The 66,406-nt window shown below is 34.9% G+C and overlaps 2 protein-coding genes and 1 long non-coding RNA gene across 4 annotated transcripts; 2 read left to right on the top strand and 1 right to left on the bottom strand.

Moving 5' to 3' along the window:
* Positions 1–22,056: 22,056 nt before the first annotated feature.
* On the bottom strand, positions 22,057–24,461 carry LOC149414436 (uncharacterized). 2 transcript variants are annotated; one of them, XM_089643718.1, is made up of 4 exons: positions 24,285–24,461; positions 23,474–23,643; positions 22,879–23,037; positions 22,057–22,185 (listed from the first exon to the last, which is right to left on the bottom strand). In XM_089643718.1, exons 2-4 carry the CDS (start codon positions 23,556–23,558, stop codon positions 22,118–22,120), a joined length of 312 nt encoding a protein of 103 aa, XP_089499844.1. In that variant the 5' UTR covers positions 23,559–23,643; positions 24,285–24,461; the 3' UTR covers positions 22,057–22,117. The 2 variants fall into 2 exon arrangements, with proteins under 2 accessions (XP_089499844.1, XP_089499845.1); XM_089643719.1 differs by having other exon boundaries at positions 23,474–23,621.
* A 2,229-nt stretch (positions 24,462–26,690) lies between these two features.
* Positions 26,691–33,540, top strand: LOC149414435 (uncharacterized). The gene is made up of 4 exons (XR_016304081.1): positions 26,691–26,842; positions 27,988–28,150; positions 31,488–31,658; positions 32,025–33,540. It is a non-coding gene; the product is annotated as an uncharacterized LOC149414435 (long non-coding RNA).
* Positions 33,541–62,970: 29,430 nt separating this feature from the next.
* On the top strand, positions 62,971–65,496 carry LOC149414434 (uncharacterized). Its single transcript, XM_089644173.1, has 3 exons — positions 62,971–63,112; positions 63,932–64,120; positions 65,489–65,496. The coding sequence occupies exons 1-3, from the start codon at positions 62,971–62,973 to the stop codon at positions 65,494–65,496; spliced, it is 339 nt and encodes a 112-aa protein (XP_089500299.1).
* Positions 65,497–66,406: the final 910 nt, after the last annotated feature.

The following is a 66,406-nucleotide window of genomic DNA, read 5'->3' as shown; positions in this document are numbered from 1 at the left end:
GTTTTTATTAATATTAAATAAAAATAACTTACATCTTTAGGGATTCCTCTTGAAACATTTGAGATTTTAGTAATACCTTCATCAGAAATAGTTAAAATGTGAGCGTCGAGCAAATCCCGTCATTAGAGTGTTATGTTGCCTTCATTGTAACAAAGTGGATATCATGATACTATCTGATGTGGATGGTAAAAAAATTCTGAGACGCCCGAGGCTCACATGGCACGATCAAATTTATCAAATACTTATTTATTTATTAATTAACGCCCTTTTTCGGGGCTTTTACATAGGAATATTAAGAAATATACATTATTTATTATACATAACTGAATTGCTTCATTAACAACATTTTATATTTGTTTAAAACTAAATTGAATATGTCCACTGACTTTATATAATTGTTTCCCTCCATTAGAGGAAATCATATGGTAGTTAGTCCCAGAATTTCTGCACTGAAATAAATCCAGACGTCTAATATAACGTTGTGGAATCCGGAAGCTTATCAATTCTAGCAATACCGGACTATCAACTAAATCATTTAGAATTTTATATAGAAATACCAAATCAGTAAAAATTCTTCTGTCTGATAATTTGAGCATATTCATATAATTTAACAGAGTGTTGTAGTTCAACATGATTGCTGGAATACCCATTTTAAAATTTATAAAACGTAAGAATTTTTTTTGTATTCTTTCAACAGCTTGTACATGTATATTATAATGTGGGTTCCAGACAGGAGAATTGTACTCTAGTTGACTTCTTACCTAGGCAAAATAAAACAATTTTGTTAAAAATATACGAACTATTAGCAAAGTTCACCACCAGTTACTTTACAGGTTCCTGCCTAGCATCTAGCGGTCATAGGTAAAACTAGGGCAAACAGATAAAACAGATGTTTTGTTTATCAATTTGGCTTTCTTTGACAGTGTTTGTTTTGATAATTAGCTTGTCAGTGTGTGTTACTTGATTAGATTATAAAAAGCCTCGCTGAGTAGATTTTTCACTTCTTCTCTCCTATAAAATAGCAACAAGCAGTCATTATGGTCAACTAACCACTTGTAAAAGTGTTTTGTCCGGGTCGGGAATAATTTTAACTCGTTGTAACATTAAATAAAGTAAAAATGCAGTTATGTGCAGTAAAAACAAAAACCATGCGTCTGTTATTGAAAACTTCATCAAGCCCAAACAATTCTTAACATGGTCTTTCGAGCCGGATAGTTTGAGTAATTTAATAATTAAAATTTCTGGTTAGCCTACTTATGTGATGACAATGAACGAAGAAAGTAAACTTATTCAACTCATTAGAATAATATTATGTCCACCATTAAACTACACCCAGTTTTCAGGTACTCTAGAATTCTCAACCACAAAACCTTACTAATAACAGTAATAACCATTGATAACCCCGAGCTAACTCCGGTACACGTCAGCTGGTGATGTAATAAATATGGATAGGAATCCGGAGGCTACAATTTTTACTTACAAGTTTTGAGGCTCTCTTCAGGGTTTTCCCTGTCCAGCTGTACTGCAGATCCTTCCAGGTGAAGCCAGTCAGGACCCCTCGAGGACACGTCCTTGATGGTATCAAGGAACCATCCCGATGCTTCCGGCTGCAACAATTCTGTCACCACCACTGCAACAAACACTTAATACTTTTATACACTTGATAACAACCGTGTACGTAAAAATCGTTTATGTGATACCGCACTCTTTGTGTGTCAATGCTCTCAACCATTTGGAGCCAGTGAGACTATAGCATCCTCAATTAGGGTATGTTGTGAGGTTAAAGGTAGTGGAAAGTGGAAAGAGATGGGGAAGTAGCTGGCTATTTAGATCTGGTCACCAAACATGGCTAAAGCCATTGAAATTAAATTTTTAATGGTGGTCTTACATCAGGGCTATACTAAGAGTATCTTCCACTTTGGAACGTACGCAAATATACCATTATGTTAAAGAATAATTTGTGAAATAGCACAATGTAATCAAATTAATTTAACTTTTGCGCGCCAGGTTTGAACCCGCGACCTTCGGATTGCTAGTAGACAGCATTACCCCTTGACCACGGAGGCCGTCAACTAATAATAGAAACTGACTTTTTACAGCCATTAAACAGTTCATGGAAAGATTGAACATTGTTTGTACAGCCATAGAGGGTCGTATATCAATTGAAATTCATAAGATTTATTAATTTCAGAATGGGTATTACAAGGGAATGCGTGATTATCTACTATCTCAACCCAATTTATTAAAATTATCGGAACGTAGAATAGTTAATGACCTAAAATGTTTATATAAAATCATAAATTCAATAATTGACAGCCCTTAACTATTATACTTGATTTCTTTACATTTACCTCGCAAACCAACATCGAGGCATTATCTACCGTTCTATTGTGATAACTCCAATTCAGAATCTCAATTCTATCCCTTCGTTCGCCGTATACTAAATTTAGGTAATGACTATAAAGATGTTGTTGATATATTCAACAGATCATTCACCAAATATAAACAAGTCATTACCCAATTTATTTCAAAAAGAAGAATATCTATAATACAATTTAACTATAGAAACTAAGTAGCTCTGTTTATCTTACCAAAGTTTTGTAATTTTCCTATTACCTATTATATTTTTTCATCTTGCATAGTGGAGTGTCTAGTTTCCACTTTATTTCGTTTTGACATTGTTTTTGTTTAAGAGGTTGTGTTTTATTATGTCTTCTATTTTCTTTTTGACTTTTTTGTGTTTATTTAGATGTTCATTGTAAAAAAATAAGAAAATAACTTTTAAAAACCCAGCCGGGCGTGAATTTAGAAATAAATAAATTTCCCACCGAATTTCGGAATATTTCCAAGGTACGAGTATTTTAAATATACCATATTACTTCTATTAGAAACTAGATACAATTACATTTTGATTAGAATTATGATTTAATGTTAATAAAATTGAATATTTTAATTTGAAACATGAAAAAAATTGAAAAAACAAACACACATTTTTAATACAAAAGTCAACAAAAACACGTCTCTTTAATTTAGGGAATTTGATAAAATAATTTTGGATTTATTGTTTGCGCAATATAAACTTTGATTTCTTAGATGTATATTTACCTGCACACGCATAAAGCATTTATGTTATTGAAAAACACCACTTTCATGGAATTTTTATATAATTAACGCCTGAACGGTCAATTAAAAAATCACATTTATTTTAATTTTTATAAAATTATAAAAACCGCTTAATGTAATATTTAATTATTGAAGATGGTATTAGCGATTTTTAAACGAAAATTTGCAACAGAAAAGATACGGTCACATCTAGGACTTGAACCCAGGACTTGAACACCTACCGGGGCACTACTCTATCAATTGAGCTAATGGAACATACTCGTATATCCTCTGGGGATATTTAACTGTATCATACTTAAAAAGGACCATCAACTATTTTCATTTTTCACCAATAGGCCAATAAAATGTGAGAAAATTACGATAATGTTTTTAGTTCTTGTAAAAAAACCGTAACTGTTGCTCCAGCCTCATTTTAGAAAAAGTAAGGTCCAATGACTCCGCCGGACCATAAACCGCACCCAATAGTCACACGTTGAGGATAGAGAGGCTTTTCAATAATAACTTTTGGGTTTCGAAGCGTGTATCGTTCCGTTTTTATTAATGACATAGCTTTTACTTGTCAAATGTCAAAAAATGACAGCTTCAAAAGTAACATCTACCGAAATAGCGGGCTATTCAAAATAACACCTCTTATTGGAAAACCCTCTACTAAATAGTATAAAACAAAAACACTATTTGCGTCTGTCTGTTTGTGCGCTTAGGTCTTCTAAACTGCGCAGCGGATTTTGACACGGATTTCACTATCATTTAGAGAATTTCTTTCGGGAGGTTTACATATATAATTCATGAACAGTATATTTTTAGAAAGTAGAGAAAAGTCGAAGTTTTATAATCGAGTCGTATAATAGGTTTTCGGGCACTACATTGTTAGCGCTGGCTAAACCTTATGAGATACATCAAAAAATGCACTAAAGAATTGTATGTCTTATAAAGGCCTACAGAATGCGATTGTGTATTTCTATCTCAAGAGGATAACCCCCATCAACGCCGGGACACGTCATCTAGTTTCCAAATATTTAATTTAAAACGGTTAATTCAACATACTTTCCACACTGTTCAATTTATTTGCATATATAATTTGTCACGCCAAATTGTAAAATGGTGGACGCCTCAGCATAAGATTTTTTTAAATACACTTTTAATGTATCGATAAAATAATAAATTATTAGAATTCGTAATGGTTTTACCTATTTTTAAATTGGTGGCCGTAACGTCAATTTCCGATCTGTTTTGATGTATCAAAAAAATAATTAAAACGTTACAATAAACATGTTTCATGTTGGTCAGAAAAGTTTTCCAAGTTGTGATAATGAAAACGTATCTTCTTAATATTGGACAGAATTTTATCTAACGTTTGGTTAACTCGATCAGAACAAGTTGTGGATCGTAATGATAATCTGATTTATTTTACAAAAGATGAACTGCTTCAAACACCATTGAATTAATAATGATAATGTACGGTTTCGAATTCATTAAATATGATGTGACTGATTCCGGTTTGTTGGTCGGTTATCAGATTTGTATGTGGTTCTAAAACTATGTGTTTTTTTTCTATAGTTTTCAATCTCTCCCTTTTTGTAATTTGTATACCGCACAGGAGTTTCAACTGCTCCCAGCTGTCTGGAGCCAGTAAGACTATGACATTCCAAATGTGGGTATATTGTGAGGCTGAAGGTAATTTGGGTATATTGTGAGGCTGAAGGAAGTTTGGGTATATTGTGAGGCTGAAGGTAGTTTGGGTATATTGTGAGGCTGAAGGTAGTTTGGGTATATTGTGAGGCTGAAGGTAGTTTGGGTATATTGTGAGGTTTAAGGTAGTTTGGGTATATTGTGAGGCTGAAGGTAGTTTGGGTATATTGTGAGGCTGAAGGTAGTTTGGGTATATTGTGAGGCTGAAGGTAGTTTGGATATATTGTGAGGTTTAAGGTAGTTTGGGTATATTGTGAGGCTGAAGGTAGTTTGGGTATATTGTGAGGCTGAAGGTAGTTTGGGTATATTGTGAGGCTGAAGGTAGTTTGGAGGAAAATGAAGGTGAAGGAGTACCTGGTTATTTTGATCTGGGCACTAAATACGCGATTTCAAGCAAAGTTTCAATTCTGAATGGTGGTCTAACACCAGGGCAGCACTGAAAGTATCTTCCCTCTCTTTCCCTCTCTCTCTCACTATCTTTCTCGCGTTCTATTTCACGTTCTCTTTTCTTTTTTTCTTTGTCTTCTTTTTCTTTTCAATGAGTTTAATAAAACTCCTTTCTGGAAAGACAACATTATACAAATAAAATGAAATTACTTTGACATAAGTGTGCGAGTTTAAAAGGAAGTTTAAAGAAGAGTCTAAATGGATTTAGAAACAAACTTATCCCTTCAGGTTTTAAAATAATTTTATCAACGAGTCCCAACAACATGGTGAAATTTCATGGAATTTCGGATTACCCCGAGGTATCGAAAATGTGCTACATATTTCTTATGTTTGAAGTTGTCGTTAAAATAAATACCGCTTTAGAAACTGGATAAAATTATGTTTGCAATATTTGTATTAGAAATAATCATTGATAGTTATAAAATATAATTTTTTGATATCAAACATGAAAATGTTAACAAAACTGAGACATTTTGATTCGGAACGTCCATAATTGTGTAAGAATTCTAAATTTATAAAACACATTCCTTTTGTGAGGGTAATTTGTAAGAAAACTGGCACTTCACTTTTTATGCCGTTCATACAAAAAAAATAATAATATTTTAACTTTCAACTGACCATGAAAAAATTTCGCCTATTCGAAATCATGCACTTAAACATTTTTTTATTTATTTTATTTTAGTTTATTTAGGAAACAGACAGTTGTACATACAAATTTTACATTTTAGTTGAATATAAGATAAACCAGTTAAGTTCCATTTACAATCTTTTTATAGTTACAGGTTAGGAAGAAAATAGATATTTAAAGACATTGGTAAAAAAAAAAAATAAAAAAAAAGAATAGGCGAACATTAAAAAATAATCTTTGTGATTAAGGTACATTGTAAGGTTAATTTGTTTTTAAAAGTTTTTAGGGTACAGTGGAAAATATCTTAAAGAACCCATATTGTAAAACATAAATAAGATATCACCGAAATTTCATTTTAATAAAAATAAAAATAAAGGTATGGTAAAGTAGTAATGCGAGTACGATTAATGTAGACAAAAAGTGTGCGATGTAAATTTAACCTCTTAGGAGACGTATGATATGCCATAACTTGATTAAAAGTTATTTGTTTAGTGGAAGTTATAAGGTTAAAGAATAGTTTTAAATTGTGTATGCTACATAAAAATGCCAAATGCGAATAGAAATGAAAAGAAAAATCATTGGAGAATTTGAAAGGAGTCATACTGTTTTGTTTATATCTGCCTTAGAGGAAATTCGAATAACCGGAAAACCGTCATTTTTTCTCATAAATATATAACAGTTTTTTGTAACTAAGAATAATAATTGTTTATTTTTTCAATGACGAACAAATCACCTATCTACGCATTATACAAAAAAGAGATTAATATATTTTAATAATGTATTGACTTGCCGGTCAGATCTGTCCTTCAGAGACTATAATGGAATATGATGTTTGTGGCCAGTTATGTCCTTCCGAGGTCAGAAGGGTTAGAAGGTAGAGAGTTTCAAAGAAAGATTATGTCACAGGTTAGTAAAGAGCTTTTGCCAATGTGTTTTTGTTCGTTACTGGAAGTTTGAGGTAACTTTGTAACGCGTTGTATTGCACAGTATTTTCCTTAAGGATTTAATTTCAATTTTAGTCGTGTTAGTATTTGTGGTTGTGATGGTGTGTGTAGGATTTAAAGGCTAGTTTTTACAATGGCAGCTGTGATGTTATATTTTGGCAAGTATGTGTGTCTGTGAGTATGATGTTTCTTTGACAAGTGTATCCCATGGTAGTATATATATATATAGGTATTCTATTAAGGCTCTATTTTGGATAACTAGTTATTTTTTAGTCTCCAGTTTTTTTCTTTTGACATATTCATTTTTTAAAATATATTTGGACAGTTGAAAAATATGCAATTAATATGACATAATTTTTTTTGATTAGTTATTTAGTTTCAAGGTTAAAAACTGAATAAACTTACCCCATTTACGAACTTGTTTCCTTCTTGCTCATTACAAAAATCCGACGAAATCAATACAGCTGTATATCAGCGACGTTTGGCAAGAATCAAAGTATACATTTATGAGGGGTCAGTGGCTGAGTTGGCATCGCGTTTGGGTCCCTACCAGGCGTCGTGCGTTCAATTCTTCGGCTGGCTAAGTCCTTCAACACGACACGGTGGTCGTGGTAAATTTTTTAAAATTTTCAGGTTATTCGTAACCCGTCAATGTTTTTCTTTCGTTAAAACCAAATAAATTAACACACAGGCAATGTATGTTTTTTTGGGTCAAAACTCCAATTGGGCCACCTATAAAATGATGTTTGGGAACCAGTGAGAGGCTTGCATAATTGATAGGAAGAACTCAGTGATTTTTGTTTCCTTTAGTAAACCTGTCATTATCAAATATTCATATTTACTGAAACAGTTGCTTCCAGGGGCGCTCAATATCATTTGTTTTTTTACAACAACTCCACACAGGAGAATAAAGGAAAATAATTTATCGCAGGTCCAATTTCGGGGATGTCATCTTTGGGGATACTGTGAACTATACTTGTGAGAGGACGGAGAGAACATGATGTTAAATAGAGTTGAACTCAAGAACGAGTGGTACAAATGACCCATTTTGTTCTATTATTTCTGGCTTTCACCCTTCAAGGGTGTTCTTGGCCATTATTTAAAATTATGGAGAAAGGAAAGGTGAATTTAAATATTGATTTTATTTAAATAGGCAAATTTCAAAATTATAATGAAAATTGTAGTCGAGTTCAGACTTAGAAGAGAAGAGATGTTGAATGGAGGGGAGGCAATTTTAGATAAGGCTTGATAGAAGAGAGGATATTTGTTTAGAGAGGGACAATAAAAAAATATGTGATCTACATTTTTCATGTGACAAATTTCTCCCGTATTCGCATTTGGCGTGTTTCCCGAAATTGTATCGGTGCCGAAGAGACGGTGCAAGTTCCTCGGAGCAACTCCCATTGAAATACCGGTAGAACAAGACAGCATTGCCGCTTGACGCCCGTGCTCTAAATATTGCATTTCGTTTGCTAAGATTTGGGAATGTATCAAACGAATCAATGATTTTTTCAAGTATTTAGGCGCTCCAGACCAGAGGTGGCTGCCGAATTCAACAGTGGTGCGCACTTGCGTTTGTACAGGGACAGCAGTTGCGTACTATCTGCAGTATCTGCGGACTCTGTACAGAGCGATCAGGTTCTGATGGGCTAACTTGACTCCGGCATTGACGGAGTCCCCTTGTAATTATAAACTAATGTTTATAAGACAAGGTTTCTTATGCAAAGCACAAAGGATAACAAATTATTATTAGCAATGAGTAGTCGCCTGAAATATCCATACAAATTGAAAATATCTCCCGATTAAAAATAAATGCCGCCGACGGGAATTCAACCCGCATCTTCAGATGTCCGGTCAAGTGCTCAAAGATTTCCGACAAGTCAAAATATTTCATCAACAAATGTAGATATAATATGTCTCGACGCCATCTAGTGGGAAATTAAGGACTAACAAAGCCTTTCCTACAAACATAAAGTCGGTGTTTACAGGTGGAAAAATATAATAAGCAGTAATTGTTGATTGAAGTACTAGTACATATTGAATTATTTGGCGTCTTGGAAATAAGCCAACGTAGTTCAGTAGTCCATAGCACCTGAGCGGACATCAGAAGGTGCAGGTTCAATTCCCGTCGGCGGCATTTATTTTTAATCGGGAGATATTTTCAATTTGTATGGATATTTTAGGCGACTAATCATTTCTTATAATAATTCTGAAAGTATCTAGAAATAAAATGATTGATTCAGGATTATTGCCTTTCAAAAACACAATTCCGTATGAATTCCCCGCTGCCCAGATGGGGGAAAATAATTATACAGAGTCACTAAACATCTTTAATTTATAACTTAGCAAAGACGAAAGATTGTTACTGAGGCAGTTTAGTTATGTTATGTAATTTTTTTATTACACATAAGTAAAATTTCCTAAAAATGATGTTAGCAAATCTATATATATAAAAATTAATTGTTGTTTGTTTTTCTTTCCCCGAGAAAGAAGCGAAGTTAGCAGTCCTCAATAGAGTGCTGGTACCTACCTTGATGTATGGAAGTGAGGCATGGAACTGGCAAAGAAAGGATAAAAGTAGATTAAATGCTGTTGAAATGAGATCCCTGAGGCGTATGTGTGGTAAAACCATGTTTGATCGTGTGAGGAATGTGGAGATCTGCAAAGAGTGCAAGGCTGATGTAAGCGTAATGAGTAAGATTAAGAAAGGGACGCTTAAATGGTTTGGGCATGTAGAGCGAATGAGCGAAGATAGGAGTGTAAGGAGATATATGATGCAAAAAAAGGACGCCCGAAGAAGACATGGCACAACCAAGTGAATCAGATACTCGAGTCGGGCCATGTCAAGAGTCAGAATAATGGAAGAGTATGTATGAGACGATGTATGAATGTGAATGAGGCAAGAAATGTGTGCCAAGACCGAGTTGTTTGGCGGTCCGTCCTCTCTACCTACCCCTGCGGGGAAACGGCGTGATGGTTAGTTAGTTAGTAGTTTTTTCTAGCAGTAACAATGTGGTATAAAGTAGAGAATTGTGGAAGTCGGGGTCCCCAGAGAAAGACGTGGCACAATCAAGTGAAACAAAACTTTATTAATAGTAAACATTTGCAATTATTTAGAATAATATTATTTTCACCTTAAAACTACATCCAGTTTTAAGCTACACTAGAATTAGAACCTCAAAACCTTAGTCCAAACCATTCACAAAAAGTAAAAATGAATAAGTGCGGGAACTACCTCCTAGGCAATCCACTAGATTTTTGTTTTTTTATTTATTTATTTATTCAAAAAACAGTTTTTAACATTAAAAACATACTCTGCACATCTCACTAGGGCATTCCTGTATCAAAATGTTCCGCTTTACAATTACATCATTTAAGAAATACATATTTGTAAACTTGATATAATAATAACATTAAATTTAAACCCAAAAAAGAAAAGTTTATGACACGGTCGTTTCGAGACCTGTAGACAAAAATAAACAAAATTTTAGTAACAAATGTTCGAAAAATAAAAACAAAAATGTCAACAAAAGAAGCATTGGTAAGTAAGTTGGCAACAATAATATTCTTCTGTTAACTAAAGTACAAGGAACCTGTGCTGGCTTATCAGACACAAGCATAGGGTAACCATACTAGCAGTTACAATGCATCTGATTCGTCGGCACACTAGGAGTACAAACATCAGAAAGCCACAGTTCTATTCAAGTTCTGTTAGTATCAGAATACTACAATTGGGCATGCACAGGGCCAGCCAGGTTGTTTTACAGTACTTGGAGAGTTAGAGAACTTGTATAGGACCTACATAGAACTAGAATATTTAACTTATTTTAGTATTTGACAGAGATTAGATGCGACTGGAGTCAACTTCTCTAACAACTGAGCCAAATCCTGATTGGGTAAGACTGAAATTGATTTCATCATAATTTAACTGCTGCAATATCATACAATTTCTAAAAAATGCGTTTGTGTTCACGTGTATATGCGTGATTGCTAATAAAAGTTGACAGAATGCATTGTCATCGAAAACGAGCCTATTTTTGTCGAGTTTCAGCTTTCAAGATTTCAGCATTAATTCGACGTATATATTTAAAAATAAATAAAAACTAATATTTGGATTGCGTACTGCAATTCACTCCCCTGCCTTATTAAAAATTCATGATAGAAGTGTTGCCAGGTGTATCTCTTTATGGAATTGTTTCTATTATGTATCTCCTAATAGGAACAAAGTTAACATGCTTTACATCGTTGATTGAAGTTCTCTTTGTTACCTACTTTACACGCAAATTTACTGTTATAAACATATACAGAAAAGATTATTTCAAATCTATTTACCCTTGCAAAGGGTGAAACAATAATAATAATAATAACTGTTTATTATGTTATTTTTTCATTACATATAATGATATCCCCACTGGGATCTGCCGTTCGGAGGATTTAATTTAAATATATTTAAAATTTAGTAGTATGGACAGAGGCGAAACTATGCCATCGGGGGCCTGTGGCAAAATGAATGCCCCCCCCCCAGTAAAAATCGCAGTCTCGTTGTAATTGATTTTTTATAAATAACTTTATTACTAATATTGTGTGCCTTTTTATTTTCAAAAGCAAAGGTATTACATATGTAGGTGTAATGAAAAAACAATGTAGTCTTTACAAAATATTTATGAATAAAATTCTTTTCTGCGAGCTTTCTGTTCCGCAAAAGTATCAATAACGTCATCCAAGTTTAATGATCGGGCCATTGAATTTTCAATAGACAAAATAGTCAAGTTACGTAGCCTGTCTTGTCCCATTGACTTTCTTAAATATTTTATTTATTTATTTTATCTTTCGGCACTAGCTGTAGTCACAGAAATTGCAACAAACAACATTAATGAAGTACTTCAGGAAATTTGCACGACAAAAAATGATTCTTTATTATTAATAAAACAGCAAGTTCTCTAATACGCAAAGCCTTTTCTATTTTTTCTCTGAAGGTGGACTGAAAACTGAGAATTTCCCTGACAAATGATTCAGATATGTCTTTTTAAGAGATGAGTGTCATTTAAATTTTTTGAAGTGGCAAGTTGCAAAAGACTGAAATTGGAAACAATTTCATTCATTGGAAGGAAACGCGATTTCAGTTGATTAATAATGATGTCAAATACTCGATAAAATATGTTCTTTAATAATAATAATAATACTTGGATGACTTGTATAGCGCCGTTTTTGTGCAAAAACACCTCAAGGGCGCTTTTATGGCCTTTAGTTGTGTCTAACTTTAGTTGATTTTATGTACTTATATAAAATTTATAATTTTTTCTAAATTTGGTTTAAAATGTTAGGTTACTTATGATTTTTGAGCTCGCGGCCCCGCGGTAGCCGGGGCCCCGGCCCCCGCGGGGCCCCTTTGCATTTTGCCAGCCCTGCCACCCTATAGTTTCGCCACAGAGTATATGGATAATATAAAGTAATTGTAAATATATTAAATAGTGTTTTTTCTTAATATTTATTAATATATTTCATAGTGTTTTTTATTCTGTTAAGAATTTTCAGTTTTGGTCTTTAGGTATTTCGTGTTAGTATATTGTTTATTTTTAATCTCCCTACGTTTTGTATCAGATTTTTATTTGAGATTTAAATGTTGCAATACTGTTGTGAGTTTTGAATGAGAGTGGGATTTTATTGTAGAGTTTAGTACCATAATATAGGAAGTTTTTAAGAAAATATTTATTTTAAATAATACAAAATAACCTTATTTTAAACGGGCATCTCAAAAATTTATTTTCACCATTTTTTTTAAGGAGAGTAAGTTCTGGAAAGGAAAAATGTATGAGGGATGGGTGGAAATCTAGGCATCAGTGTATTCAAGAGTGACGCATAAATATATGCATCCCGCTTTGGCGCAAAATGATGGGTTGAGAAACCAGTAGGAGAGGTCAAGTGTGGCGCACAGAATATCTGGCAGAGCTTCAAAGAAGAATGAAGAGGATCGACGGGGGCAAAGGCAGCTGGAATAAGACAACATCCTTCCTTGGTTCTGGAAGCTTGGACGAGTAGCAGTTGTTCCTGGCACCGAGTGAAGGGTTCTCGTGGCTACGGTCATCACATCTCAAGGGAATCTCCAAAGACTGCCCGTAGAAGGAGAAGCTGACTGAAAGGTGTCTCCCTTTCCGCTACAATGGACCGATCAACCAAGGTCGTCCCAGATAACATAGACATAACATTTTAGTGACGACAAAAAACAATTATTGTTTCATTGTCCATTGAAAACAGTCTCATTAAAAAATGATACTGTGAACTTGAAATGATACAGTAAAACATTTGAAAGGAATGAAAACTAAGTAATCCATTCTAATATTAATAATAACCGTTTGCGAAACTTGTGATTTTTTTTACAGCCTATTATTGCCTACGTAGGCTGGAACTTCTCCAGTACCATCCACAGAAGATGGACGTTTTGGACCAGCCTTCTGATTGCCCATCTAATGTTAACCTATTTAATTTCTTTGGTAACCCGGAAATTATTGTATTTGTTAAAAAAAAGTGATTAAAAATAAAACAAAACCATTGATATTTTCCAGCGCGTTCGCCAGTAGAAAGAAAAAAAAACAGCTTAGTGTTAATAATTTCGCGAGTTTCAAAAGGCAACTAATTTCAGACCTATTTGCTGGTTATTAACTTGTATTATTTAATAGCTTTAAAAAAAAGTCTTCGCTGTATATTTTCCAACGTTACACACATCATACCACATACTCCTTAGTTTATTTGTTTTTTTACACGCATATTAATGACTGTACGCATGTACGGAAATACTTGATATGTATATTATACTTTGGTTTATTTTATCATTTATAGTACTATTATTTAAATTCGATATTAATTACAGCGTTGGTATTTTGCCATTACTAATTAGTTTTTTATATTCCTTAAGAGTAAATTATTTTCCTGTTATCAGTCTTACTTTTTTGAAACAAACATGAATAATTGTATGCATATACGTATATACAATTTAGGTACATACTTACTTTATATTTGAAACTTTTCTTTATTAATAATATCAGGTGTTATTATTTGGATTTGATGATTATTGATTTGATTATCTTAGTATTAGAATTAGATTTGTTTTTGTATATATTTATACTATTATCCATGTATTATGTTACACTACATACATAAATTCCAATGTAAAAGCCAGATAATTAATAGTTAATGAATAATAAATAAATAAAGATAATTTTTTTAATTCTTTAGTGTCTAATAATAATAAACGTATTCCGACTTCCGGGTGCTTTCTGATATGGTTTTGTTGATAATTACCATAGACATATGAATATTAGTAGACCTGCCCTAAGTGATTAAAAGCGTATTATCCCCACTCCCCATACCGGTTCCATTGGAGCCGGCTGTGCTCGCGTATGGCCTCAAGTGAAATTTGAAAACGTGACGTCATCATTCTTGTGCGAACTATGGTCGAGGCATCATCGGTTCATTTTACGAAATAACACGGCAAAATGTTGACTTGTGCTATGAAAACTTGTAAAAATAGATGTGAAAAAGAGAATAAACCCAATTGTCGTATTACATTCCATATATAAGCATTATTTTACTTTATTTTAAGCATATTCACATCATACAATATGAATCAGTTGTAGAAACATGTCTGGACGCGAAACACAAAGCTGGTTGGTTGCTGGGAAGTAAATTATGAACATTTATAAAAGTGTCTTAACTAAATACTTAAACGAAATATTCAACTCTGAAAATAGAACCGAATTTTTTTGCCGAATTTGGACTTCGCAAATTTGTTCATAACGTGGCGAGTAATTTGCGCTCCCATGTAAAAATGTCTATTCATTCAAAAGCAGATTTTACTTTTAAGAAGTAAATGGTGATATTATAATGCGAGATGCCTATTTACTGTCAGATTGATTTATTGACGAATCACAGTCAGCTTCACCCCCTTCGTTCTTCAACAGTTGATTTTACCCCTCGACATTATCTTCTCGTCTATTAATTCCTATGTCTGTGATAATTACATATTATTTTTGTTTTATTTTCCAATGTACATTTGTTACCTCAATTTTGTTTACTTTTTTATTTATTTTTTTTATTTAGTAAAAGATTATACATTTATATACATTATTTAAGAAATGTTTTGACTGCCCAACTAGGAGGATTCCCGTTTTAGGACAGTCAAATTAGGATGAGTATTAACATTTTGATAAGTATAGTATTAAAATAATAATGAAATAAAAGGTATATGTACTTTTAACTGGTGTCTAAGCCTACTAACATATTTTGTATAAATATGAATAACAAAGAGAAGAAATAGAATAAAATAAAATATCCAATTAAACATAAGATTAAATGCTGCTTGGGTAGCATTCTAATTTAAAAGTGCTAGGTAGGTACATATATACACATAATGATAAAGATAAGAACATAAAGTTATCTTTTACATGGTTTATTTTTTGTTGGAGTTTTTGTTGTGGTTTTTGGTTTGTGTTTGATTTCATTTTTTGTGTAGTAAAAGTTCACTCTCCTTTCTACCTCATTGGTGAAACCAATTAGTGGTCAATTTATGAAAAATATCTGTGTTTTTCTTTTTCCAAGCATCTACCGGTTTACTTTGCTACCAGTTTTGACCCAACCGTGTAATTAACTAGCGATCTAAAAACTAACTTAAAAAATTATACAAGTACAGAAAGATTAGATTTTATTAGGTATGGGTAGTGTGTGGGGTGATTTGGTGGGAGGGGAAAGGGGGCGAGAAAGTTGGGAGAAGTCAACAAAACAGGGAAACATTGTCAATAAAGATGACTTACAAGTTGCTATTATTCTGTTAACTAAATTATTTTTGTGTTAATTGCTAAGGTTTCTAAACCGTAGGTACTAATTGAAATATGTTTAATGTATTTAGTTTTTTTGTTTGTTGAAGCTATGGCCTGTCTCTATTAAATGCTTAGCAAACTTGTAATAGTTATTAGTTCTTAAACAGAGTTCATGCTCTCTGATTCTGGTTTTAAAATACCTAGTAGTCATACCTACATACTGTGCATCACATCATTACATTCTAAAGTGTATTTCCCATTATTTTACGAATTTATTGGAAACATCCTTTGTAAATCCTTGAATTAGTGTAAAAAACTGGAGAAATAGGATTTGGTAAAATGGGAGATATTTTTAAGGATAAGTCGTCTGTATAAATAAGTTTTCTCTATTTATTGGGTTGTTTCTAGATTGGATGTTATTTTTATTTTTTTTTATTACCACAGTAAGCTGAAAATGTTGCTTGTGTTGTGATGGAGGACTTAGCCAGCCGAGGAATTGAACACACTACGCCTGAGTGGGACCCAAGCGCGATGTTAACTCGGCCACCGACCGGTCAAATATTATTTCCACTATGTGTTATACCATCCACTTCACTCAACAAAGGTACAGCACAAGTCAAAAGGGCTGAATGAACTGTATGCAACCAAGGGTGACTAATAATGTATATGTTTATCGAGCCCATTCAGTCGTTATTACATTGCTTATATTCGTGGTCTGGCCCGCCTATGTGCGGTCCAGGCAGCTAAAGGCGTGAGACGATTGAGCTGGACTAGGAATGTTACCTTCTGATTACAAAATCAGAAGGCACGTACAGACATAGTAATAATTTCACATAATTTTATATATTTCAAGTAGGTACCAACCTAATATAAATAGGTATGTGTGTATTGGGGTATCTAAATAATGTAAGATTATTCAGTTTATATTTTAAGAATGTAAGATTAAATATATATGCATAAATTTAAAAACAAATCAAATGTTTCTGGCCTTCAGCAAAGTTGTTCTAGGCCATCATTTAAAATTATGGAGAGAAGGGAGGTGAATTTATATATATTCATTAAGCTTAAATTGGCAAAATTCAAAATAATGCAGAAGATTGGAGCAAAAATCAGACTAATTATATCTAAGACGTTAAATGTAGCGGAGACAAATTTAGATAAGGCTTGATAGAAGAGAATATATTTTAAACCAAAAATATGTGATCTAAATTTCCCACTTCTAGACCACAGGATGTACATTGTACAATCGGAGATATCTAGCACGTTCATTTTATAATAATAATAATAATAATAATTGGATACTTTTTAGAGCGCCGTTTTTGTGAAAAATCACCTAAAGGGCGCTGTACAATTTATTTCCTAGGATTTACATTTGTTATTTAGAAAAGATACCAAAACATACTTACCTGGCAAGTCACTTCCAACAAACACACTTATATTAAAAAGTTTATGCTTATAAAAGATAAAACTGCACGCAGAGGACACAATATCAAAAAACACTAGTCATCGCATGACCTTAAGTCTGCTATAGTTTTTATTTTAGTTTAACTGTATTTTAACTGTCTTAAAAAGCCTACAAATTGTTAGTTGTTATCATTTTTATTTATTTATTTTTAATTATTATTTCTATTAATTTTATTTTATTTGTAGTATTTTTTACATTTTGTTAATTTAAATTGCCGTCGACTGTGAAAGTGGAGGTTTCTGAAATTATGGATACGACTGTCTGAAAAGGTGCGTTTTAAGTTTAGACCTAAATTCTGTCGAGTCTGCAATCATTCTCAAATCACGCGGCAGTCCATTCCAGGCTTTAAGTCCTGACACGGCGAAAGCACGCTCACCGAACTTAGTATCTGGTGTGCGCTTTGGTTCCTTCAACCTTCCGATAGCTGATGACGTTGCTGACCTAAGGATTAACTGTCGGGAATTGGAATCTTCTGGAATACACAATTCTGATAAGTAAGCCGGAGCCAATCCTTTAAGTGACTTAAATACCATCCAGCATACCTTGAACTGGATTCTTTCAGGACATTTGAGCCAGTGCAGATTTTTGAGATGCTCTGAAATGTGGGAGTATTTAAATACTCCGGTGATAAGCCTTGCCGCGGCGTTGAAAACGGATTGTAATTTGTTGATTTGACATTTGGGGAGACTTGCATATTTTCTGTTGCAATAATCTAGACGTGAAACAACATAGGAATTGACTAGCAATTTAGTCGCCCCTATAATGTTGATAAATTTGTGGCTGTTACTACTAAATCCACTGGGAATGGTTCTACCATTTTCTGGAAACAGTTATTTTGTTCAGAATGATTTTATTATCGTTTCGAAATCTTCAGCAGATAATTTCGTTTCACGCATCATTGTAAAATTTGTGTCCTGTATCATAAATGTGTGTATTTATCATCTATCAGGAATTCTGCTTCGTTTCTCCAATACTTGAGGGTATTAATACTGTTTAACATTTATTCATTTGGAGAAATCAAAAATATTATTTCTTCTGGCGAATTTGATTGACCATCAAAATCATCATCTTTACATTGTTAATTTCGTTGGCCTGTCTGGTTCCTAGGCGCCGAAAGATCTATTTATATACTGGCGAATTCTTCTTTCTAATTATTCCTTCAAATCGGTAAAGATTGTAAAAAGCATAGTTTGGGATTAAACATTTTATTGATATTTTAACACAAACTCAACACAGGAGACTCTGAACATTCCTTGGTTGGAAGACCAGTTGCGTTCGTGACCTCTTTTTATTTTCAGTGTCTTGATGTGTTTCATGTTTAGTTTAGATTTGTTAGCATTTTTTTCTTCTTCAATACTTAACATAATAGTACTTTGTTCATTAAATTTAATAAAATTATCTGATCACAGAATTATTTCCGATTTAACCTGTTTGTATAAAATCATTAATTCAATGTTTAATACCCCTGATTTATTATATGAAATCTCTTTTCATACTCCAAGCAGGTCGGTTACAAGACAGTACCTACCATATTATTGCAGGAATTCTATATCAACGTCCCAATATCACACTTCTATGCGACGGATTCAACAGCTAGGAAACAAATACTACGATGTTGTTGATATATTTAGTGCATCAATTTCAATATATAAGAATATTGAAGTTTTTTTCATCAAGTAGTGGAATATTTTAATAAAGGTATTTAATTTGATTTGACTAACACATAATAATTTTGTCAACTGAAACAGGAAAAAATATTTTGGATTTTTTGTGTATTGTGCCTGCATGCTGTGTAGATCAAGTTCAGTGATATTTTGACTTAATATTTATTTTTCTGCAATTGTTTTAAATAGTCGTTTCCTGCACTATTTTTATGTATAATTTTCGTAAATATTGTTTATATATTGTTAGCAATAATAAAACGCTAAGTAAATGGTTATGATGAAATATTATATTGTCTTCACGGTCTATTACAATAATAACATCCAATATTCAGTAAGGTTATATCGCGCATTGCGCAGTTCCAAGTCTCAGCCGCTTGCCATCCTTGCTCGTCCCCGGGTGGCCGGTAGGTGGCGGAGGAGTCGCTTCCGCCTTCAACCAGCAGCGCCTCTGCCAACCATACTGAGAACCACTCGCGAAGTGTAGATGCCTGATTGGCTGACAGTGATGAGAGTAGCGCCTCTGGCGGCCAATTGGTGAACTAAACACTGTGGCGGCAGTATTTGAATGCGCTGCTAACAATATATGTATGTAAAATCCTTAATAGGCGTGAAATAAATAAATAAAATTAAATAAAAATTAAATAATTTTCTGTTTAGAATGTATGTATTAGTGATTAATTTATGTTGCTTCATTTAGTTATTAATTGTTAACCGCGATATAGGCTTAGTCCTAGTGAGATATTTTACAAAATATTACTGGATCACTATCGTAGGAAACAGAAAAGAGGAACTCTTGTCCTTGATTAGGCAGAAATAAATCAAAATAAAAAATCATACAGCATTTCAATTTTTATTTCTACAAATATAAAATTCTACATTCTAGCTTACATTAAGTAGGTTCATAAGAAAACTAAATCATAATCACCATACGTTCATTACACAAAATTCAAAATTTTGGAAAATAATATATAAGCAAATTAAAACACAAATAGTTTTGTGTACATAAGTTTTGTTTTTATTATAAAAAATAATGACACCACAAAGTGATAAGCTTTTATAAGAAATTTTCTTCGTAATTCTTTTCTTAAGTTATTTTAAAACCGTTATCGACAAAGCTCATTTGTATTATTCAAATAGATTATTTTATAATGCAAAAGTACTTGAGTGAATAAACGGAGTGAATAAATTAAATAAAATCCCATAAAAATGGCAGAAATTGCCATTAAAATTGCAGATTGGACAAGCGAGCTGGCGGTTAAATTTGGAATACTAATAGTTCGGAATTCTTACAGTCGGAGCATTTGAATGGTTTTTCTTTTGAATGAGTGCGAATGTGAAATATTAAGCTGAATTTCCGAGAACATGAAAAGTTATAGTAAGATCATGAGAACGGTTTTTCTTTGGTATGAGTGCGCTGGTGTGCAGTTAATTGTGACTTCTGTGCACATGTGTGGTTACAGTGAGAGCACGTGAACGGGTTTTCTTGCAGTGCGCTTGGGTGCGCATGTGTGCAATCAAGTATGGCTTCAGTGAACACGAATAGTTACAATAGAAGCATGAGAACGGTTTTTCTTTTGTATGAGTGCGAATGTGACAAATTAAGCTGAATTTCCGTGAAAATGAAAAGTTACAGTAAGAGCATGAGAACGGTTTTTCTTTAGTGTGAGTGCGCTCGTGTGCATTTAATTGTGACTTCTGAGAACATGCATAGTTACAGTAGGAGCATGTGAACGGTTTTTCCATTGTGTGAGTGCGAATGTGGCGAATCAAGCTGGATTTCCGTGAACATGGAAAGTTACAGTAAGAGCATGAGAATGGTCTTTGGTATGAGTGCGCTCGTGTGCAGTTAATTGTGTCTTCTGTGAACATGAATAGTTACAGTGAGAGCATGTGAACGGTTTTTCTTTAGTATGAGTACGAATATGTACAATCAAGGATTGCTTTATTGAACATGAATAATTACAGTAGGAGCATGTGAACGGTTTCTCTTTAGTATGAGTACGAATATGTACAATCAAGGATTGTTTTAGTGAACATGAATAATTACAGTAGGAGCATGTGAAGGGTTTTTCTTTAGTATGAGTACGAATATGTACAATCAAGGAATGCTTTAGTGAACATGAATAATTACAGTAAGAGCATGTGAACGGTTTCTCTTTGGTATGAGTGCGCTCGTGTGCAATTAATTGTGACTTCTGTGCACATGAGAGGTTACAGTAAAAGCATGTGAACGGTTTTTCTTTGGTATGAGTGCGCTCGTGTATAATTAATTGTGACTTTTGTGCACATGAATGCTTACAGTAAGAGCAAAAGAACGGTTTTTCTTTGGTATGAGTGCGCTCGTGTGCAGTTAATTGTGAATTATGTAAACATGAATGGTTACAGTAAGAGCATGAAAATGGTTTTTCTTTAGTATGAGTGCGAATGTGTTTGATTAAGTTTGACTTCGATGAACATAAATAGTTACAGTAAGAACATGCGAATGGTTTTTCTTTAGTTCGGGTGACCGTAATTTATTTATTTATTTTTATTTATTTATATATAATTTGTACATTTATTTATAACAATTACAGGTAATAAAGCCTAAGACGTTATAATTGTACCATTTATGCAGTGTATATGCAATGCCAAAAATCTCGCAAATGCGCTATAGGACACAAAAAATAAATCTAATTTCTTATCTACCGCATTCAAAAAGCACGTAGCTCTCCCCACAGGTGAGTTCATTAATAAATTAGTGCGGCTTGCTCTACTATATAGAAGATAGTGATGACGTCCTCGAGAGTGAGACTCTGGTACAAAAAAATTTAATTGGGCCAGTATCTCATTATTAGATAAGTGACCGTTTATTAGTTGGAAAAAATATTTAAGCAAAGCAATACCTCTACGTGTCTCTAGGGAGTGGTAATTGGTCATGCCTAATATATAAATCGATGGGTAAAGCCAAGGGTAACGTCCATAGAGCCGCGAGAATAAAAACCTTAAAAAATTTTTATGGACTCTTTCAATGCGTGAAGTGTATGTTAATTCATGTGGAGCCCAGATGATCGAGTTTGATTCTAGTACACTTAGGACTAGTGTGTTATATAATAACGTCAGTGTTTTTGTGTTACGAAACGGATATGAGTTTCTAATTACGAAGCCGAGAAGCTTGTATCCTCTGCTTATTAAATCATCGATGTGTTGGTGAAAGGTTAGTTTGCTGTCGTAAATAACTCCTAGATCTTTGATTTGATTTAGGTGTTGGAGAATAATTTCATTGATTGTATATTCAAATACATGCGGTTTCTTTGATCTTGTATACGATACGATATTGCACTTGGGTGTACTGAAGTTCAAGCCATTTATTTTGGCCCAGTTTGAGACGCAGTCAATGTCACGTTGATGATGTCCGTAACAATGAATGATTCGCCTGGAAGAGAAAACAATTATAAAACTCTCATTATAATCAGGGTATGTTGTGACGCTAAAGGTAGAGGATAGGTTGAAAGAGAGAGGGAAGAGGAATGTGATAAGTACCTTTCTATTTAGATCTCCTCGCCAAACACGGCTAAAGACATCAAGTCATCAGGCGATGCAGAGTATATTCAACTCTACTGCCTTGATGTAAACAGTAATAGATTTTATAAACAAGAAAACCTTGACGATAAAGTTAAAAAGATAATGAAATAAGGAATTATTACTTTAACCCTTATAATAAGTGTTGTGGCTAGAAGCGAGACGATATGATAAAAAAAGTAATATTCTACAAATTTTTAACATTTATAAATCTATCACGCCCATTTCATCATGCTATAGCTTGTTCCATAATAGAATCGCAACGACACTTCTAGTAGTTTACAACACTTGGCAATACTTCTTTGTATTTTAAAATTTACATTAAAATCTTAATGTCACTCACTGGTCATACGAATGACCTGCCATGTAGTCACGTGTCAGGTCAATCCGAAAATGTTGACACAGCGCTTTAAATGCCCGTCTCGAAATTAAGCAACTTCATAAGGTTCAGTTTTAGTAAGCCTTTTTTAACAATGCTTTATTTCAGCCTGTAGTTTTAATTTTTATGTGTGAGTTTATAAAAAAATATATTTAAACATTGTTTTACCGGCGGTTTTGTGAATTCTTTCAGAGTGTTCCAGGCATTCCTTCTTAATATCTAAGAGTTCAATGTCAATTTCTGTATAAGAAATATCACTTTCTTCTTTAGTCCCTGGTTCAGCTTTGACTCCCTGCAGATTAGAATTCTTCGTCGTACTAGTTTCACCTGAAAACAGAAAAATTACATTAAAATGTATACATACCTACTTAGTTTTTGTGTGACTAAACGATATGCACAATATGCACATGATCGAATTTTAACGCCCGGTTCTATTAACAATATGTATTCGGAGGTCAGCTCAATGAAGTAAACCTAAACAACATATGAATAATTTTATCGGTTTGCTAGAATATCGCATATCTGAAATAAAACAATGAAAGACAACACTGTTGCAAAATTATTGTTTCAAGTGCAGCAAACATTCATTATTTTCAACATCGTTGACGATCCATCACAAATTCCTAACTTTTAACTTTCACCAAAGCAATTCACTGACATAAGACCCAACTTTAATTTATTAATGAGCTGCTATTAATGGTGCAATTTAATAGAAAATTAATAGTTTCACGAAAATCACCAATCTCGCAGCAATATATCTTACCAGTCGTGTATTCAGTTCCCACGGAATGTTCCAAACATTTATACTTCATGTCCGGCAGGTCTACATCAACTTCTGTATTCGGCATGTCTCTTGACGGTTATACTCTGCAGATTAGGAAGGTACATGGCACAGCTTTGAGAGCGTTCAACTACAACGAAATACTCTGCAAACTAATTAACAAATAAGTAACACCATTTCACCAGGTTTAATATATAGTTTTATGAGTTTACTAATAATAAGGATGCGACCTATATTCGAAATCGAAACCTTCGTCTGGCAGGGAGGACGCTGTGGTCAACATTATTGTTTGTTTGATTTTGGTTTAAAACATTAAAAAACTAAAGGTTTTGTAGAAAATTTGCAAGTGCAACGATCAATATTATCACAAAGATCTAAAATTATATAAAAAATGTATTTCTTTAAGTCAGAAAATGAGTAACTAAGTGAAACATACATCCGTAAACTTATAGAATTCCGATGCATGCAAAGGCTTTTTAATAAAACCACACTTGATTTTAACTTAAATATCTAATGGAGATAACCTCTCTCTATTTAAGTCGAGGGTTTGGGTTAACATGTACAAAATATGTTGTTAAGGTTTAGTTCGGGTTATTTCAATAATTTATGCGTATTTCCTAACCTTCAACATAACTTTGATCGAGAAAAAATGGAACTTTAATGCATTTTAACCATCTCCCACAACATCATTAGTTGTTTTTCTGAAAATTAAGTTGAAACCAGGTGCTATTAAATATGTGTTGCCTACTAAGCGTGCAGTGAAAATCTACAAGTTTATCATAAATGTACTCACGTTTTCAAAGTGTTTCAATGACGAGGAACATAACCTAATATAAGAAATAGTTGAGGAGACGTCCCTGAAAAGGTTAATTCAACATTCAGATATAAATGCGATGATTTAGACTCTTATTCCAAACATTCAAATAACAATTCAATTCGATAATAACACAAAGAACGGAGCCCAACAGCCGTCGTTATCAGTGACCGTCAGATTGGGGTGCGCCTGTTCTCACATTGCTGGAGGATTGGGGGCGGAGCTACGAAGTTTGCCGAGTGAACACGAAGGCTCAAAGCGGCTCGGAACTACGAAGTTTGCCGAGTGTACACGAAGGCTGGCAACAATCAACTTGATTTTAAATAATTTGTTTGAAGTCTTGAAGTTTGACTGTGGTTTGACGTTCGAAAATCTCTCAAGTATGAGGGAGATTTTGAGTTGAAAGAAACGAAACATGGAGGTCGTTATTAGTAAACATTTACAAGACATAATCAACCCTACGGACGAAAATAAGTATTATTCTGGATACTTCGACAGCCAGGAGAAATACGCTGCATTCAATACTGACTTGAAGGCTTCAGGGTTTTCATTCTCAACCAGAACCAGTTATGGTAGAAAAGGTATGTAGCCCTACCCTACTACAATCACAGAGCGTGCAGCGTCTAGCCCTGCCCTTTTGGCCAACATAAACTAATTTGTATTCCTTTTTTTTTTTAACCTAACCTAACCTAACCTTCTACTTCCTGGTTACGAAACCATTACTAGGATAGGTTATTGTACTTTTTATTACTAACCTCCAACTTACCTAGCTCTGGTAGTTTGTATTGATATTTGAAGGTTATGTTTGTATTATTTAAGCTTTCTGCCAGAAGCCTGACCTCACAATTGTTATTTAATCTTATATATTCTAGGTTTTCCGAATAAAATCACAAAGTAGAAGAAATTTGTGTTTAATCCGTGACCTATCCTGATATTCCTTTACGATAGGCCTACTTCACTAGTAACTCTTAAGATCATTTAAACTTGAATGCACTACTTGTATTTTTATGACAAAGTGCCTTCTTCGATGAAATTGTTATGCAGTCTTATGGAGAAATAACAACCAACCAAGAAAGCCAAGTTCTCATTGTCACAGGTTTAAATTTGCCGGGCAGATATGAAGTGAAGTTCGGATTTCGTAGCTCCGCCCCCAATCCTCCAGCAATGTGAGAACAGGCGCACCCGTCAGATTGAATTAACCATAGAAAAATTATAACTGCAGATAGATAACCGGAAGAACTATCGAGGGTACCAACTTAACCGACCTGTCGGTAACCTAGTTGGCATCGTGTGTTTAATTCCTCGGCTGAATAATATACAGCTTCACACAGGGCCATTTTCGTAGATCAAGTCGGAGTAGAATGACACTTGAAAGCTAATGTGAAGTGTGAACAGCGTTTTAACAGAGTTGATAAAGTTTTTAGTTGAACGACGAAAGTTTACAACATTTAAAAGAGCTATTACGCCTTGACATATTAACTAAGAAACACAAAAAATATTAAAATTAATCAACAAAACGGAAGCAAATAACCATTTTACACCGGTAAAGTACGGATTTTCCAAATAAATACAAGCATTACCACTTTCTGGCGCGGATAAAGATTATTCTTATTTATAGTGACAAATGGAAAATAAAATTTAAAAAACTCCGAAAGGTTATGTAGGTTGTAGACAGACGTTCTATTCAGTGATATCGCAAAGAGCAATAAGCTAATAGTTAAGTCAGTAATTAGTCAGAAAGTTGATAGATAATAAAACATTAATCTACTCACGTAAAAGACGAAGAGCAGTTTCAATGTCCATGTGTTTGAATGACGAGGAACATAACCTTATATCCGAAGTAGTTGAGTAGACGAGTAATGTTAATTCTACATCTTCAAATATAATTTATGGACTAATTCAAAACACTCATATTGCAATTATGCAATGACACAGAAAACGAAGCAGGTAGCGAAGGACAACTCAACTCTCTCGGCAACAGTCAGGTAGATTTAATCATAGACAAAGGTCAACTGTAGATAGTTCACTAGGAGAGGATAGGTACCAATACAACCAACAAAACTGTAAACATTTTGTTTTTATGGCGGTATTGGATTTCATAAAATATGATATTTTCTTCATTGTTTTGTTGATTTTACATGCATATTGTTAATAGTAGAATTTTCCTTAGTATAGTAATAACAAAATCTCATTGCGTTGGTGTTATTTCTAGTTTATTCGAAAGCTAGATCTGAAAAAAACAACAATACTGCCAGCTTTTTTGTGCATAAGTTGGTAGCATTGCTATCTGCAATTGTTCTTTGTCTATGGTAAAATCCTACTGACGGCTGGTGGTTGAGCTGTGCGTAGTTAAGTGCTCCGTTTTCTATATTGATATCGCATTAATTACTTGTTTTGAATAATTGTCTTCATCGCTACATTTTTTCCGAAGATGATCAGTCTTTTTCCGGGACGTTTGCTCAACTACTTCCAATATTAGGTTATGTTCCTCGTCATTGAAACACATTGACATTGAAACTTTGCGCTTCGCCTTGTACGTGAGTTGATATATGTTTTACTAGTTTTCTGACTTACGGAAATACATTTTTACTACTAACTTATTGTTCTTTGTGGTAGCACTGAACGTCTATCTACATAACTTTTGGTGTTTGAGTTGTGTTAATCTTATATATTTAGAAAAGTCAAGCAATTGACTTCTTATTACATTTTTTTTATGTTCCATACCGAAAATTTTACTTTTATATTGAGAAATGATAACAGTGTATAGGTACAAATTACGTTAATTTAATCTACACGATAAAGTACGGTAACATGTTACAGTTGCTTCATATGTAATCCAAGATCTATCTAACTATCGACAAACATGAAATTTTAATCTTGATTGACAGTAAATGTAATTTTTTGCATATTTAACCAAAAAAATATTTTTGTTGTTTGTTTTTGGGGTGTTATGCCGTGTTGCGCTAACTCCTTCTTTAGCCGACGTTTCGGACAGCGTTGCAGTGTCCATCATCAGGGCAGATCCGGTAGATCCGAAGATGTGATACCGGATCTGCCCTGATGATGGACACTGCAACGCTGTCCGAAACGTCGGCTAAAGAAGGAGTTAGCGCAACACGGCATAACACCCCAAAAACAAACAACAAAAATGCTTTTGGCCGTGAGAATCTAAAAACTTACCAAAAAAATATTTGTTTTAAGCTTATCCAGCTACTCTAAAAGATTACCGAAAGTAGTAAAGCAGGTATTTAATTATTTGTAAAACCTCTAATTCGTGGTGTAAAATGTTGATAGGATAGATTTAAACTGAAAAAACAAAAATTTGTTGAACGCCAAACGAAGGTTTCGAGTATGAATATCAGTTGAATCCTTATGTTTTGTCTGTTCTGTTTGTTTTCCTTATTTTTAATGTGACTAATTGCTAATTTTGTTTAGTTGAGCTATGGAAAGAAGTAAAATAATATTTTGCAGTGAAATAAAACATTCACTTTGTTGGTATGTTTTTGGTGTGTAAGGCCATATTGCACTTCCGTGTTCTTTTTGAGCTAATGTTTTGAAAAACCCTGCTTTGTCTTAGTTCCTAGCAAATAGGATATATTTTTAAATTTAAAAAAAACTTAAATAATTCTTTCGTACACTCAAATGTTGAAATGCTTCAACATGATTCATATATTATTTGCAGAGTACTCTGTTGTTAGTTAAACGCTCTCACAGCTGTGTCATGGACCTTTCTAACCCGGAGAGTGTCACCATCAAGATTGAGCCAGCGACTGAAGTTGAAGTAGATCTGTCTGGTATGAAGAAGGAATGTTTAGAACATCCCATGAGAATTGATCAGACGACTGGTAAGAAAATTAACGTGAGATTTATATTTATTCTAAAACTGTCAATTTTATATTAAATTGCATCGGGATACCTGTTTTCAGCAGTGCATTTAAAAACTCAGTCTTTGGAATTAAGGGAATTACATCATACTTGGGGTCGCGAAAATGACACTCCATTCTATTAGTTGGTGTTGGCTGGAATAATCCCTACGCAACCCACAGGAAGAACCAGTCCCAGAACTGTGCTAATTGCAATGTTATATAAGGCTATTTATTTTTAATGCATCCGCTTGTAATGATAAGAAGAGTATTGCTAATATTAAAGACGCGATGGTGCGCCATAGTAATAATTAAAGCCACGTTTAGGCCATTGTAATGAGATGAATTTTACTAATAGAAAATTACAAGTTGGGGCCATTGTAATAATTAAATGAACACACTGTAAAAAGATTATAATACTAAACACGCTAGACGCCATTGTATTTTATTAGGTTTTCTATAAGAATAGTTTGCATTGTTAAAATAATAAAAGGAATGTTAAAGTTAACAAATATTTACAAATTAGCAATTAGAACATGAGACTCTATAATTTTAATAAATTGTCATAATAACTTAGAGCCATGTGCCAGATCGAAGAGCTCTAGCACCAAGGAATTTAAGATGTAACAATATGAATTCGCTAAAGTGACATAAAAACCAAGACATAAACTAACCTGTGATAAAGTGTAGCTCGCCATGTAGAGATGTTAATCTCTACAGAAATAAAAGTAATTTAAGAAGACAGTGTCCAGTAAAATAAAGGTTAAACTAACTAGCGTGGCCATTTCGTCAGAAATCACACGCTCAGAGAATTCCAGAATGTCCAGTACAGCCGCTTGCCCGCTCGGTACTGACTCCCACGTTTGCCGGACAAAAGCATCTCCGTCTCGTTCAAATGTTCTTCCTTTAATTTAAACGATACTTGATAGGCGCAAACAGCCCAGCGTGTGTGTTATCAGCCAGCCGAGATTCAGTAACAGTTATTTCTTGCAGGTGGGGCAAATATAACTATTACACCCTTAGCTTGATAAACACTATTCCTCAATGTTTAAACCTGGACTTCTGGAATATAAAAAAAGCCCAGTTGCGGCCAGTCTGTCAGATTCTGGATGCACTCGAAATATGAATATTAAGTAATTTTCACAATAATTTATTTCACCGTTGTGTTTATTTTATAGATCAATCCTCCTTGTCTGAGATACTATTTTATACAGTATGTAATAATCCGTGGTCTCCATTAATTCAAACATCCTTTCTTTCCGTCTGAGGTGTCAATTTACACCATCCGAGCACTGAGCTGCATTGAGCACTGAGCTGCATTGAGCACTGAGCTGTACTCTGAGCAGACTGTTTTATACTTTTATTGACATCTTGCAACATCAACTGGTCATGGTGACATTTTTGGGATGGGTACATTTGGTAGGTAGGACAATTGCAGGATTTGAGATTTCCTATCCACCAAGTCTGCGAACGGATACCCACCAATCTCATATATATTGCGTAAACAATACCGTTTTATTTTTATTATTTTTTTTTAATGTTACACTACTGGGGTACCCTATTCAAATGTCATATTTTTTATGTTATTGTGTGTGGTTTGTAAACTATTTAAATTTTTTCTTAAAGTGCTTTACTTATTTTAAAGTAAGTTTTTGAGCGTGCTAAAATATTATAAGAGGAAAATTATAAAGCACTATCTATTAGATAAATATAACACAACCTTAATCTTTGTTAGGTTGTAACATTATATCTATATTCTTCCTTCCCGTGCCCATGATCCATATCTTCATACTACTTTTGAAGTCAATTAATTTCTAATTGTTTTTATTGCAATTGGGCAGTTAGTGAATAATTTTACTGAGAAACATTGTTAATTTCTATGTCCAAAAATCATATTAGTTGTAGGCTGGTGGATGTGTATTGTAATGAATATATTTTGAATTGACCTGAGTTTGTGTGTGTAAAGTCATCCTGGATTTTTAATGCGTAAATTAAAATATATTTTTGATGTTATTGTTTTCGAGATATTACATTCAGGGAATTAAACACATGGTATGTGGGGGTTCTAAAGGGTTGCAATGGGTTCAATATTTTCGTACTGCTCAAAGAGTCGACTCAATTGAATTACGGCTCAATGGAACGGGAGCCGTGCACTTAAAACGTATGAGAAATAAGAATACTCCATTCGCCCGATGCGGCTCTCCTCGGTACGGCAATCCCAAGTTCCCAGCTCCCAGCGTAAGCATGTAAATGATCTCTTGGTACCGAATAATATGATAAGATGTTAGGTGGTTAGTAGGTCTAGGTACATATATCAAAGTCCTGATGTGGAACTGTCACACGCCGTTCACGTTTCTGAGTATGTAAAAACAAGTAATATATACTAAGGATAATTTTAATGGAGCTATTTTTTATAAAATATCTTCTGCCAAAACGGAGTAATCCTTAAACTAAGACTTTCCACGAAGGATAAGGACTGTGTCATCTGCGAAACTAATGATGGAGCCGTGACAGTTAAAACTTCAAAGACCAGGAATAAAATCAGGCCTAAGGCACTGCCTTGTGGAACACCTTATTGGATTTGAATTGGTTAACTTGTTTCATTTTGAAGCCTTAAAAACACGAAACAATGCCTTTACCTATTTTTGACTCCATAATTTCTTTTGGCCGTCCTTGTGTGTGCGGTGGTTCGTTAGCCGATACTTTAATTCGGTATCCTCTACAGACTATTTGTTCTGATTCTTTGCTTTTTAATTTTTTTTATTTTCAAAGTCCTCTATAATTTTGTTGGTATTTTTTCGGTAAATCGAGAATTTTATATAATTTTTCATTGACTTCAACTTATCTTTTGCTTAAAATTTGGCTTGATTTTTTTAAATCGGCTAATTCCGTCTCGAATTTCGAAAACATTTGTGATTTCAACTCATCAGTTTACTATCAATGTAGTCTGTGAGCGATTCCATGATTTTTGTTCCATGGGAAATCTTGTTGAACTATTATTAATTATGATTTTCATTAATTATTAACCTAGTAAAACGATAAAATTGTCGATGTGCTACAAACAGAATTGCTTATCAACCTAACCCTAACCTAACAGCGTTCCCGTTATTTTTTTTGCTCCTTCCTACAATATATCTGTTGGTTTACATACAGTTAAGAGAGGATGCGCAATGCTCATTGCGATCGTGAGCATGGTGATAGCCCCACAAAACTTTTCACATAGTTAATAATGTCTGTCGATTGTTTTTTGCTAATGCATATAATTGTCGACTACCAATATTTAGTTTTTCCAATTTTAATGAAGTTTTTCGATCATCAGGTGAAATTAGCACAACGGAAAATTCTAATCTACAGGGAGTCACCATCAAAACAGAAACAGTGAAGAAAGAAAAAAAACGAAGTGATATTTCGTATACAGAACGTGAAATCGAACTCCCAGATATTAAAAATGAATGCTCCGAGCACTCTGGAAGAATTCAACAAACGGCAGGTAAAACCTTTTTTTTTAATCTGATTTTCTCACTTATTTAGCACATTCCACACTATTCAAAGAAAATTGTATCAAAAAAAGTTTAAAGTAAAAAGTAATTTAAAGTGAAAAAAAATATTAATTGGAACATTACACCTTTTATAATATGTACACTGCACTCACGCTAACTATCTCCGCAAAATCAGTAGAGTTTAAAGCACTCTCATTATCGAGCTGATCACCACCTGAAGACCACCATTCAGAATTGATGGATTACCTGAATAGCTAGGTACGTTCCCGTCTTCCCCCCCCCCCGTCTTTATCTCTCCAAGCCCCTACCAACAGCCTCACAACAAACCGCAATTCTAATTTTATTTTCTCTTCTAGGTGCAGCAATCATAGTTAGGAACTGTTCTTTTCAACAACAAGGCGACGGGAAGATATCTAATAATACTAAATATTTCCCTTGTTCTAAATGTGACAGAAAACTTACTTCGGAGCCTGGCCTATTTGCTCATTTACTAACTCATACTAAAGAAAAACCGTTCTCATGCTCTTACTGTAACTTTTCATGTTATGCGAATTCAAGCTTAATGAGACACGAGCTTATTCACACAAAAGAAAAACCATTTTCTTGCTGTTACTGTGACTATTCATGTTCAGTGAAGTCAAACTTAACTTCACACGTGCGCATTCATACTAAAGAAAAGCCATACTCATGCTCTAATTGTACCTATTCAACTTCCAATAGTTCTTCCTTAACTAGACACAAGCTTACGCATACTCAAGAAAAACCCTTTTCATGCACTTACTGTAAATATTCATGTTCAGAAAAGTCAGGCTTGACTATACATATTCGCACTCATACTAAAGAAAAACCATACGCATGCTCTTACTGCAACTACGTATGTTCACAGAAGTCCAACCTAATGAAGCATGTTCGTACCCATACTCATAAAAAACAATTCTCATGCCCTTACTGTAACTATTCATCTTCCCGTAAGTCAAACTTACTTATCCACGTTCGCGATCACTCTAAAGAAAAAATATTTTCATGCTCCTTCTGCAACTATTCTTGCTTGAAAAGAGGACGCTTAGTTGTACACATTCGTATACATACTAAGGAAAAACCATTCTCATGTTCTTACTGTAACTATGCAAGTTCACAGAAATCAAACTTAATTTCACACTTGCGCACTCATACTAAAGAAAAACCATTCTCATGCTCTTACTGTAAATATTCATGTTCAGAGAAGTCAAATTTCACGAGACACATTCGCATTCACACTTAAGAAAAACCATTATCGTGCTTTTACTGTAACTTTTCGTGTCTACGGAAGTACCGCCTTTCATAAACGAGGTTTATTAAAGTTGTTGTGGGAGATCCCATACACTTTTGTATGATCCTAAAGCGAGGAATTCTATCTATCAGAAAGCGCCAATCAACAGAGAGACTCAACTGCTTAACGATTCTGAATTGACCTTTGACATTTTCAACGTCACGTTCAACAACTATCTTTTGACGCATGTCACAAAATAGTAGAACTGCCCTCATAACCTTTTTTTACTTATATTTACCTCAAATTTGTAATCTTCTCAGTGATATGTGTATATCACGATCATCGCCGTTTTATGGAGAACGTGAATAAATAAACAAATTAGTTAGGTTCAATCGCACTTCTACTAAAGAAAATCGTTTTCTAGTTCTGGTATTGTGGGCGGAAATAGGACGTATAATTGTACACATCCTAAATCATATTTAAGAAAAACCATTTTCATGCTCTTACTGCAACTATCCCGGTTCGTGGAAGTCAGACTTAACAAGACGCACGAGCGCTCATACTCAAACAAAATCCATCCCCACGCCCTATACACAGACAGCATATTTTATAAGATACATGCAAACCCATACTTAATTTAAAAAAAATCAAAAACCTCACCAAGACACATACAAGTGTAGCTATTTGCTGATACAAGTCTTAAATTACTGTGTATATAAGCTTGCTTTCGTATTGTATATTTTTACCAGTAACCTTCCTTTAAGTAACTTGCACAAATAGTGCGACAGTATATAGTCTACTGACACTCTGTTATTATCAAGTCTACCCGTACTGAATATTACTCAAAGATCATCCACTAAATGTCGACCTGAAGAACCACACTAATGTACTACAAACTGGAACTAGTTTACAACAATTACCAGCTATTTCTTTGATCTCCTTTATTATTATTCAAAATTTATGTTTAAAAATGATACCTTGAAAACACAGTTATATGCTTCTACACGATAAGCTCGTTTTATGTTATTTACAAGTAGTTCGGGCGCATAAAGAAGTACAGTCTTTTACTTGTTATTTAAAAACACTGATAAATTATATATACATATTAAGTTAACCTTCATTTAAATAGGTTTGTAGGATTTCGGGTGTATTATTTTAAGCATTGCTTATTATATTAAAATAATATGTCTCATGCTAAGAAACCCCACAGTGGATTCACAGTTTTCGTAAAGTTTAAAATTTATTTCGCAGAATATTTTGCGAATCAAATTGCAACTCTGTTAATTTCAATCGACTACATTATAGCCTCACAGCTTTTGGTGCATACAAAACTGCTTCCGAATTTCAGCTTACGGTGAACATGAATTGTGGGCTGTAAATGAAAACGATACGAAATGAAATAGTATTTGTTGAAATTGGTCATAGTATGTGTAGGAATGAAACGTGTTTCATTCCTACACATATTGGTCATCTTTCTTTCCATACCGTGATGGAAAGAAAGATGACCAATCACTTACCAAGAATGAACACACAGTGACAACATAATGATGTAACTACCGCCACAACAAAACAAAATTCATAATTATACTTAGACGATTTTAAGCACTTTCAATATTTATTTATTTATTTTATTGATACATGATTTAGAGAGTACACGTGGTTTTTGTGATATTTCACCCTCCATGCTAGGGATGACCCTGTGTTATGGCGGGTGAATTTTACAGTTTGTGGACATAGAATCTATACATTTCTATAATATAAAAAAACAGTAATAAGAAAAATGATGTGTAGCTAGTTTGGGTAGCAAGAAGAGGATGGAGAAGTTAGAGAATTATAAGAAGATCAAAAATTTGAGAAATTATTATTATATAGATCACACTAATTAATTATGTACATACTATACCGCTAAGTTAGGGAATAAGGATTTATTATGTTTTGTCTGAAAGGTGATTACATTGATAGAGTTTAGAATGAATGGGTATTGTAGTTGTAATGTATTCCGTGTGTAAGGATCAATTTCGTAATTTGTTTTTTAAAGGAATGGGGTTGACTTACGGTTTTTAGGTTTTCAGGGATAAGGTTAAAGATTTTGTCATTATTTTCAAAGATTTAGTACAAAAAAGACCCCTACAGCCTGCATCCAATAGTTCAATTCTTCTTCTGCTTTTTCCAAACAAATGAACTCAAATTTGCACTGTGTTCTTGCCATTGTTCCGAATTTCAAATATTTCCAGTAAGGTGATGTTTAGGGATTGGTAGGAACTGGATAAATGACATTCCAGTAGGAATTATGCCTATTCTCATTTCAAAGCCAAAAAGCGTTCCTACAACAATCCTCTAAGGATAGGTTTTTTCACAGAATTTGAACAATTTATCATATTTCGAATCTTATTTTCAGGTTCTGTATATTAATAGTCTTTAAAGTTCTGCTATTTTCAACTGGCCCATACTGAAATGATAATTTCACATAACTTGAAATTCAACTTCGAAAATTGATGAATTGTTCAAATTCTAACAACCCGTCCTTCAGATTGGTTGTTTCATAGATTGAGAACAATTCATCAAAATTCAACGTTCATTTGTGTGTTCTGTGAATTTCCTATACAGGTTCTGTTATTATATCATTATAGGCCAGTTACTTGACAGAACTGAAATACTAATATTAACTTTGAAATTTGAAGAATTGCTCAAATTCTCTGAAACAATCTGTTCTAAGTATCCTAAGTTTAACCAAAATAACATAAAATAAGTTCTTTTTACAAAGCTCACTAATACAAGTTAGTGAACTTTGTAGAAAACTGATTTTGTGTGACAAATAATTACTCGTACAATTAAAAATAAAATAAAAAAAATCGTAAATTCTTTAAAATTTTTCGAATATTATCTAATAATGAATGGATGTGTTTTTTGTATGTTTTTATTTACTTATAAAAAAACAAATTTTTATATCTAGTATAAACCTTAAATAACTTATTTCTACGACATTAAGGACACTTAACAATACATGTAAAACTTATGTTTTATAGTATTTACTTATAACCCACGAAAAGCCGCAAGGCTTTTAGCTTCTTTAACATCTGTCGGTAATTCATTAAACATCTTAAATCGTTTAAGGAGAAGTTTTGCTAAATCATTGTTTTTATTAATTTTTATAACGAATTGGTGTACATTATGAATACCAAAAAATATGCTTTAGATAAATTAAAGGTTTTCCTATCGTTAATTTTTCAATAGAAATGTGTGAACGCGTAAAGCAAAAAAACTTTTTAAAAATAAAGTATAATAGCTAAGATTATCTGTGACAGTTTTCCGTGATTAACTCTTTTGCTTTCTTATAAAAGTATTTACAAAATAAATAAAAACCAGTTTTGTGCTTGAAATCGAACGTTTCTAGACTCCGTTTGTCAAGCGATTTTAATGCCTATTACCTACAATATAAGGTATACCAAGAATATGCACATTTTTGGCTTGTAGCTTCCTCTTAAACTAGAGCTTATTTTGGGTTCCCGACAAATTTGTTTTTGGAAATTTAAAATCTCCACAGTTTCTCGTGGAGTAATGTATTGCGAAAATAAAATTTACATTCCTAAAAATGTATTTCGGGAACATCTTATTTTTTAGCTTAAATATAAACATCAGGGTATTGTAAATTATTCGCTGTCTCACTCTTAACATTCCTAGTTTCTTTCTGCATAATAATTACCTTAGAATACCTACTACAATTCAATACTGCTCGCATGCCCTTGTGATTTGTTTTTTTCAAAGTCACTAATATTTAATGTTTTAATGTTGTAATCAGCTGCATACAAAACAAATCTACTCCCTGCTGAAATTGTACAACGACTAATTATAAAAATAATATTGAAAAAACCAACAGATTATCCAACAAACCTAATTTTTGAAGAATTTAAAGCATTAAAATTTAATGATCTTGCCCAAAAAAAAATATGAAAAAAAACAAAATCACATCTTTTCAACTGAAAGTCGTACTCGTCAAAAACATATATTTCCAAAATAAAAATGTAACACCACTTTTGCTCAACATCATTACATATATCTAGGGAAAAAATACTTCAACAGCCTACCTGATAATATCAGAACAATAGATAACGATAAACACTTATTAAAAGCAATTAAAGAGAAGTTTAATGTAAAAATACCAAAATGATGTAACTATCTTTAAATTAATTATAAATTTTAATATTAAAATTTCCTTAACTCATAATTACAAACACTAAATATTCTTCATCTTGATGCTCACCATTCTTCTAGACACAAGCGCCAGCTTCTATAGAAGAGGAACATTAAAAAATCAAAAGCAGTGAAAACTAATTTTTATGAATTATTTTAGTTAATATTAATGATTATATTCTGTAAATTGATTAATTACTTAATAAAGAAAAAAATGTAGAATAATTAATTGAAATGTTTTATTACATCAGAAGTAAGGACAGAATTAACCTTTATATACCAACTAGAAGCGCAGCGATCTGACAAACAGTAACATCAAGAATTAAGGCAGTGCACTACGTCGTGTAATATTTTAAATCGAGCCGTTATCAATAACACCCTTACGTAGATGGCGATAAGGTTTAAATTCCCGCTTAACACCATCCGCCTGTTTTGATTTATGCAAGAAAAAAACATGGCCTAAAAGTGCCTTTTATTTTATTTTGTGGATCTTCAGGCATAAATATTTATTTTTTTTCCGATCATTTTATAAATAACTTAATTTGCCACATTATAAAATAAAATGACAACCGAAAATGGGTTCGTAAGAAGGAGATTTTGAACTTTAAAGCAGTTTGTGCAATGTTGAAAATTGCTCCGAGTTTCAAACCAATTATAATTAAAAAGAGTTACTGATTTAGAATATAGATGTCGATAGTTTGCACCTTTTTTAAAGGCAGCGAAAACTAGGTTATTAAAGTTCCAATTTTGATTAGGGAACTCACTTCTCTTCGATAGTTTCTAGCTAAAGGAACCCAAAGTGACAATTATATTTCGCTCTCCGTTGGTGGAGTGATCTCCACAGAGTGTCGGTAGCAGTATAAGCTTTGGAAAAAACAACAATAAAATCGGTGTAATTTCAACTTCAAAGTGTTTTATTTTAAAAGAGGAATCTACCCTTCTGTTCTCTCCCAAATTTAAACAATAGGCCTTATACATTATTTTTTTCTGGGCTTATAAAAAGACTTATCTAAAAAATACTCGATTATTTCAAAGGTCAAGATGTATTCTACTCGCAGCATTTAATTAAAGCATCTGAAACATTTCTAGTTTTTCTATTTTTTATTTCTATTTTCTAGACGGGTTTGATTACCGTCACCCCGGGTTGAACTCAATGCATAACAAACACCTATTTCACAGGTCACCCCAAGTGGCTACGTTTGGTGGTTTCTTCGTTTACATAATAACTTTTCTTTGGTGCTCTGGTTCATGCGATGAAGTTTGTCCACGTCTTGGTAGCAAATACGCTTGCAGACACTAAGGACAGTCACAGACATAGCAAAAAAACGTGCAATGAAATTAGGCCACCAAAAAGGACCAATCCGATACATAAAACAGTTAAATTAAACCCATTACAACATAATGCAATATTCTAATTCACTGCCGGAAACTGTAAGGTCTGCACCAATTGATAGATTCCAGCTGGATTGTAGGAGCCAAATTAGGTAATCAAAAGAAAGTGTAATTAATTATAAAAATGTAATGTATGCCTTTAAGTAATTATAAATCAGACATTTGTAAGCTTTGATGTACAGATAACTAAAATAAAATGTACAAATAAAAAATATATACAGGAAGTTAAAAGACTTTCCTTGTTTATTTGGGAGGCTGGTTTGTGTACCGCTGCCCCGGGAAACGTTCATTGGATAATTAACACCTCTGTCATAGGTCACACCAAGTGATTCGCTACTTTTGGGATTTAGCAAGTGTGCGCGGGTTTATCGGATGAAGTTTGTTCAGGATGCGCCTGCCCACTAGCTGCGTGGCGTGCCAGATCGGGAGAGGCTGGTTTGGGGAGACTCTTTGACCTCTTCAACTGGTCTCTCGATCTATAGCCGTGCGCAGTGGCGAAACTATAGGGTCGCAGGGCTGGCAAAATGCGATGGGCCCCACGGAGGCCGGGGCCCCGGCTACCACGGGGCCGCCAGCTCAGAAGTCATAAGTAACCTTACATTTTTAACCAAATTTAGTAAAAATCAGAAATTTTATACAAGTTAAGCGTCGAAGAGAACAATCCAGAATTGTCTCATTAGTAATAAACAGCTCGACCTACTTAGTACCTACTTGCGAGTTACTACTAACAGTTAAATTGTAAACAAAGCAACCTACATGCTACAAGCATATACTTGCCTACCTGCGACAATACGATTGCAAGTCGGTCTGGCACATTACGACAACTCGCCAGAAGGTTCAAGCCTATCGCCTATGCGTTAACGCAGCGCAACCGAAAGTTCCCGAAAGACCCAGACTGAGCGAGTGTCTCCGATTTAGTTGCAATATCACCTACCTACTGTCGCCACCGGCCGTACAGTATAAATAAGCCCGACGCAGCGAGCTGTCAGTCAGTCATCAATCTGCCGTCAGTTGACAAATCTCGCGAGTGACAACCGGTGCGCCCCGCGCCCCCGCGAAGGACAATACACCCGGCTTCGCACGTACACATCATGGACTCAATCGGGACATCATCTTAGCGCCTTGGTCGCCGCCGGCCCTGGCCAGCGCTACATTGGATCTCAGCGCCCTGGTTCCAGCGCCTCTGACCAGCGCTTCATCCACGCACAATGACCACCACGAGGACATGCAGCATCATCACTGGTCTACGCAGCTCCCACTAAGCCGCCTATAAGGTCCACCGCACCTTCAGCCTTCCCGTCAGCACTGGAGTGCCTAAAGACCCACGTTCTTCGCCAGTGTCTGACCATCATCGAGTCCCGGTCACCAGCGCCCGGCGTCGACTCACTAACCCGCGCTTGACCAGCCATCACAGCCAGCGTCCGGTGAATACATCAACTATATCAACTCTCATCACGGCAAACTGACTCAATAAACACTGTGACTTTAACGACACGTCTTTTATTTCGTGCCTCTCACCTGATCGCCAAACAAGTACCTACATAAAATCAGCTAAAGTTAGACACAACTAAAGGCCATAAAGAACATATTTTATCGAGTATTGGACATCATTATTAATCAACTGAATTGTCGTTTCATTCCAATGAATGAAATCGTTTCCAATGTCAGTGTTTTGCAACCTGCCACTTCACAAAATTTAAATGACGCTAATCTCTTTAAAAAAGCTATAGATTTTTTTGGTATGTATAAAAATACATATCTGAATCATTTGCCAGGGAAATTGTCAGTTTTCGGTCCACCTTCAGAGAACAAATAGAAAAGGCTTTGTGTATTAGAGATCTTGCTGATTTATTAATAATAAAGAATCATTTTATGTCGTGCAGCTTTCCTGAAGTATGTACTGCATTAATGTTATTTGTTACAATTCCTGTGACTACAGCTAGTGCCGAAAGATCATTTTCGAAACTAAAATAACAACATATAAAAGAAAGTCAATGGGACAAGACAGGCTACGTAACTTGGCTATTCTGTCTTTTGAAAATTCAATGGCCCAATCTTAAAACTTTGATGACGTTATTGATACTTTTGCGGAACAGAAAGCTTGGAGTTAAGAATTTTATTCGTAAATATCGTAAAGACTTAATTGTTTTTTCCATTATACCTACATATGTAATACCTATGCTTTTGAAAATAAAAATGCACACAATATAAGTAATAAAGTTATTTTTAAAAAATCAATTACAACGCGACTGCGATTTTTACTGGGGGGGGGGGGGGCATCCAATTCGCCACGGGCCCCCGATTGTATAGTTTCGCCACTGGCCGTGCGCTGCAGCGGGAGGGATCATATTTGGATACCAAAGATATAGAAGCGCGTCGACAATTTTCACGGAATTAGGACTAAATGGATTATCCGGCCTGGTGAGACACCGGGTCACTGGAGCCAGGAGGCGGCTAATGGCCTCAAGTGTGGTGACCGCAGCCTACCAGCACCAAGCGCCACTCCCGAGTGAGCGCTGGGCCCGAGCTCACTTAAGACCACGCCCTGCATAGTTTTCCTTAATTGTTAATTTATTATTTTTTACCTTTTTTTGAATTTTTCAAATATATATATTTTTCAAATTAATAAAATCCTTAAAATCCTTATACGTCAAAAACATATCCTCCTACCTACTATAAATTCAAACATACGAAAAAAAATATTTTTGAATCGACCCATAATACAAGATATTCCAACAAATCCAACTATACTATTCCCCCAATAAAAACCTCAATGGCACAAAGACAATTTAACTTTCTTGCTCCAAAAATATTCAATAATTTAACGTTAGAAATAAAATCAATAGCCAAATTCGACAGTTTCAGGAAAGCGCTCGGGGATTTTTTGATATGTGATTGTTATAGTGTTAGTAGCCTATTCCAAGTACTCAGATAGAGGTGTATATATTGTTTATATGCGTGAGGATGCGTCATATAGGTGTATGTATACATGTGTTGTTATATGTATATATGTATGTCTGCTGCTATATACACATGTGTACTTGCATGCACACATATTATAAATGATATATATATATATATATATATATATATATATATATATATATATAATTATGTACATTTTTACAATCTAATGATAATTTACTTTTTTCTCCTTTCTAATTTCTATCTTCTACTTTTTATTACAATTTTTCCAAAATTTTAGCTTCATCTATAGTTACTAATTTCATATGTTTAGACTAGATTTAATATTTCATACAAAGTAATTACACTCAATTGGTCACCATGAAACAGGCAGCCGCCTAGTATGTAGCAGTCATTTCCTGCCCGCTACAGAGCATTAGCATTTTTCACTGCCCATCTCTATTAACAACTGCGCATCTATGGCAACACTGGACAACGAGGGACGGAGCTCGCGATCGAGACACGCAGCTCGACATTTTAGTATTTATTTGGCCGCGGTTCCGGGACGTCGTGAACACCGGGAAGACAAGAACCTCTCCATGAGCAAACACGATTACGTACAAGGATGACGACACCGTTTTGTGGATTTACCTTTGGTCATCCTTGTCTCTTCATTTAAATAACAGCAATGCATAAACGCATCGCTTGGCGCCCGTTATGATATTCTTCAGGTTAGTTCATTATAAATGCCACCCAATTGTCGCTTTCAATGCAATATTTAAAATTAGCAATCGTGCTTTCAACCTTCGGTTGTAGCACACGCCTGAGTTTAATGTCACTAAATAAAGAGTTCTCATGTTATTTAAAGGTTAATCAAGTGATGTAGAAATAAATGTTGTATCATGGAATTCATTTCCCTTTTCTTTTATTTAATACACTTTGCTACATCCATCACACCTTTATAATTTTGTTTCAACACCGCCCTATGTGGCAATAACCTCCGTTTCAATGGCGCACCACGTGGTTTACCCGATTGGCATTTAATTTTATATATTTCGGTCTCGTTGGCATTGAGAGTTGACAATAATTTTTGCGGGTGGCATTTTTTTCAACTGGCTTGATGAAGGTTATTATTATGTCGGCTCATGGGGGTCTCTCTGTTTCGCGACGTTCCGGCCGCATTTCTTATAATATTTGCTTTCTGAATATTTTGATATAACCATAATTATACAATAATTATTTTAAAATTAATTTTTGGCCGTGAATACTCTGCGGGACTGGTGGGTGTCCCGTATATTTTATTTTAGTATTGTTGTAATGTTGTTCCAGATTCCCACATCTGAATTTATAGTATTGGTGTATGTCCATTTCTGAACTTTTGTCCATTAGATGTGTAGGTACAAATAATTTTACACCCATTTTTCCTCTTTTGGGAATTTTACTTTTTATTATTGCCGTCTTCGGACGTGATTAATGTTACCTTGTTGATTGGGAGTGATGGTTTTCTTTTCCCTGAAAGAATCCCATTCCTCTTTTCAACCTGCTTTGTATGTTACTATGTCGTCATTTCTAATGATTATTACGTATCTATTGTTAATTGTGTTTTGTCTGGAAATTGTCATACACATCTATTTCTCTTAAGAGGATCCGCTCTCATCGTTATGATTATTGTTTACCGCTGTTTTCTCAGTATCATTGATTAAGATGTGCTTATTTTGCGCTCTACCTTACTTATTAAGTTGTCATGTCTTGGTGAATGACCTTATCATAAGCTTATGAGCTTCGAGCTTTTGTTTTCACACATTAGCTTACCAGCTCTTCTGTTGTGTTTCAGTATGTTGAAGGAAATAGACCTTCTATCTAGATGCTGTCATTTCAGCACTTATGTTAGAGAGTTGTTGTGGGGTTATAATGGCTTAGGCTCTTTAGCACATGATAGCCCTCATCAGGCTTACAATTAAGATATTTTTGTTGATTTTTTTATGAAAATTTCAATATCAATAGTCGGTAAGCCATTATCACATTCACAGGTTTATGGTGGTTGGTTCTGTAATGGGTTTTATGTTTTACATATTTAATCATAGTGCATGTCCTTACATTTTCTTCGTAATTTGATTCCTTCCCTGCTTTTCCAGAGCTCGGAAAAGTATGGAATGAATCAGGTGTTCTGTCAATTGCTCATCGGTATTCTTCAGCCACCAACTGGTTCACTTGGTGACGGAAGAATATGTGTATGAAAATGAAATTATTTATTAAATTAATTTTCGAGATAATTTCTACATACTATCGGTACACTGTCCTATAATAATCCCAAGAAGATTTATTATTGTTCATTAAATACATTACTGCCATCTATATCGTGATGAGCTAACTATTACCTACTGATCTTCAGTTTGGTTTAATTTCTGGATGCTTTTATCAATTTTTCACTGGAATGTTGTTCCGTCATTTTTCGTGGAGTTTTAATTACAAATAAAATTACTTCATAGGGAATTTTAAAATAATTTTCTAGCTGTCACGTAGACACTTTGGGTGATTTTGACTTGTCATATAGTTAGGCATTGTTCATTTTAGCTATTCTCAACTCTGTTGCAAGTGTTACTCAACTTTTTTAAGATTGTTTTTAAGCTATTACTATCAAATCTTTGTGTTTAGAACAATGATTCTTTTTATACACTATTTCTTCGATAAGGGCCTGCCATTTTACTCAATATTTCTTTTTATTTATTTCAACGGTGACCAAGGGTTGATGAGGTGTAGACTTTTTCAATCTTCAAGGAAACTTCGCCATACCACGTCGACTGAAGACATCTGGACTACACTCTTCTCTCGCCATCTCCAGAATACGTCAACCAAAGACATCCGGACCGCTCTCTTCGCTCGTCATCTCCATGCGGGGTTTCAACCGCTCCAGACCTTACCGAACCTCAGGAAATATTTGGATTCGGAACTCTGCAATGCCGAAGCCGCTACTACCCGCCTAATCCGCACCATACATTTCTGTTGCTGGAGGGTGCATCAAACTTGTCAGGAGGTGTCAGGCGAACCTCAGACTTATAGCCATAAGTCCTTTGGCTGAGGGGGCATTGTAGCAGTCATTTCCTGCCCGCTACAGAGCATTAGCATTTTCACTGCCCATCTCTATTAACAACTGCGCATCTATGGCAACACTGGACAACGAGGGACGGAGCTCGCGATCGAGACACGCAGCTCGACATTTTAGTATTTATTTGGCCGCGGTTCCGGGACGTCGTGAACACCGGGAAGACAAGAACCTCTCCATGAGCAAACACGATTACGTACAAGGATGACGACACCGTTTTGTGGATTTACCTTTGGTCATCCTTGTCTCTTCATTTAAATAACAGCAATGCATAAACGCATCGCTTGGCGCCCGTTATGATATTCTTCAGGTTAGTTCATTATAAATGCCACCCAATTGTCGCTTTCAATGCAATATTTAAAATTAGCAATCGTGCTTTCAACCTTCGGTTGTAGCACACGCCTGAGTTTAATGTCACTAAATAAAGAGTTCTCATGTTATTTAAAGGTTAATCAAGTGATGTAGAAATAAATGTTGTATCATGGAATTCATTTCCCTTTTCTTTTATTTAATACACTTTGTTACATCCATTCCACCTTTATAATATTGTTTCAAGACCGCCCAATGTGGCAATAACCTCCGTTTCAAAATAAAAATGTATAATAGACACCTTTTTAACATGAAATTGTCATTTATTGCACACATCAAACATATAACTAATAAGGCTTTAAAGATGCTTGGTTTCCTTTGCAGAAGTTTAACTGATTTTAAGTCCATAGATTCAGCAATAATTTCTTAGGTACGTAAATTTTAATCTTAGAATTCCAATTTTGTAAGTTTGATGAATCAATTGCATCTAATAACACTGTCGGACAGGAGAATTATTTCAGACCTGATTGTGTTACACAGAGTCATTAACAACTTAATTGATAGTCCTGCCATCGTTCATTATTAAACTCCATGTGCCGACTAGGAATACAAGACAAAAAATAACATTCTTCTGCAATACATACACGACCAATTATCAGACACACTCACTGACCAATAGGATGCATGATCTGGGCATCAAGTATGGGGGTTCTATTGATTTATTTATTGACTCCTTTTATAGAACTAAGCATAATCTATACCAACACTTTTTCGAATTCTAAAAATTAGAGTAGCGTTGTAAATGATGTTTTAATGATTTGTCTTATTTGTAGTGTTTTTGTAATTTCTTTTTTACTTTATGTTACTCTTACGTTTTACTAATATTGATTCATATTTAGTTTTTTATTTTACTTATTTTTCGTTTTTTTTTTAAATCATTTGTTAATATTTTCTCATTATACTTGTAATCAAAATTTTACAACTGTGTATTTTTTACCTACTTTACAATGGATTAAATCTATTTACTGTCAGTATCTCCTGTATAATACAGATATTCTCCTATGTACACTGTATCGTGTATCAGTTTTATGTAAAAACCTTTTTAGGCGTATATATATAAATAAATTAACTTGAAATAAAAACTCCCAATTTTTTTTAAATAAAGAGAAAAAGTTACAAGAATTATAACAGAAATATTAAGATGACATTGAGAATTGACTTAAGCAGCCAAGTTGCAGTCAATTGTACAAGTTCAGGACAATGAAATAGCCAGGACAATGGTTCAGGACAATGAAATAGCCCCACCACTGCATCGCTCCCGGCCGCATTTGTCACGTGTAAACGCGCTTGAAGAACACGTAGGAACAATACGTACAACAACAAGACGTAGGACAGTCGCTCCTGCCCCGTTCTGACAGAGCGATTTTATTTGAACGACAAAAATTGAACAAGATGTCGTTCAGACGTTTCAATTTAACTCGAACCGATTTTGTTAATAAAGTGAAGTTATCGCTGCGTGCGTCCCTATGATTTCTGACCTTTTACGGAACGAACTTTAGAATATGAAAAAGCGCAAAAACTTCTTGTGTGGACTTAAACATGGATTATAAGGCGTTAGAAGATACCGAAGTCTATGGCAATAATTTGCGAATTTCGGAAGAACAATTTGATGTACTGTTGTCTAAGATTCAAGAAAAATCCAAAACAAGGATTATTATATATTTATATGGTTATACGCGCGGCTGTCCCGGCAAAAAATAAGTTACAAATCACGCTGAGATACCTGGCAACGGGGGATCTTTTTCAAGTTTGGCTTACATGCAGAGAGTTGCAAAAAATACGATTTAATTATTTATAAAATAATTATTCGTTGCAATAGTTGGTGCCCTAAAATTTGTTATGGAGATAAAAAATAATATTTTTTTGAAACATCCAGAGACGTGTTATTTAATAAAATTAAATGCTAAGTTAGAGTAACATTCCAAAAATAATATTATTAATTGCAGTGTCACGGGCATTCTTATTTTTGTAAACTTCTTGCTTTTGATCCCAAAGATAAGGATGGCTTTGGTATAGATCCATAAAACTAAACATCATATCATCCAATCAGTAAATAATCACGTCCTGCTTGACAACAATGAACTTAAACCCTTACATATAGAAAGAAAGGGCATTAGATTAAATTTACTTGAACAATTCTTAATCAATAAAAGAACCAATGACCCTAATATTACATATAGTAATAAAAATTATTTATTCCCCGCTTCTAAGAATGTTCACAAAATCGGAACAATATAACACGCTGCTACATCATTATTAAGCAATTAAGATAACATAAAACAGACTTCAAAATAGCCCCAAAGAATATGAAATCTATTGTCACAATTATTTTATCAGTACGGTAATAAATCATTTTGAATTGGGAGGGGTAAAATAGAATCATATAAATAAGTCGTCTAAACGTGGCTAAAACCACAGTTTGAAAATGGAATTGAAACCCGAAACAGCTGTAACAATAACAAAAACCAAAAAATAATTGCAGAACTTAATAATTGTATTATTAAATTTGGGTTTAATTACACTCAGTAGAGAGGTCTAACGTCTACTTTCAACCGCAAGGAACTAAAAATCGCCTGCAACTTGAAACATATGTTCACAAGTATTCGGCGGGAAAATCGAACGATGACTTATACTTGAACAACAAAAGTAGACGGGCTTTCAACTTTCGTCGTTCAACTAAAAACTTGATCAACTCTTTTGAACATTTGTCGATGAGCTTTCAAGTATCATTCAACTCCGACTTGATCAACTAAAATCGCTCTGTGTGAAGGGGTATCTCGGAGCAATTAAAATGCTGCGAAAACGAAACTCGGAGAAAAAATACCAAATTGATAACCGTATTTAATTACGTTTTATTTTTATTTATTTTTTTTTTTTATTTATTTAGGAGAAAAAACAGATACAGATATCAATTGACAAGAATATACAAAACATCAACTAGAGAATTTACCTGCATCCAAACTATTTCTCACGAATTAACTTAAACAGCAGTTAAAAACATTTACAAATATTTTGACTTATAAATAGGGGAAAAATATATACATAAGAATATTATTTTACAAATAGAGATATGAAAGAAATGCGCAATATCCTTATAAGAATTTACAAATTATTTTTGAAAAAATTTAGAGGGTAAAACAAAAAAAATATATATATACATATATATAGCTAGATAAACAATGTTAAACAGAAATTAAAAAATATATACATATTTAAACAAGTAGGTATGTCTAAGTTTTTTTACTATGAACTTTGTAGGAAAACAGTCTTCATTTTTCTACTAAAAGTAGTGCGTGTATCAAAAAATAAGTCAGAGTCCTTGAGGTTTTGGTTCTGATTAAGTGATTCGCACATTCTTCTGATTGGATCCCTGACACCAGCATTTGTACGCGTCCTGCTAATGTGGAATAAGTCGTTAAGCCTTGTTACTCTGGGTGGTACTTTGAAGTTTATTAATTTCAGTAAGTCGGGACAGTCAATAACGTTGTTACAGATTTTATACAGAGTCATGAGATCAAGGTATGTTCGCCGGTTAGATAGAGTGGAGACTTTATAACTCGAGAGCATATTTATGTACCCGCGTTTGGGTGCGCTCATTCTGTAATTGAGGCATCGCAGAAATTTCTTTTGAATACTTTCAATATTTTCTTTATAGATATCGTAAAGTGGATTCCATATGGAGGTGCAGTATTCAAGTTGAGAACGGACCAGAGTGTGGTAAAGAAGAAGATATGTTTCAGGTTTTCGAAATTCACGGCTGTTTCTGATGACAAATCCTAGCATGCTGTAAGCTTTATTCACAATATTATCAATGTGCGCATCGAAGTGGAGTTTGGAATCAAAAAGAACGCCTAGATCTCTTATACAGTAAACGCGCTCGAGTAAATAATTACCAATACAATAATTGTGTTTGATAGCGTTGTGATTTTTAGTAAAACTTATTTGTTTACATTTATTGTAGCTTAGGTAAATTTTGTTTTCATTGCAAAACGTTTCGAACCTTACTAAGTCGCTTTGTATGAGCAGACAATCGTTTAGATTCCGAACAATGGCAAATATTTTTATGTCATCAGCGTACAAAAGATATAAACAATGCACGAAACATTTAGTAACAGTGTTAATAAAAAGAATAAACAACAGCGGACCCAGGATTGACCCCTGAGGCACGCCAGAAGTAACTGGTTCCCATGTAGAAGTGTGTCCTCGTAATGATACGGCTTGTTGTCTTTTTGTTAAATATGAGATAAACCAACGTAATAAATTTCCTCTAATTCCGTTGTACATAATTTTTTTGATAAGAATAACGTGGTCAACCTTGTCAAAAGCTTTTTTGAAATCGCAATATATTGCATCTACCTGGTGGCCTCGATCCATACTAGTAAATAAGAAATTTGAGTAAATAAGTAAATTACTCATGGTAGATTTGCCTTTTACAAACCCGTGTTGTTGTTCCGTAATTTTGGCAGCAAGCTGGGGATATATATTGTTATGGACAAGTCTTTCCAATAGTTTAGGGATCGCCGAGAGAATGGATATTGGCCTATAGTTTTCCACTCTTTGACGCGAGTCACCCTTGTGGACCGGTATAATATAGGCCAACTTCCACCTATCAGGGAAAACTCCATCACTCAGGCATTTATTAAATATTATGGTAAGCGGCACACACAGTGACGACGCAGCAGATCTAAGGAAAAACGCCGGTATTCCATCGTGACCCGCACCCTTGTTTATGTCCATCGATTTTAAACTCGAGTGCACTTCTTTTTCCGTTAGTTTAATTGTGTGAATGTGCGCAAGTGCAGAGTCCTGAACTTCCTCAAGTTGGTCAATGTTAATAATTGGGTCATTGATAGAGGAAGGTTCAAATGTTGACTTAAAGAATTCAGAGAACATATCACAAATTTCCTGGGCATCGTTAGATTTGCGCCCTTCGAAGGACATTGCAGCAGGGTATCCATCAGACGATTTTAATGAGGATATGTATGACCAAAAGCTTTTGATGTTATTTTGAAATGAACTTTCGATGTTGTTAAAAAATAACCTACGGGTTTCATGAGTCAATTTTTTGTATGTAGCACGTAAGAAGGAAAATTCACGATAATCAGAAAGACCTTTATATGTCTTCCATTTGAGCCAGACTTTATCTTTTTTCCTTGATAACCTAATAAGTTCTGGAGTAAACCATATGGGGAATTTGTCATTTCGTCGTGCCAATACTGGAATAAGCTTATCAATTACATTGTTTATTTTTAAATAGAATCGATCTACTGCTTTTTCGGCTGATAAATTTGCGATTTCAGATAACCAATCAATACAATTAATGTCCTCATTAATCTGAGCATAATTAGCTTTCCTGAAATTGCGCCTACGCTGTATTTTGTTTTTGATTTTTGGTTGAATTACGAAGGATATATCAAATTCAAGGGCTGGGTGGTGTCTATCCTCTGAGATGAGAGGGTTGTTGCTACGTGTAACATTTGTTTCACGACTGTAGAATACGAGGTCTAAGTATTTTTCATTATGGTTAGGTATACAGTTATATTGGAATAAGTCCATCAATGACATTGCTTGAAGCAACGTTTTCGATGCAGCCGTATTTGAGGAGGCGAGACCTTGACTGCTGTTTTCGGAAAATGACCAAGTCAGAGTTGGTAGATTCATATCTCCTAGTACACAAAAAGTATTATTTGGTTGTGATGAATATACAGATTCCAGGTTTTTGGAGAACGTATCATAGACCGTAGGTTGTGAGGCAGGAGGTATGTATACTGCACATATGATGAGATTGAAAGACCTTACCGGAATAGAAATGAAGATTTGTTCGATTTGACCATTTTCCCAGTCATCGAGCCGGGAAGATGCAAGCTCCTTGCGCACTGCTACCAACACACCGCCTCCATCCATTTTACCAGTGAGTGTACGGTCCCTATCACGTCGGAATACCGTGTAACGCGAATCTATGAATTCAGCAGTATTTATATTTGCTACAAGCCATATTTCAACTAGAACTATAACGTCGTAGTTATTCGATAATACATTAATTAGTAACTCCTGGGTTTTGGTCCTAATACCACCACAGTTCTGGTAATAAACGGTTATAGATGATGATGAGATCATTTCACCAGAGTAGGAGTGCCGTTTGACATATTCCACAATCGCACGAGTGATACATTATGCAGGGCATATGAGGCTTCGAAATTACATAAAAAAACATAGACTACTTATTAGATCAATGAATGTGAAATATGTTGACATTTTAGAATGTGAATGAATATGTGAGAAACATGGTATTGGTTTAAAGTTATAGGGATATTGCGCGCTAAACAAAAATATAAAGTAGCTTTGAAAGAAACAAATTACAGGATACAGAATACTGTGAGAAAGCGGATACCAAAGACAGCAGTAACATGTTTGTAGTCACATGTTTTGCTGATCATGTGTGATTATCTTTTGAAGGTCTCCCTCACGGCGAATGGTGAAAACCCGAGAGAGATCGTTTCTCTTCGCCAGAATACTGCCGTTCCGCACCCATATATATTTAAAGCCGTTAGCTTTTCCGGCGGCTCGTGTTTTGGCAAATAGGATTTTATTTTTCAATGTAAGGTGCTCGTTTATATAAAAATTGGTGGTGGGAGCACCAAATCCTAATTGTTCCGTGGTAAGGCCGCGGCGAGTCCTTGCTGCAGCGATGACATCATCACGAAGTCGTTTTGTGTATAGCTGTACGACTATATTGCGCGGACGGTTGGAGGGCGAGGAGTGGCCGCGAGCGACGCGATGCGCAGAAACCACATAGCTACTTGGAAGCGGGACGTTAATGTTGGATCCTATTTTCTCTATTAAAGTCATCAAATTTTCGCCCTTTGCTTCGGGAATCCCATGGATGTCTACATTGCATATTCTGCTGCGCTGCTCCATCTCATCTTGTGCATCTCGGAGTGACTGGACTTCTTGCCGGAGGTTTGAGTTTTCTTCTTGGAGAACGCTCACACATCCCAGAATTTTTGTGTATTGGTCCTTCCACTCGTTAGACAGCGCATCTAATTTTAACTGAACAGCGTCAATTGCTTTCTTGTTTTCAGTGCGCATGATTTCAAGTTTCGACTCAAAAAAATTGATTAATGAGTCAGTGTCAATGTTAATCATTGACTGATGCGCCGACGGTGAATCAATAGGGCCAGACGTGGTTGCTAAAGGTGAAGATTTATCTTTCTTTGCACTGCAAACCTTGCGAGTTTTAGACATTTTGGTTGATTTATATCTTAGTTTGTAGGTAGGTTTCTAATAGTTGTTCAGAAATACCCTTATTGAGTTAAAATTAATTTAACTTATTTGTCTATGACAAAAAAAACCTCTTCACAAATTCAAAAACATAAATTGTCTGTGGTTGTAGCTTACAATGACAGTGAATTCGTTATGCGTAATTTTTCAGGGCAATATGTAAAGTTGTTTCGCACTGTCAACACGAAATACACTATTATTTTGATTAATTTTTCACTAGTTTATATGTTTCAACTTTGATTACTTGCTAAATTTGCTTAAATTTCACTACTTTTGTCATTAAATATGGATCTGTCAGAATCAGCTGTTGTTTTCACTTGTCCATAGATATTAAAATTGAAATTTTATTACATTTAATTACAATAATGACGTATTGCCCATCTCTCTAGGTGTGATCCGCCTGTGTTGAGATGGCAATTTTCGCAGTTATTGTTATTAGAATAATACACAAATAACTTTGTTTACATCACTTGTGTATATACTTGTTCCTGATGATGTGAACATTTAAAAAAAAAAAAAAAAAATTTTATTAGTGTCTATTTAATTACAGGTTTGATGAGAGTTACAATATATGATAATCTATAATATTTCATCTGTTTGTTCTTAGTCCTCCTCACTAAGTAGTCCTGTGCTGAGGCGGACTGGTAGATTTCTTTGATTTTCTGTTATTAAGGACGGGTTGTTTCGGAGTATTTGAACAATTCATCAAATTTCAACGTTCATTTCTGGGATCTGTGAAAGTCCAATTCAAGTTCTGTTATTATATCATTGTAGGCTAGTTGCTTGACAGAACTGAAATAAAAACAGAACTTGAAAAAATCTTTCACAGAACTTGAAAATTAACGTTGAAATCTGATGAATTGTTCAAATACTACGAAACAACCCGTCCTTAGTTTCTATGATGATTCATTGTTCATGAAACATGTAGAGGTTATATATATATATATATATTAAAGTGATGTAAACAAAGTTATTTGTGTATTTTTCTAATAAATAATTACATCACAAAGTGATAAGCTTTCAGAAGGAATTTTCTTCGAAAAATTAATAGTTATTGTTAGCTTGGTTTTTGTTTACAAAATATTATCAAAATTACAGAGAAAATAAAAGAATTTTTTTTTTTAATTATACAATGTAAGTATGGATGTAGAAGATTACGACAAAGCGAGAATAATTTTAAGCAATTAAGTCATCGCATACTCAATTTATACCAATTAATAACATTTATAACTCTCTAAGTTATCGGTTCCAAAAAAAGGTATTTTTATAATATTATAGAAAAATTGCAATGTATGATACGCACAAAGAAAATTTCTTCGATACGTTCAATTCAAATTGACACAACCTGTAATTGATATCTGCTACAAAACATTAATGTCTGGTCTAAATCTACCACTTCTTTCTACCCGGCGAACTATTAATGACATTCTTATACTTTTTAAATTACTGAACAATCTCATAGACTGCCCTCAAATGTTAAGTCTGATAAATTTTCGTGTCCCTGTTAAATCAACTCGACTCCACCACCTTTTCCACAGTGACAATCATGGCACTAACTATTTGTATCATTCACCGTTGGCGCGTTTTCACCGTACTGCCAACACGTATACAGACCTTTTTGATATTTTCAAAACCTCACCGTCTTGCATCAAGGCAAAAATACTTGGTTGTGAATGTAACTGATATTATGTTTGTGAAATGTTAAATGTCTGTTTGTACTGCATCATACTGACATGTTCTTCTTTATGTGTAACATATGTATGGTGTTCTTATACATATACATTCCACATATATACATATATGTGAAATGTATATGTATAGCATCAATATAAACTGCTTGCTTCAGATTTCTTATAGTGTTGGCTAACGGATGTATTATTTTAATAATAAAAAAATATTTTTAATTGTCAAGTCCCTGACAGCCCTGAATTGTTGAAGCTACTTTGCCATACACTCCGGCCATAGTGGCCAAGTTGAGATATAAATTTGATTGTAACAATAAACTCACTACTATTTGCGCTACTATAATACTTTGCTAGATTATATCTGTTGGCAAGTCACCTTTTCTGTATATTTTATCCTGTTTAAATGAAGTGTTTTCTATTATTGTAGCATTCTATGTCTTAAGAAAATTTCAGCTGTATCACATTCACTTCAGGCCCGTTTTAGGGCTTCCCGTGGTGCCTATCGTTCGGGCGTCCTCTCAGCAAAACGAGCTGCATGGCATAGTTGGGTAGATGAAGTGGGTAACGCCAACCCGTGGGAAATCCACAGCGCTGTTGAAAACTCGGAAAAAGGATCAGAACGATACTTATCGAGCGTTGTGCTCGGTAATAGCGAAGGGAACGCAGAGAGTGTTGACATAGTCTCCACTCTTGAGACACTTCTGGGCAAGTTAGTTCCTCTAGACTCAGTTAATGGGGAAAGTGTTCACCATCAACAGGTAAGAAACCTGTCACGGCTTCCACCTAGAGACCTCGCCCAGGGGGACGGCATGCCACCATTAAGTCGAGCAGAGGTTGAAATCATAATTAAGGGTTTGGGTCCGAAGAAGGCACCGGGATTTGACAGATTGAACGGCATAATAGCGAAGAATGTTTGGATCCACGCTAAAGAGGAGCTTTATCAAGTGTTGGAAACGTGCTTGCGTAGAGGAGTATTCCCTACAGAATGGAAGAAAGGCGTGCTCCGGATTATACCAAAGGGGAACAATAAGCCGAGAACAGATATTGGAGCCTACAGACCCATCACTTTACTTCCAATCTTAGGTAAAATACTGGAAAAAATCATCAAACATAGGCTCCGTCTCACCCTGTCTCCGCCCTGCGACCGCCAATTTGGGTTCGTCCCCGGTAAGTCCACTGAGCACGCCATTAAGTATGCGCTAGAATGGGTGAGGGTTTGTACCAAGAAGTATGTAGGTAATTGGAATATTTTTGGACATCTCGGGTGCCTTCGATCATGCGTGGTGGCCGATGATTTTAACTAAGTTGAAAAGTCGTAATTGCCCGCCTTTACTATTCAATATTACTAGTGATTATTTACGTAACAGAAAGGTTATTGTGATGTTTGGTGATTTTTTCATCATACGTGACGTTAACATGGGCTGTCCACAAGTATCAGTCCTCGGGCCTGACCTGTGGAACATCCTTTTTGACGACTCCTCTAGATTACCCTTGCCTGAAGGATGCATATCGGTCGACTACGCAGATGATAAGTTTCTTTTGGTCTCAGGGGACAGCAGAAAGGAAGTGGAGAGTAAAGCAGAAGAGGGTCTGCGTGAAATTCTTGAATGGGGTAAGAGAAACAGGCTGAACTTCGCTCCCCATAAGACCGTGGGACTCTTGATGAAGGGTATGCTCAGTCGTGCCAGAAACCCTACCATCAGAATGGGAGGCTCCACTATCCGTTTCGTTGAAAGCACCAGGTATTTAGGCGTCACTTTAGATAGATCTTCTTCGTTCCTAGCGCACGTCAAGAGCGTTTCTAGCAGGGCCCAGGCCCTATTCTTGAAATTGAGAAGGCTGATTGCGGACTCCGGCACTTCGCCTCATATATAGGGGTGTTTACGTGACGCATGTCTCGTATGCCGCTTCTGTGTGGGAGCACCGGCTGGATAATGCATTGATCCACTTGGCCCTCAAGCGGGGCCAACGGACTCCCCTGTTGGCGCTTTCGGGCGCATATAGGACTGTGGCTAATGATGCATTACCGGTTCTGGCTGGTACACTGCCGATTGACTTGGAAATTAGGGAAGTTTTGACAAAAAAGGCATTGATAAGAGGTAAGGCCGCTGTCCACCTGGGAGTCGAACTGACACCCGGTAGAGCGGTGTCCCTTCCTGGCTTATTGAAAGCCATGCGAGATAGAACGCTGAGTGTATGGCAAGAGCGATGGGATAGGTCGACGAAGGGTAGATTGACTTTCTCTTTCTTCCCTTCAGTTAAAAGCAGAATGGAAGGGGCGCACATAAAACTGGATCACTATATGACGCAATTGGTGTCCGGTCATGGGGAGTTCAGGGGGCGGCTACATAGTCTCGCCTTGTCTCCTCATCCGAACTGTTCATGTGGTGACACTAACCAGACAGCCGAGCACATTCTGTGGCACTGCGAGTTGATGAAGGATGCCCGAGAGGAAATGTTGGATGGCTTGAGAGGGATTACAAGACCGGCATGGAATGCCGATCTCGTGTTGAACAGAGAGAATTTTGAATGCTTCAAAAAGTTTGTAAAGTCCTGGGTAGAGAGATGGCCTGTGCTTAGAGTTGCTGATTTAGATTAAAATCATCTTTGTTTCAGGTGCCAAGCGTATTGTTCCTGTCACTCCACGGTTACTCCTCTATAACAAGTTTAATATTGTTTATGCGCGATTGCTTTGTGTTTTATTTTTATTTTTATATACTCATTGGTTTTACTTTCTATGTTTTATGGCATGATCGCAATGCATTTATTATCTTATTTGTTTGTTTTATTTTTTTTCTTATTCATTTATTGTTTATATTGGATTTTTACACCGTTTTTGCCCGCTCTTTACACTGTATCTTTTATGTTTTAGCTCTTTAATACTATGTAAATCTATTTTTTTCTATTATGAACGGTCAATTTGTTGTTGATCACAACTTATTTTCTACGTTTGTTATTTGCCTTCTTATTTGTTACTAACAAATTGGTTTATGAATAGGTTGTCGAACTGAACTCTATCGTACTGTGTTGTTCATTTCCCCACCATGGGGGCGGATAGACCCTGTTCCTGCATCCAGTAAGGTGACATTAATCCGGTGCGGCTATCCCACGAACCACGGGTGCCTCCCCCGGCATCATGAGCGGGCCTGGGGAATGTTTGCGCGAGCCCGGTCCCCTTCCGTCCTGCCTCCGGTGACCTGAGGCTCACTTCATTCCCTAGGGTCTTTGGGAGTATCTCCCCCCCCCCTCCCCCCATTTACATTTCTTCTAGGGTACTCTTGGAAAACTGGCTAAGGGACGCGGGTGCTTGGGATCGTTGTGGTCAGGCCGCTTGCCACGCTCATTCTTGCCGGGACTGCCCCGTGATAGTGGGGTAAACTGCCCTCGATACGCGGCTTGTATATTTTTATGTTACTAACAATCATGCATGCAGGGACATTGGAGGGTCTAGAATCGTTTTAAAATAAATTTAGCTTCTTTTTACAAAAAAATTAGAGTCCTGACGTGTGCGGCTAAGGAGGTTAAACAATCAGTTTCCTCATACAGCCGTCGGGAAAGGGTGGGTCCCCTCCAATGTATCACATTCAATGTCGTTTTATATACATATTGTTGTGTTCTTCAATTTAATACTAATATTCGCCTATGTATCACTGTGAACTTATAATATAATGTATCACATTACTGTAAAAGCCTTTTATGGCGTTTAATAAATAAATAAAAAAATAAAAAATTATTTAAAACACTTTTTGTAGTATTATTTAATATGTTATAGGTATGAAAAAATTCACAGTGTATCTTTAAATGCAACTAAAGCGTGATGAGAGATTTTTGCTTTATTTCGAATGATTCGTGTTTTATTAAATATTTTCACAATTTTCGCTTAATTATTATTGTTTAAAAATATAAGCGCACTCCAAAGATATTAGAAGAACGAGATGTGCTATGAGCAGTTCATACTGTGTGGAATTTTTTTGCCGAGTGTCGCCGGTTTTGTTCACCAATACTACTGCACACCTTCGCTTACGCTAAGGTATCAAAGCTGTTGTGGCTGAAAGCTCAGATCTCATTGGCTCAGAGCAAAAATTGTAGTTTGATCTCTCGCTCTCTACCATAGCGACTTATGTAACAGAAAGAGAAGCTAAGCATGGGTTATGCTGCTATAAAAATTAACGGTAATTTCCAAGACGCCATTTCGAAAGTTGAAGCATGAAGTCAGTTGAAGTTTTTAGCGTACCTAAATATTTTGAATTTTCTTTCACCCATCTAAAAATAATGTTGCGTGCTAGAATTCTTCAAGGTGATAAATTAATGCTGTGTTGTGTTAAAGTGTGTTATCCGGTCTATCTCAATCAATTGACAGAAGGACCCGAACCCGTTGTTAAATACAGGTACTAACCTCTCGTTCTTTGATACAATGATCCTGATTCCTGAATGTACTTCATTGGCTAATAATTTTTATTTTATTTTATTTTTTTATTTTTATTTTATTTTATTTGGGATACCAACAGTTTACATCAATAACAGCATAATAATAATTTAGTTTCAGTAAATAAACCATTTACAGGTTTCCACATGGGTATTATATACAAGTGTATCTGAGTGTGATTCCGAGATATTTACTAATGAAAATTACATTTCAAGAAACAAGTTATTTAGGGGGGAATAGGGAGGGGGTAGGATGAGGAGGGATCGGTTAGGTTGAGGTATGTATAAAGGAAGTTAATAAAGTGGTGGTTGTATTAGATGGTATCTGTAGTTATTGTTATTGTAATGTATCGAGAGAGTGTCTGTGGGATTTTAAGGAGTGTGGTGCAGAGTTAAATATGTCAAATTGTGAATAGTGTGTGTTAAAAGTGTTGGACGCACGATAGATGAAAGAATTCTGCTTAGAATTAGTGTTGCATTGGGGGAGGCTAAAAATCATGTTTGATCTGGTTCGTCTGTTAGGAACTCGTATCTGAATTCCTTCTAGGAGTTCAGGGCAATCAATAACGGACCTGGCTATTTTTTGAAGAAAAAGTACATCGGCCGAGCTTCTTCGAACTTCTAATGATGGTATATTGAAGTACGCTGCTGAATCTTGGTGACTTAGATGTGGGCGGTAGCTGCGGAAATCCAAGTATCGTAGAAAACGATTTTGAATACGTTCTAGAATTTCCACATACGATATGTATTGCGGGTTCCAAACTTGTGACGCATATTCTAGTAAGCTGCGGACATAAGCAAAATATAGGATTTTCATTGTTCTAAGGTTATTGAATTTTTTACATGTCCTAAGAATGAATCCTAACATTTTAGAGGCTTTTGATGTCACTAAGTCTATTTGAATATCAAAAATTAGCTTAGAGTCCAGTGTCACTCCCAAATCTTTGATTTCTTTTTTGTTGATTAATATTGAGCCGTTCAGATTATATTCATTGATAATGATATTTTTATTTCGTGTGAAATTCACAACGAAACACTTTTTAACATTAATTTTAAGGTTATGCTGTGTACAGTAAATATTAAGACGGTTTAGGTCCTCTTGCATTTTTTGACAGTCAGCAGTACATCTGATAGGATAAAAAACCTTCATATCATCTGCGTAAAGTAATGTTTTGGAGTATTTGAAGCATTGGCCTATATCATTGATGTAAATGTTAAATAGTAACGGTCCCACAATTTAATTAATTTTCCTTTTCAGAACTATCCGTATTCCGACGCGATACTATACCACGTATTAGGATGCTAAAACTGCTAAACAAAGCCACGATTACATCAATCAAGGTCATTTAATCCTCTCCAGAATTGAATCATGTAAGTACCTTATTAAATCTGAATAAGGTACTTACATGATTCAATTCTGGAGATAATTACTATACCACGTATTAGGATGCTAAAACTGCTAAACAAAGCCACGATTACATCAATCAAGGTCATTTAATCCTCTCCAGAATTGAATCATGTAAGTACCTTATTCAGATTTAACCAGCATTTTCCATTATGTTTGCTGGCGACAAAGCTTTGGAAATTATATGAAACCCCTGCAGGAGAATTTGAATAACTTCTAGTGCTGTGGCAATAATAATTAACACTTAAATTTGTTACTCTTTACTAATATTTATAAGATGTAAGTCACCTACTGTACGCTTCAACAGTGTGGAATCCTCATTTGAAGGAATATTCTGAAGGTATACACCTAATTTATATTGCAGTGAAACTCGCTCAAGAAGTTTTGTTTTCGCTCCCTACAAATTCTGCAGAAACTGCATAAAACGTTTTTTTTTCCCGTACAAGAAAGTTTAAAAGTTTAACAGTGAATTAATCCATCACCATTAATGTCCCCTTTTTCTTAAAATATTTTTAAATAATTTTATCCATGAGTTTTATTAAATATGTTTACAATACTAGAATAGTGTAATCATTGGTCTCAAATTTTGTCTTTTTCTAGGTAAGACGAAGGGCATTTTGAGCTGCGTTGGTCCGACGGCAGCCCTTTCTCCCAGGAAACAGAAAACGCACAAGAGGAGATTTTGGGGACCAGACGGCAACTGCGATATTTATAACATTTGTATATATACAACAGACTTTTCTGTAGGCCCTTTTAAGGTATACAATTCCGTAGTACATTATTTTGATATTCTCATAAGGTTTCGCCAGCGTTAGCAATGTAAGCGGCCAAAAATAATCTTCATATCGACTTTTCTCTGCTTTTTATCAATATGTGTTAATGCATGGGTTATTTATGTAAACCTTCCGGAAGAAATTCTCCAAATGATGCTGAAAACCTTATCGAAATCAGTCGCATAGTTAAGAAGAACTAAGCGCACAAACAGACAGACGCGAATGTCACTTTATTTTATACTATTTATAGATAATGGATTCCACCACGAATTGTCAGTATCCAAAATAAAAATATTAATAACATGTTCTTAACTTCTATTTTATAATATCTTTTGTTGTTTTACAAGCTATATTTCTTTACAAGCTTTTATTATGTAGGTACACGATTTTTATTTCTTATATTATGGTTTATGTATTATGATTTAAATTATACCATGTAAAAGTCAAAAGGCGTTACTATTACTTGAAATAATGAATATCTTTCAACACGTTGAATATGTATTTTGTGTATATATTCTTGTATTTTTGTGCAAGGTCAAATTAAATCCTATTAAGTTGTTGCAGTAAGACAAAAATCCTGGGTTCGATTCCTAGTTGAGACCGTTACTTTTTATTTTTCTGTGTCTTGTTCTGTTTCATGTTTTGTTTAGATATATTAGTATTATCTTCTACTTCAATGATAAATCAATGCTCAATACATCGGTTGTACTGACCTTGTTTTGAAATACTGTCCATTGTCTTTTTGAAAATAAAAAGTATTTTGATGTGTGCATAGCTGTGGGTTTTTTTTATTTTCCTTTTCCTGCATTCCAATATTTTTATTTTTAAAATATAATTTTTTTGGGCTAGTGAATGAACGATGTTAGCTGGGTGCAGTTATTGTCTATATTTGCACTTTTTTTAAATAGCCTTGAGATTTCTATATGGTCCACGATATATTTACCTGTCTGGACCAAACGACCGTTTTATCTGTGGTCGTGTGTGGTTAAGGGGGTGACGAAATGGGGCCATACAAAAAGCCCGAAGATATCTATCTAGAGAGTGGTTAATTTATGATCATGGCGTTATGATTTTGTTTGACGACCGGTGTATATCGTGTTTGTGAAATAATTTAAACGAAATTCAAATTTGAAGTGGTTTGGAATTTGGTTTTCCCCAACATTTATACTAACTTTTAGTAATAATATAACTAAATTCAAGTATTAATTCAAAGTAAACATTCCATATTTACCGTGAAGCGGAATTCATAACCTTTACCCAAATATTGACCACCTCTAGTGACGTTTCCATTTCTTTGTGCAGAGGCATGTAACTACGGCCTGTCCTTGAAACCCATTTGAAACCGACACCCATAACCCCGTTTTCTTATAGAAAAAAATATTGTGGCAGAAAGCTCAGATCTCATTGGCTTAGAGTTTGACATCTCGCTCGAGGCCACGCGGGACATGACGCAGATGAGTTTCAAAATAAAAATAGTATTAGGATGAATTATACAGCGCCGACTTTTGTGCAAAAACATCTCAAGGGCGCTGTTTATCAATGATTATCCTGTTTTATCTTATTGTTTTAGTGACATTCAAAAATATTTAACATGTGACCATGAGTTAAGTTTTCTTTTCAAAATAAGCAGATAAGCACAATCATGTTTGTTTTTCAGTGTTCTTTTCGTTTTTCATTTATTCAAGTTTTTTGTTACTTTTGGGTTTTTTGTCTCAAATTAACAAGTGTCCACTGACAAAGTTTCCTCTTGATAACACGAGCTGATAGTTAATTTTCTTAGAATAATGCTTTGTCAGGTGAACTTTGCCGTCAGGTAACATTTTGATATTTTTCTGCTTCAAAGACGTTTTTAATTTTAAAATTGTTTTTGGGCCAAATAATGAATGGCTGAGCGCAATATTATTGTCTTCGGTCGCACATTTTTTAATATGGCTTTGATTTTTTCTGCCTTGCATATCATCAACGCTCGTTTGTAAAGTCAACGCCGCTTTTAATTCTCTGAATGGTCTCTCTTCTGTCGTGTTATTGGTGAAAGCGGATATTTAAAATTTATAAAAATTAAAAGTTTAATGTGTTAATGATTTTAAACATGAATTGAGTTTAAATTTAAAACATAGTGGCAAGTGTATCCATGAAATATATTTCTTTTGATTTTGTTTCATTCCATGTTAGACTGATATACTAAGCGTAATCAACAAACTGTCAACTGGACACTTGTGATATAAATAAGTTTCCTTGAAAGCATTCTTAACTTTATGCGATAAAAAAATTACCTTAATTGTATAGCAGGTAAAATTTTTAGACATCTGCTCTCCATATTAATATTGGACATCTTTGATCCTATAGGTCAAAAAACGGTCTATATTATTTATTATATGTGGTCCATTTCACCTTCGAGGTTTTGAGTATTTCGTTCCAACTGAAGGTGATCACTTTAAACTAATTATAACCTTCGTAAATATGATTAATTCATATTCCGTTTCAGCTCAGACATATTTTGAGTTTGGACCATTTACCAGAAGGCCATGGATCTTCCCGACACAGAGAGTATTTCCATCAAGGTGGAAGCAGGGTCGCAGGATGAGAACGGATGTGAAATGCCGTATACCGATATAGATATCTACCTCCCCGACGTAAAGAAGGAATGTTTGCAGTATGCGGCGAGTAGTAAGTTGCATTGTAATAGATAGGTTTTCAAAAAACTGCGCGTATTGTACAGGGCTAGCAGATTCTTCAATGGAGACCACATGCTAGCCTTATACAAATCTCAATAATGCCGAAATACTTGATTAACCTACATGACTGTGCAAATGAGGGCGAAGCGTCCGACAATCCATTGTTATGTTTGTTTCCATGGGGTTTCGGGGAATACTGAGAGTATCTACCAATCAGATAATGTCTCTGTATATATATAAATATACCATTTATAATAATATTATAATATATAATACGTATTTACTGCCAGTCATGTTTTTGAAGTCAACATCGTTCTGAGTTCTCTTTAGGAACTGAGCGGTCTCTCTTCTGCCGTCTTATTGGTAAAAGCGGCCGTGATATATTTTAAATATCAATCTTAATTTTATTGCGCACTGATTTTTGCCGCCCGGTTATTGATTGTAAATTTATTATTTAAGTTCAAATTTAAATCACGATGTCAAGTAAATCCATAAAATATAATGCGTTCGATTTAGTTTCATTCCAAGTATGAGTAATATGATAGGAAACACAATTAACAAACTGTCAACTGGACAGTAATTTTTTTTATTTTTACAATAACCATTTTTAGCTTTATGCGATAACATTATAACTTCTTGTATAACAGACTGTATAATTTTATGTACCGGCTCTCCATCTTGATATTCTACTTCTTTGATGCACGAAGTCAAATAATCGTCCGTGATATTTACTTTAGGTTGTCCAGCTTACATCCGACATCTTACATATTTCTTTTCAACTGAATGTGATCATTATGTTATTTATTTTTAGTTGGGACCATTTACCAGGAGGCAATGGGTCTTCCCAACAGTGATTCCATCAAGGTGGAACCAGGGTCCCAGGAAGAGGTTGGATGTGAAATGTCGTATACAGATATAGATATCTACCTCCCGGACGTGAAGACTGAGTGTTTGCAGTATGCGGAGAGTACTCCGACAACCTCCAAGTTGGGTTACAAAGGTATGTTGGTTTCAGATGTTCAGAATTCCTGCCTGTTTCATAGACAAGACGTTTATTCTTGTTAATTCAGTCCTTGCCGTTCATTAGTTATTCTGTTCTCAAAAGACCTCTTATTTTAAGTAATTTAAGTTACATACATATTTATTATATACTAGCCATACCTCGCCACGCATTGCTGTGGCTCATTCTGTCTGTGCATATAGTGAAACATTAGCGTGTGTTTATTTTACGTCCAACAGATGGCACTATTAATAAAACAAGTTTGTCTAACAGACGGCCTTGGCTAATTATGCTTCATCCACATTCTTTTCAGACTTGTTGGCGAACGTTAAGACGCATCCTGGGGGAAAACGATACTCTTGTCCCCATTGTAACTATTGTTGCATTCGTAGTTCATCGTTGAAACAGCACTTGCGCACCCATACTGAAGAAAAACCCTTTTCATGTTCCGAATGCCGTTATTCGTGTTTTCAAATGAGGGATTTAAAAATTCATTCGCTTACACACGGTGGAGAAAAACCTTTTTCATGTCCCGACTGCAACTATTCATGTTCAACAAAGGGACAACTTCAAATTCACATGTTTACCCATGGTGGAGAAAAACCGTTTTCATGTTCCGAGTGCAACTATACATGTTCGACAAAGGGCAATCTAAAGAGGCACATACTGACTCACAGTGGAGAAAAACCTTTTTCATGTTCTGAGTGCAATTATTCATCTTCTCGAAGAAACACTCTGACTAGCCACGTGCTAAGCCACAGTGGAGAAAAACCTTTTTCATGTCCCGACTGTAACTATTCATGTTTAACAAAAAGTCAACTTAAAATTCACATGTTAACCCATGGTGGAGAAAAACCGTTTTCATGTTCCGAGTGCAACTATACATATTCGACAAAGGGCAATCTAAAGAGGCACATGCTGACTCACAGTGGAGAAAAACCTTTTTCATGTCCCGACTGTAACTATTCATGTTTTACAAAAAGTCAACTTAAAATTCACATGTTTACCCATGGTGGAGAAAAACCGTTTTCATGTTCCGAGTGCAACTATTCATTTTCTCAAAAGGGCGATCTAAAGAGGCACATGCTGACTCACAGTGGAGAGAAACCGTTTTCATGTTCTGAGTGCAACTATACATGTTCGACAAAGGGCGATCTAAAGCCTTTAGCAGGTTTATGCGCGATTGCTTTGTGTTTTATTTTTATTTTTATATACTCATTGGTTTTACTTTCTATGTTTTATGGCATGATCGCAATGCATTTATTATCTTATTTGTTTGTTTTATTTTTTTTCTTATTCATTTATTGTTTATATTGGATTTTTACACCGTTTTTGCCCGCTCTTTACACTGTATCTTTTATGTTTTAGCTCTTTAATACTATGTAAATCTATTTTTTTCTATTATGAACGGTCAATTTGTTGTTGATCACAACTTATTTTCTACGTTTGTTATTTGCCTTCTTATTTGTTACTAACAAATTGGTTTATGAATAGGTTGTCGAACTGAACTCTATCGTACTGTGTTGTTCATTTCCCCACCATGGGGGCGGATAGACCCTGTTCCTGCATCCAGTAAGGTGACATTAATCCGGTGCGGCTATCCCACGAACCACGGGTGCCTCCCCCGGCATCATGAGCGGGCCTGGGGAATGTTTGCGCGAGCCCGGTCCCCTTCCGTCCTGCCTCCGGTGACCTGAGGCTCACTTCATTCCCTAGGGTCTTTGGGAGTATCTCCCCCCCCCCTCCCCCCATTTACATTTCTTCTAGGGTACTCTTGGAAAACTGGCTAAGGGACGCGGGTGCTTGGGATCGTTGTGGTCAGGCCGCTTGCCACGCTCATTCTTGCCGGGACTGCCCCGTGATAGTGGGGTAAACTGCCCTCGATACGCGGCTTGTATATTTTTATGTTACTAACAATCATGCATGCAGGGACATTGGAGGGTCTAGAATCGTTTTAAAATAAATTTAGCTTCTTTTTACAAAAAAATTAGAGTCCTGACGTGTGCGGCTAAGGAGGTTAAACAATCAGTTTCCTCATACAGCCGTCGGGAAAGGGTGGGTCCCCTCCAATGTATCACATTCAATGTCGTTTTATATACATATTGTTGTGTTCTTCAATTTAATACTAATATTCGCCTATGTATCACTGTGAACTTATAATATAATGTATCACATTACTGTAAAAGCCTTTTATGGCGTTTAATAAATAAATAAAAAAATAAAAAATTATTTAAAACACTTTTTGTAGTATTATTTAATATGTTATAGGTATGAAAAAATTCACAG

The sequence above is a fragment of the Hesperophylax consimilis genome, chromosome 20 (assembly GCF_061612785.1).
Source record: "Hesperophylax consimilis isolate HC1 chromosome 20, BYU_Hcon_1.0, whole genome shotgun sequence".
Lineage (NCBI taxonomy): Eukaryota > Metazoa > Arthropoda > Insecta > Trichoptera > Limnephilidae > Hesperophylax > Hesperophylax consimilis.
This window is presented reverse-complemented; position numbering and strand designations above follow the sequence as displayed.

What these genes read in the sequence shown, in the direction of transcription:
- LOC149414436 (XM_089643718.1), bottom strand. Translation starts at nt 23,558, where the DNA reads ATGCCGAATACAGAAGTTGATGTAGACCTGCCGGACATGAAGTATAAA. An exon ending in GGGAACTGAATACACGACTG is followed by an intron (nt 23,038 to 23,473) that starts GTAAGATATATT and finishes TTCTGTTTTCAG; the next exon opens with GTGAAACTAGTACGACGAAG. An exon ending in AAGAATTCACAAAACCGCCG is followed by an intron (nt 22,186 to 22,878) that starts GTAAAACAATGT and finishes TTTCTCTTCCAG; the next exon opens with GCGAATCATTCATTGTTACG.
- LOC149414434 (XM_089644173.1), top strand. Translation starts at nt 62,971, where the DNA reads ATGGATCTTCCCGACACAGAGAGTATTTCCATCAAGGTGGAAGCAGGG. An exon ending in TTTGCAGTATGCGGCGAGTA is followed by an intron (nt 63,113 to 63,931) that starts GTAAGTTGCATT and finishes ATTTATTTTTAG; the next exon opens with TTGGGACCATTTACCAGGAG.